General features: G+C 29.7%; 1 protein-coding gene and 1 pseudogene across 2 annotated transcripts; one reads left to right on the forward strand and one right to left on the reverse strand.

The window, feature by feature from the left end:
- The first annotated feature begins 38309 nt into the window (after positions 1–38309).
- On the forward strand, positions 38310–42012 carry LOC137806582 (Phototropic-responsive NPH3 family protein). The gene is made up of 4 exons (XM_068606784.2): positions 38310–38975; positions 39077–39146; positions 39329–40600; positions 41326–42012. The coding sequence occupies exons 1-4, from the start codon at positions 38917–38919 to the stop codon at positions 41821–41823; spliced, it is 1899 nt and encodes a 632-aa protein (XP_068462885.1). The 5' UTR covers positions 38310–38916; the 3' UTR covers positions 41824–42012.
- Positions 42013–43997: 1985 nt separating this feature from the next.
- Positions 43998–44962, reverse strand: LOC137806584 (uncharacterized; annotated as a pseudogene). Its single transcript, XR_016519410.1, has 2 exons — positions 44826–44962; positions 43998–44449 (listed from the first exon to the last, which is right to left on the reverse strand). The product of XR_016519410.1 is annotated as an uncharacterized LOC137806584 (transcript).
- Positions 44963–72089: the final 27127 nt, after the last annotated feature.

The following is a 72089-nucleotide window of genomic DNA, read 5'->3' on the forward strand; positions in this document are numbered from 1 at the left end:
TTATAAAACAAATAGAATGTAATCATTTTGTCTAATGTAACAGGTCAGACGTAGCAAGCTAACTTCACTAAAGTTGCTTATTTACTTAGTGATGGTTTAATATTGTAATTTTAGCATATGATATATTACATCTGATGTAGAGTTGGAAAATTAGCTTTAGAAGGGGTGGAGAGGGGGGTGTTGAATAGACTTAGAAACTCTTTTATGTAGCAAACTAAACTACAATTTATACTTGTTCACTCTAAAACATGGGGTACATCTAGTTCTCCTTTGAATAGATGGTGTTGAATAGAGTCTGGAGACTTTTTTTTGTAGCAAACTAAACTATGATTTATACTTGTTCATCCTAAAACGTGGGCTACATCTAGTTCTCTTTTGAGCAAAGGGTGTTGAATAGAGGATGGAGACTCTTTTTTTAGCAAACTAGACTAGGATTTATACTTATTCACCCCCAAAACGTGGGCTACATCTAGTTCTCCTTTGATCTCCTTTGAGCACACAACTTAAGATGTTCCACTAATAAAATAATCTTGATTGCAATGAGTACATCAATCTCTCCAAGTTACACACGAGTGCACAAATCACTCCTAGTTTAACATGTATTAATTCCCCCTGAGACCAAGACCACTCATGGTAATAAAGAAAAAAAAGCTCACAAGGTTACATCTTCTCACAAAGAAGATTTATAAAGTTTTGCTCATAAATAAAAGACTAGATGTCCTACTTAGTAGAAAGAAAGAATGATTCTATGCAAAAAGTTGTTGAATGTAGCTTGTATATACTCATCAAAGAAAAAGGGACCATTGGTTGGTGTTGTTGTTGATATTGAGAGTATAACCCTTATGATTCGCAACCACCTATTGTTGTATCTGTGTCAATTTAACTTGTAATCCTGATTGAGGTTGGATAGTTTTTGGTGTAATTTGCTCAACTGCAACATGGTTGGCTCTATCCTCCTCAGTGGCACCTAATTTCGATCATTTGGGTTGGTGTAATGGGTCATGATGTAGGACTTATTCATGAGAGGTTTAATCATGTTGGCAGGGTAAGTTGGCACCTACTGATACAAACCAAGTAGCTATGAAGATGACCAAGGAAGCAAAACACAAAGCACATGGAGAGCATTCATCTCAACAAACAATTCAAGACCCCACCAAGGATCTCATGGACTCGACCAGAGAAGATGGGCATAAACCAGAGCACTAAATATTCTTCCTGCTGGTCTTCTTAAAGAATAGAATATGTTGTAAATAATTTGGGCTCACTTTAGGGGTCCAAATAGCAAAGATAGGCTAGAATAAGGTGTCTTTAGCATAATAGGGGGTGTAGTTATCATTTTAGCTTGTTCTTAGCCCTTAGGAAGGAGTTTTGACCTAGTTTTTAGAAGGACAAGCCTAGAGTGCGCTTTTGACATAGTCAAACCCTAAGGCTGCCCCTTTTTTAGTGTTTCACATCCTACCCTAAACCCTAAACCCTTGCTTCTTATTCACCAAGGCACCATCTCCTATAAATAGGGTGCCTTACTCCATGTATTTTTAAGTTGAAATTGAATGAAGTAAAGAAATTCTGCACAAATTGTGTGAGCTCTTAGTGAGACTTATTTCCTTTTAGGTTTAAGGTGTGATAGGGAAGCTCTCAAGTGGCGACCAACACACTCATCTTAGAGTACATCACCCTCCAAGTGGTGTGACATTTCTCACCCACCATCATAAGTTTTCTCATTACATTTTCCTTCAATTTCTCCATTCCATTTTATGTGTTTGTCTCTTAGTTTCTCTTCTTTGTTACTCTTGGGTTTTGCTCATAATCATGAGTATGGTGCATCATTTGGGAGGCCATGACCACCATTGATGTTAACTTTGTGCCCATTTTTAATTCCGCAATTGCATCTCATCCTCACCATATCTTGTTTTTCATCTTTGCCTCTGTGAAGTGAACCTTCACACTAACTTAACCACTTGGTTAAGTTCGTGTCCAGTGGGAATCTTCTTTAGGTCCTCACTATTAATTTTTAAAATCTCAACCTTAAGTAAAAGTGTCACCATAAATGAAAACATCTAAAAATCAGCTCACATCACCTGCACTCCATAAGCTTTATATAATTCAATAATCAAGCTGGGAATCCCTAAAGGCTTCGTAGTACCTCTGGTAGTAATTTGTGAAAGCACAAACTTATGTATTTAATCATAAATCAATTCAGCTACATCCACTATCATTCCCTGGATGTTACAGTATAGTAATTGGGCCTTATCCAATGTCATATATGAAACATGAGTCATTGGAGAAATATTAGCAAACATCAAGCTTGGCCAAATTTGTGTTAATGTGCTCATGCTTGATCTGTATATTTTTTTGAGATGCCAATTCTTCCTCTTACAAAAGTCTGCCTAGGAACACATAAGCTTTTTATTGATACAACCAAAGGAATATCCTTCCTTCTTCTATTAATTAATTCCAAATTGATATGAAGGTGTCTCCTTATAACTGCAACATCATAAAAGATTTGTATTTCTCTTACTTAAGAATACTTAGTTGTTTCACTTAATTTAGCAAAGTCAACATTTGTATAAAATTTCCTACCTATGTCTTTATGGAAGTGGGGATATGGAGTGATCAATTTCTCCTATTGTCTTCTCTGAATTTCCGCCTTAAACAATTTGTACTCTACAGGCTGTAGTTCCACCTTTCTTTCAACCAATATCGTTCTTGACTCCTATTGAAAATACCTTTCTTGTTTACCCTTGGTCAAGAATCTCAATCTATCCCATTACTCCATTTCATTATCTTCTTTGTATAATTCCTTTATTTTCCTTATTAATGAAAAATGTATCCATAAATTTCATAAGGAAGAGATTATCTTCTTTCTCTTTCTTGAAATTGAGATATTGTGAGTCAATCTATCTATACTACTCATTTGCACATTCTTAACAATCTTTTAGAAAATGGAACATTCTTAACAATCTTTTAGAAAATGGAAACAGTGTCATATTCATCTTGCTAATCTAATTTTCATATTCATATGCATGTGTAAAAAATGGTTTTAAATGCACAACTGATTCATCTCAAGGTATCAATACCCTTTTTATCATAAATGTTTTCAAGAACCATGTATTAACCACATTTAGAATCTTCATGCAAACTCAAAAGTTATTGAAATGGGAATAACACAATATTTCATATGTAAAGGATCACTACTAGAAAATCATTAAATAAAACCAAATTTAGAGACAAAAAATAATTAGTTGATATTTGACTAATTAGATATTATTTTAGAGACTGGAAAAATTATTAAAATGCAAATTAGTTTTTATTATTGATAAATAGTTTTTAAATTGGTATTTCTGTTCTCTAAAATTAGCTTCTATTTAATGATTTTTTTGTAGTGGATGATCAAACAACATGCATGTAAAAGACTTCAAGTTTGACAAGTATAGTTGCACTGAGCGCAATCTTAAGCAAATTCAGACTGTGAAGAATGATTCGCGAAAGGGTTTTTGCTTACTGGATTAAAATTTTCTTAGATGAAATCTTGAAGCTCTAAATGTGTAATATGTTGTAGAGGATGCTTGGAATGATGCGGAATGAAAGTAAGAAAATTATAGGAGAAAAAGGGATTCATATGAAACCTGTAATGGGAGTTGAATGAAGTTGTTCATTTTGAATGTCTTATATAGTGCTTAGGCAGTGCGTTGGGCGCATTCTATTATGTTGAACAAGTTCATTTGAATTTTAAAAAATAACGACTCTTTTCTAGAATTTGTTTAGTGTAACCTTATTCGCTTCAGTCAATATTAATTCGAGAGGCCAGTTTTTGAATTCCTCTTTTGACTTAAGTGAATTAGGCTTGGCTTGAGTGAATGAAATACATACCTTTTTAAACACAATGCTTGCTAAGCATATCACCATTGGCTTAGCGTATTCAAACCCAAGAACAATACGTTCTAGTGATATTTCACTTTAACGCTTTGAATTTGGCCAGAGCAAATTTCTCTACACAATAGGTTTTCCTTTCTTGATGAAAAATGGATTTGAGCACTTTGTCCTAAGGTTAGCATATTGTCTTCAAATTGAGCAAAAAATTCCATGATCAATTCGCTTGAGTTTTATTTCGTAAGCTGAGTGAATTATGCAAAAATAAAAATCTTCTAAGTTATTTTTAAAAAAAAAATTGCATTGACTTAGTCCTTTCTCCTTGTGTTGAGCCAATTTTCAAGCACTTTGAATTCTTCTTCAACTGCTTCACTCCTTAGTCTTCTTATGTTTCCTAAACAAAATGAAATCACACAAAGAAAGCAATAAAGAGAATTGGGTTGCCCCCAAATAAATGTTCATTAGCTAAACACATTCCTTCTTATTTGTCCTTGATTTGAATAGAGATGAGACTTGAGCTTCCTTTTTCTCCTAAGATTCTGATTTTTGCTTTTTCAATTTGCTCAGGAGAATATATTTTGACAACACATGTTGTCTCACCCTTAGTTGTTGCTACTTTAAAACAAGTCCCTTGAGGTTTTGGTTGTCGCATATTTTTTCACAGATTCCGTCACAACCTCCTCATCTTGCACTTGTAGCTTTAGCCTTCCTTTGTCAACATAAATCACCATTCTTACAGCTTTTAAGAAATGTCTCCCGAGGATTAAAGGGACTTCTTTTGCATTCTTCCATATCCATGAACATGAAGTCGTCAGAGAATACGAACTTATTAATTCTAACCATCACATTTTCAGTTATTCCATATGGTCATTGTACACTTCCATTAGTCTTAAGGTCATGCTAGTCTAAATGTTTCCTAAAGAATAAAGGGACTTCTTTGCATTCTTCAATATCCATGACTACGAAGTCGTCAGGGAATGTGAACTTATCAGTCCTAACCATAACATTTTTAATTATTCCATATTGTCATTGTACAATTCCATTAGCCATCTTAAGGTCATGCTAGTCGACTTCATGGCCACTCGTCCTATCTTTTTCATCTTGAAGTGAGAAAATTTGCATCTAACAGTGAAACAATAAAATGAATATAAATATAGAACAAGAGCAACACAAAAAAGAATATAACACAATAATTATTAAAAGCATGTACAAAAATTTTACTTTCCAAAAGAAAATTTCAACAAATTTGGTTTGAAGTCTTGGATATTTCTTTACAAGAATATAGATAATTAAGTGAATTTACAGTACTAGTATTTATGTTCACAAAATTGTATTTATATTTTTATAAAATTTCATTAGTTTAAAAAATAAATAAAGATTACAATACTTTTCTTATAATTTTATTTTACATATTTAATGTATTTCTAATCCAAACTTACATTCAAAATAATTTGCTTCATTCATATAATTGATTTTATCCATGTTTTTACTAGTTCCTCAGATACATGTAACTAACACACCTCTATACATAAATTGTTTATGCAAATTTTATTTCTCATATGACACAATCACATTCAACCTTTAATTAGTATAACTTTTATACTAGTATGCATCTACACTCATGTGGTTACAACCATTTGTTTATATAGACAAATCTTTTATATAATTTTTATATTATTACATATCTAACACCTATGTAGAGACATTGACATTCTCGTACACTACAAGAAATTGCTTATTTAGCTGCAAAAAAAAAAACGAAGGTCTTAGGTCGACACTAAATAGTGTCAAATAAGCCTTCGCTATTCACAAAATTCAAATAAAATGTGAGAAAGCGTGGGTGATACCCACACAAACTTTTAAAAAAAAAAAAAAAGTTGCGTGGGTGGAACAACCACTATTAAAAGTATAAAAATAATAAAAATTTAAATGTTTGAAGGTTTAGCCCACGCTAAATATTTTAAATTAAATTTAAACAAAGAATTAAATTCTGAAGGTGAAGCCCACGCAAACAATTAATTTGTATTAATTTTAAAATTCTTAATTGTTAAGGTTTTGAATATTTGGAGAAAATTTTAAACCATTTTTCAGAAAGTGTTGTTATTCTTAATTGTTAAGGTTCATTTGGGAAGCACGTGCCAGAGAATAGCCTTCAGCTATTGTTAAGGTTCATTCGGGAAAGTATTGTTATTCTTAATTGTTAAGGTTCATTTGGGAAGCAGCGTGCCAGAGAATAGCCTTCAACTTCAGCTATTGTTAAGGTTCATTCGGGAAGCAGCTGGAGAAGTCTCGAATAGCTCAACTTGAGCACTGTCGTTCATAAGCAGCGTGCCAACGGCGTCTTCGCGGTTTTGCCCTATGTTTTCATTTCGATTCCTTTCTTTCTGTGTTATGTGTAATTTTATTTTTGATTTCTACTCTTAGTTTTGCCCTAACATTGTGTTTTGATTTTCAGTGATTCTCTTAGTTTTGCCCTAACATTGTGTTTTGATTTTCAGTGATTCTCTGTGATTTTGTATTTTGTATTCTCAATGATACTGGATTCACTGGTTTTTATTAGTTTTGTATGTTTGACACTGTTCGAATTCAATGCATCCAAATGAATATGATAGTGGTAACAGTAGTGTATATAATTTTCTTTTTGTATCTCTAGGAACTTCCCATTTCTTTGAAGCTTTTTTTAGCAAGAATGACAGGAAGACGAAGAAGTGAGGGATGAGATGAAACGTGGTACTATGTTGTGTCCAAAACTTAATCATGGTATTAGGTAACATATTGCACAGAGTCTCTAATTTTTTTAATTCATACAGAGGAGATGAGAAAAAAAAAAGGCAAAGGTAGAGAAGCCGAATTCTGCAAACTAGAATTTCATCTAACCAAAATTGAGGTAGTTCGTTCCAGTTAATTTTTTAAGGCACCTGCATTAGAGTAAAGAAGCCAAATGACTTTTAGAAGCCTTTAATCTAGAGAGAACAATATCCTCACACAGTGTAAAAAAAAAAACTGCTCATTGACCATGCCATCTAGATATGTATCGAACCCATTGATTCCTGCATTGTTCACCTGCACATTAATTTGATTGTTTGGTGATTGTTCATCTAAGGAAAAGATACAGGTTATTGCTATGGTGAAGTCATTCAGTTTTTTCAACATCACCAATATAAGTCGTGGAAAGATTTTAATATTGAGTCTAATAAAACTCAAAATCAGGTTGGTGTCTCAAGCTGTTTTCATTTATCAGACTGTTTTCACTAATACAAACTCATTGATTTTGCATATCAATAAAAAAATATTGTAAGTTTGTAGAATTGTGAAATACCTTTCTTAATATAAATATGTAGTTCATTCTTAATATAAATATATATGTAGTTCAGTCATAGGAAGACTAATTAGGAAAAAGGATGGAGAATTGGAACATTAAGAAAATGCATAAGAACAGTTAAAAAGGAAAAAACTCATAAAAACATTGTTCATCTTTATTGTTCTGTATCATAATCACATAAAAATGGTGTTTATGAGTCATATTATTCAATTGAACCAACCAAATGGGACACAATGCAAGATTCCATGCATTGTCATTAAAAGTTTATCAAACTCCCTTTACACACAAAAAGGAGAATGTAGTAAAAAAGTAAAAGCATAACTCAGAATTGAATAGGTCATCGACTCGAGGTGGGGCATTGCACTCTACTGGTCGTAAATCACACCTCGACATTGCATTGGACCTAGTAAGTATCTATATTTTGTTGCATAAGCCTAAATTTAGTAGATAATATCTAATATTGGTAACTTTTCCATTTATTTTAGGAACGAAAATTTGGCCGGCCGGTTCAACGCAATGAATTATTCATAGCCACACACACTAAGAAGGATACACACTAAGAAGGATGAATTATTACTCTACTTTTGTATACATGATTTATATTATTATTGTCCCACTTATAATTTTCACAATGAACTAGGAAACCTACCATGAGCGATTGAAAGCCCTCCAATCAGACAACTCTGAAGGATCAACTTCCAACAGCCAACTAATCAATCCAACAACAAAACTTCAATGCTGGAAGGATGTTGTTGGAGGCAAGAGTAGAGGTCGATGTTATGGAACTGCAGACTTGGCTTCCAACATTCGCCATGGAGTGTCTTCCCTAACCCAACCTTCAATACTTTCTCCTTCCAGTGATTACTTTTCTCATAATGAACAACTTCATCAACAAGTGATGCAAGCAAATGAAAGAGCCGATCAAACAACTCAAATAGTTGCTCAAGCAAATCAAAAGTGTGCAATGTTGGAGGATAAAATAAAGTTCATGGAGCAAAATTTAACCATGATGATGGAGCGACAACAAGGTGACACCTCAACAAGCACAAGTCAGGTTCACCCTCACTATGCTCGGAACTTTGATGATCAACCCTGCCTTGAGTTCATCATTTTGTAAGTTTTCTTAAAACAATATCTATGTATGGTACTATAACTTGTTTTTCCTTGTATTAACTAAATTATGTTTCATTACCTTCATTGATGTTGCATACTGCTCTTGATGAAGTTTGATAATGTACAAAATAATCAGAAAGTAGAAGTTTCTTTTCCTTTGGTGGGTGATTCGATAGTAGCGGATACAGATTTGTTGTAAGCAGGGTAGGCTTTAATAGCTCAACTTATGATTATGATTATGATTATGCATGGGGAGTTAGATATCTCGAAGTAGCTGCTAGGATTATGATGGTTTTCTGCTGCAGTTTTGGTGCTGGTTTTGCTGGTTTTTCTGTTGTGCAAATGCTGGTTTGCTGCTGCAATTTTGGTTTGCTTTTTGTTGGTTTTATGTTGTATAAATGTTGGTTTCCTGCTGTAGTTTTGGTGCAGTTTTGGTGCTGGTTTTATGATGTACAAATGCCGGTTTTTTGCTGCAGTTTTGGTACTGGTTTTATGCTGTATAAATGTTGGTTTACGCTGCAGTTTTGGTGCTGGTTTGGTGCTATTTTGATGTTGTTTTTGCTGCAGTTTTTATGTTCTTTTTGGAGCCTAGGCACTGTTGTTTTCAGGTTTAGTAGCAGGGTGTTAAACATAGTTTGTTTGAGTGTGTGTCCTTGTTCTTTGGGAATGTTTGTAGTCATTTGTTATGTGGATGATCTCTTTAGTTTAGGCTCTTTCTTGTTATGTTAAAACAAGAACCAAAAAAACCTAGATCTTTATGCTTGTTATTTTGTAAGCTTTATTTGTATAATTCATTTGACATGTTTCCTGTCTTGGTGGCATTCAGAGGAAACTGATACATTCAAAACACCATTTAGTTATTTGTATATTCGTTGCTTACCTTTCTTATTTTCCTCTTCTGTTCTTCCCTTGCTTTTTTTTCTTCCTTTGGCATGCAAATAGAATAAACTAGAATATTTATTTTCTTGATGAAGCAAAATATATAAAGTTGGTAATTTGTTTGTGGAAATTTTGGTTTGTGTGGAGGGTAAAATATTAAGAGTGCAATTAGCTTTGCAAACAGAAGTAACTATTAGGCTTATGTTTTATCATTATGAATTACAGAGTTTCAACATTTACTTTACTTAACGCTCTCAATTTTAGCTTTTTAATTAAAAAATTTAAATTAGTTTTAGTATATAAGATATAGAGTTTTACCATCATTATAAATCCTCATACATTCTTTTCAACCAAACTAACGTAACTAAATATTTCTTTAAAAAAAGTTATAAATAAAAAATTTTAGTAAAAAAAACATTTCTTCATATTAGATTGCTCCCTAAAATAATTTTATCTTGAATAATTATATTGAAAAAAATGAAATAGGTAAAAAAATAGGATAAATGCAATAAGAAAAAGAGAAATAAAGTAATTTAAAATTGATTTCACATTAGTTAATGTAATTTTAAAATTAATTTATTTTAATAAAAAAATAGTTTTCTTTTTTAAATTGATTTATTTCAATAAAATATATTTCAAACTGGAAACTGGAAAATGCAGTTACATGAAATTCTTTGTGTGTCAAACTTGTAGGCTAAGCCTACACTTTTTCAAATAAATAATATAAAAAATATTTTGAAGGCTAAGCCCACGCTAATTTGTTGCCAACATATGAAGGCTTAACCTACGCTTATTGTGTACCCCTCGTAGCTAAACTCACTCTATTTGGACTTTTTGAAGGCTTACCCACGCTAATATAATTTTATGTGGGCTTAGCGTGGGTCAAACTCACAATTTTTTATAACTACTTGGACATTTTGAAGGCTTGGCCCACGCTAATATAATTTTGTGTGAGCTTAGCGTAGGTCAAACTCACAATTTTTATAACTACTTGGACATTTTGAAGGCTTGGCCCACGCTAATATAATTTTGTGTGAGCTTAGCATAGGTCAAACTCACAATTTTTTATAAATTTCTAAACTCCTTGTAGGCTAAGCCCACGCTTAACTTACGCAAAAAAACACCCGCCATGTGTCACCCGCACCCGCCAATATGTTTACGTCGAGTATATTAGCTTCAAAATTCTTATTAACGCTATGCTGACGATAATGACATTTTTGCGTATGTTTTTCATACTTAGTCTCCGTTTTTATCCCACGATAATAAACATTTTTTTTGTAGTGGTAGGTAAATATTTGATGTGTGTTTTTCACACCTCGAACGTACTTATTACAAATAATACAAGTGTTTTTTAATTAAATTTAAATTAATAAATTTAAAATTAAAATAAGAATCTTCATTTGACTGAATATTAGAAACTATTTAAATATATTTTCACAAATTCAATATCAACATACGGATAAAATATTTTAGTTCATATGTTAAACACAAATAACTATATTGAAAACTTTTAATATGAAAATTGTTGGAACTAAATAGGTTAGTCTCAACCATCTCCAAGTTGAAAGTCATAGAAAAAAAAAATAATGTTGATAATCATGACAAATAGACGTTTCCTCTTATAATTAAGACATGTTTAACTTTTGCATGCTTGATAAAATACAAGTGGTTGTTTAGCTAATTATCTTCTATATTGGTCATTCTCTAAACTATGTTTCACTAATAATCTTTCATATCAGTCATTTTCCTAAACTATGTTGGATACCTATGGATTTGGTATAGGCTAATATAACAGGGAATATTCCTTAGAAGATTGAATTCAGGAGTCCAAGCATAAATTTATGATTTTTTTCTAGAGATTTAAAAATAAGAAAAAGAGATAAATTTTTCATTTTTTACATGTATCACGTACATTGGTAAACAAATACGGGCAAAAAAAAAATCTTATTTTTGTGAATTTTTTGGTTGTGTATATGTATACATTCTTCGACACTCATCATGTAGTTAGAATCATATATATTTATGTCTGATGAGGTGGAAGTAGAGTCGATGTGATATGATTCTAAATATAACTAACAATAGGATTAAGAATTTAGGGTTATGGAATGGAATCAATTTAAAATCGTAACAATGAAAACCTAAAAAGAGTGATAATGCTTCACAAACAATGTTTGATAAGTTTAAAGATGATCGTCACAAGAATTGGTGAATTCTTGATAAGATTGCAAGATGCAGGGAAGAACCCTAACAGAGATATATTCTCTCTATCAAATTGCCAAAAATATTCTTTCTCATTCTGAGTTCCAAAAGTGTATAAATACAAATTTAATTATAGATCTTGTCTCGTTTGTAAGTAAATAAAATAAAAATACAATTCCTATATTTCAAAAAAGGATCATTTGTTCCAATGGTTAAGTTGATACTTTCTAATTGGTTTTGGGTTTAAATCCTTACTCCAAACATATTGTGCATGTAATCAATTTAGTCTTTTTAAAGTGTGGCTCATTTAACAATTAGGCCTCCAAAAGATTAGTCACTACTCCTTTTGAATAAACAATTTACAACTTTTCAAAAATTCTTTATATTTTTTTACATGACTATTATTTCACTTAAAAAAATTATTTTTCTTTATACATTTAGTAATTGTAATTCGAAGAAATTCACGGTTGAATGGTAAACATATCATATTCTTAAAAGAATAATCATAAAGAGATCCACTTTGATGTTGTGATAGGTCAATACTAATAAGCAGAAGATAAAATGAATGTGAACATTCATGGCAGGCTTCTTGGGGAACCCAGTTCTTGATATATTCCTCATCATTTAGCAAGCAAATAGTATAATTAGGTAAGTAGTGATTTTCAACCTTTTCTGCTACTTTAATTTTGACCAGTTGTCTGAAAGCACTATTGTGTTTTACCGGGCAACTATGAAAGAAAAGCAACAGTGATTTATAAGAGGTGCAGAGAAAAGAAGCAATGTATATTTGAATGATTGAATGAGTATATTTATGATTGGTAGGCATTTACTGAATTAGGAAAAACAAGTTTTGGACGTGAGAGAGCACTTTGGTGCACACCTTTCCACCCCCTTCGCCCCAATTAGCTTTATGGGGTTGGGGTGCCTAATCAACAACACAATTCAATAAATAAATCTCATGCACTTCACACTCATAATTAATTTTGCCGCCGGGTTACGTTCTCTTCATCTATTAATTTTTATTTTTATTAAAATTTTTAAATTAAATATTATTATACAACTTCACATCTTAGTTATTTCACACCTCAAACAATAACAATCAAATAATATGTCATCACATAAAAAAAAATATAATTAAAAAATTAAAAAATAAATAAAAATATGAAAGGAATAGATCAAAATTTATATACTAATAAAAAATATACATATCACAATTAATTCAAAAATTAATCATTAAAAACTACTTTATTTTTTAATATCTCCTTTAAACTGTCCTTATTGTTTATTTTATTGGGTGTCATTTAGTATTTGGGGTTTATTTATATAAAACTAATTTCACAATTCCTTGCTTTAAATTATAACAATGGGAATACAATCGATTAACTATTAATTCTAATTATTTTCATCTACTTTATGTGGGAAACTCGTTACATGAGAGCAATTACATAATTATGAATGGAAGTAGTGAAAAGAAAAACTATTATGCTTACAACTGACTATCAACTATCGCATATTAATTACATTTAAAATAATATAAAATTTCAACTTGAGAAAATGAAAAAATATTGTATTTTAATATGTTTATATTTTTTTAAATGTATATGTATAAATAACATCAAAGTTTTATCAGCAAGCGAAATTATAAAAGACTATATTGCTGAAAAAAATGACGAAAATTATTCTTAGTGCAGTTTAAAAAAATAATAAACCATTATTACAGATATATTTAATTTCCTTAATATTGTTTGCACCTAATCAATTTATAGTATATTAGTAGGACAATCATAATCTTTAGAGTCTATTCTACAAAGTTTAATAGATATATCGTGTTATAAACATCTAGACCTACAAATAAGATATACATATTTTTTATGTGAGTGAAGATGTATTTCTCAACTAAAAATAAAGTCAAAGAAACTGATTTTGTAATAATGAATTAGACTTAATCTAACTTCTTAATATTATTCCTTCTTAACTCTTTTATTGCTTTTTTTCTATCTCATGTTTATTATAAAAAATCATCATATTATTTATTACAACTATAATTTTTTCCTTTATATTTTCTTTCCTCTTCTTATCTTTCTTTCTTTGACCCCAATCGAACTTAAAATGAAGGTATACATGCATTGAGTATTTTCCTATTTGATAATAACTACTAAAAAAATATACTAATAATTTAAGTTTTTGTAATGTTTTTATCATTTTATTTCTTTTTCTATATAGTGACTGGATTCCAGAGTAGTAACTCTCCTCATAATATAATAAGACTAGGTTTAAGGTTAGAATGTGTTGCAATAAAGCCAAATTAACGTAAATTAAATTTAACCTTTTTCATAAGTTAGTATCCTACATGAAATTCTCTTTTTAAACAGGAATGCTAGATTTGAGAAGACAAGCAGAGACAAATGGGTTCAGTGATGAAAAAGCGTTCAAACATGAACAAAAAAAGATGCAGAAAGAGTAGCATAAATGTCCACCACTAAGAAACAAAAGTGAAAAGTGAGAAAGAAAAGAGAAAGCAATGGTGAGAAGAAGGCAACGGGTAAGTGTTAGGTTAAGGAGGAATGGTACGGTTAGAAGTGTGTATTCTCTTTATCAAGTTGGAGAAGAGGAACAGAGGTACCCCACAGACGGAGAAGAGAGAATTGTTGTGTTGTGAAGCAGAAGTTGGGGAAAAGAGATTGGCATGTATATATGCATGGAGAAAAAGGTGAAAGAGACTCTTAAGGGGTGGTTGCTCCCTGTATGGAGGGTTAGGGCAGCGATAGCATGGTCCTTTAGTGGCTCAGGATTGGAACAGTTCATAGGATGGAATAAAGGGTTTTGGCGGTGGTGAGCAGAAGAAGACGAAGGCAGCACATGCAGCATGAACCATGCACCACCCATGTCACGCCATGGCTCTTTTCCTCTGTGCTACCTTTGTTTGTGTCTTCTAATGCTTACAAAATTAAAAGGAGCAAAAAGGGATTTTAGGAGACAAAGAGTGATAAGTCGAAGGGCTAACCATGTCAACCACATAGAATAGAAGGTATATTTCTCTGGTTTTAGTTTTTGGCAATTTCCTAAGTAAAGCTTCTGTCGGGTGTACCATCATGCCCCGACCACCCACAATCCCTCCACTCATCTCAAAATTCTTTTGCTTCATTTCTTACAGCTGTGCATATCAATACACAACCAACCAAACCTCACCTTATCATCTTTTAATGTCTTTTCTTTTACTGCAAATTATGTTTCTTAAATATCGCATTTACCTCTCACTATAAAAAAAAAAAATCATTAAATAAAAATTAATTTTAAAAATAAAAATTAATTAATTGTCATTATAACTAAATTGGAAATCATTTTATAAACTAAAAAAAATTAATTTTTAAATTAGTTTCTATTAGTGATAAATAGTTTTTAAATAAATATCTAATTAGGTATGAGGTTAGTTTTAACTATTAAGATTCTAAATTTGGTAAAAAAACTTTCATAACTAATTAAATATAAATTTAAAAACTATTTATTAATAATAGAAACTAATTTAAAAACCAATAATTCTTTTAGTCTTTAAAATGGTGTCTAATTTAGTCACTATAACAATTAATTATTTCTTATCACTAAAATTAGTTTCTATTTATTGATTTTCTTATTATAATCTTTTCCATTTAAGTAAAACACTTTTGAAATTACATTGAACAAGATTATAATTACAAAATTATGTTTTTTTAATGTACAGTTATCAAAATAATATTTTACTATCACCAAACCAAAAGATTGTTAATCTATTTTATTCATTTCCCCCCTTTTTTTATTTTTCTATTCATTTCTCATCTTATTACATTAATTTACCAATTTATTTCTCTTCCTTTATTTATTTTTTCTGTTTATCCATGCAATTGTAGAAAAGACTATAATTGAAGTGATGCAAGTTGTCTCTAAAGTTATAAGCATAAAAGTATCCTTAAATATCGAACGTATTTAAATTAATTTAAGGAACTTACAAACTTACTTGCTATTATATAGAGTAATTTTTACATAAATTATTTATATTTCCTTCTTTTCATTATTCACACTTAGAAGTGATTAAACGGATAATTTAATCCAATACAAGTTCAAGACCTACAATGAGTTGAAACAAAAGAGTTTAGCCTGAATATGAGCATATAAAATGAAGTCCAAACTTTAAAGAACAATTATTTTTTAAGATGTCAGGGACTAAACTTGGATGAAGCAATGATAGGATCAAATGAGAAAGATTATTTACATTTATTTTAGACTAAAAATAGAAATTTCAAATCATATATTTTATTGAGTGGGTTTGATTTTACTAAAAGATGTGTTCATTATTGAACATGATGTTAATTTGCTTAAAAGATATTAATTAATAAATATTTAATATAACTTATAAGATATGTTTAACTATTCAACCAATAAACATAAATTAATGTGTATTATTAATGTAACAAAAGTTTTCCTTCCTATTACAATTAAATGTTTTGTACTTGTTATATTCGCCTTTCAAGTTTATCAAACAATTATTTTCACAAGTATTTTAGAAAGACCTCTATGAAAGAATTAATTAAGAGAGGAAATTATAATTAAAATTAAAACGTTTGCATTTTCATTTCATAATTTTAGCAAGTTTGGAGTACTTATCAACATTTGTCCTTAGCTAAAAATAACACTTCATAGCCACAACATTTTAGGAATATCTGTCTTTAATCATTAATAGACCGTCTCTATTAATGGTCTATTAGTTTGAGTAGATATTACTCAAATTTCTTCGACATGTGATTCTGACTTTGATTACGAAACAGGAAAAAAAAATCCTCACTTTCCATTAAGCCAAAGTAAAAGATAAGTAAACTTAAAAATTAAAAAATAAAAATATGATATTTCATGAAAAGACAAGTTTTATACTATCATCTAATCACAAAAAGCAATACAAGTGGTTTGAAAGGAAAAATAATAATAAATTTATTAAAAAAATATTAAGTATGTTGATTAGATTTTATTAACTTTAAGTGTTGTTAGTTATTAATTCAGATTTTATTATTCTTAAATTATTTATCATTAGTATTACATAACTTTCAATACTTTTATTATATATATGATTGAAGTAAATCAAAATAAAAATATCGATTTCTACAATTTTTTATTTTTTGTTATTTTTTTCAATTAATTTCTATAGATTACACGATTTACTCTTTCATACATTGGTTAATACAAAAATTATACATGTGGGTTTTATTTTATTTTTTTTTATAATAAAATGTGTATTAAAGAGGATGTGTTATAGAGAAAGAGGGATGAAGTGAAGTATATATGGAAAGTTGAATGTGGATAAATTTTGGATTTGGAGTAAAGGGGGTGGTTTAGGAGGAATTTTTGTTTGCATTAATTGTGAGGGGAAAATGGTTCCCTGGAGCTTAAATTATAGAAAAGTGATTAGTTTGATTTTGTTGAGTTTTTGTCTTCCCTCTTAAGAATTGAAGATGTAGAGAGTGAAAAAGAGAGTTGGATTGATTTGTGTTGTGTTGTGTGTAGGCAGTTGGAGAAGGTCCCGTTAGAGATTATGAAAGGAGCAATTGAGGGTCCGAACGGTCGGTTGGTTACCCCGTTGGGTGACACCGATAGAGACCCCTTCACAGCGGCTTTTGTGGCTATTCTCTCACTTCTCACCATCACACCTCTTTTCTTTCTTCCTTCTCCCTCTAACTACTCTTCTACCCTTCACCTTTCCCTTCAATCTCCCAAATGCCACTCCCCCACCCATCTTTTAACTTTACATCAACAATATAACTTTACAAAGTTTAATAAACTCTACAAATTCATAAGTTTTTCGTTTACTACAAGCTTAATATATTCTCACATCATTGTTTGTTTAGAGAAGTTAAGGCTAAAGATAAGTTTATATATATCTTTCTTTTTTCGTTAAGATATTTTTTAAGAATAAAACTATATAGAGTTTTGAGTTCTAAAGCCAACAATATTTGCCTGAGAGAGTTGTTGTGATACTTTCAATATAATCTTGCATCACTTAAAAATCAAAATTAGTTTATATACACTTTCCTTTTTTAGCAGCATACAATGATCACCCAAATTTAATAAACTAAAATATGTGAATGAGTTGGTTTTTTTTTCTTTATCAGAGAATAAAAATGAAATTGTTTAAATTAAAAAAATGAAAAAATTGAATTAAAAATTTATAACTGAATTAATAGGGTTTTTGACCATCATGGGGTTATTTTTTTTTTTTTACTAAAATGGGGTCCGTTTTAAAAAAATTACAAATTTAGGCAAGTCGTGACAATTCGGCACGACTTCATATGCACAAATCGTCCCAATTAGGCACGACTTCTGTCATGTCATACTGAAGTCGTGCCAACTTGGTACGACTTCTGCCACGTCATAATTTTTATTTTTTTTTAATTTTATTGTTTATATATTGAGTAGTAAGTTATGTAATGTTAAAATTTAATTTGATACGTAATGTAGCAAATAAGTCAAATCATAAATAATTTAAAAAAAATTATATATATTTTAAATAAGTCAAATAATATAAATAATTTGACTAATGTAGCAAATCACAAATAAAAAATTATAAACAAATCATAAATTATAATTTTTTTGTCTGAACTAATAATTATTTTTATCACAAATCAAATAATACATTTTTTGTAAACCTGTTTATTCTTTTAAATGCCATTTATATTAAAATATAAAAAGGTATAAGTACTATAATTATTTTCAAATGATTAAATAACTATAAGTACTTATTTATATTTATATATATATATATATATATTATAAATAATTTAAATAATATAAATAATTGCATTTCTGTAACAAATCTCAAATAACAAAATTTACAGATTATTCATGCTTTCAAACAAGATTTCTATAATAATTCATTCATGATATTGTAATATCTTTAAACAAATTCAAATAAAATAATTTATTTATATTATTTTGTTATTTATGATTTGACTTATTTGCTACATTATGTATCAAATTAATTTTTAACATTACATAATTTACTACCCAATATATAAATAATAAAATTAAATATATATATATATATATATATGACGTGACAAAAGTCGTGTCAAGTTGGCACGGTTTCAGTATGACATGGCAGAAGTCGTGCCAAGTTGTCACGACTTCAGTATGACAGGACAGAAGTCGTGCCAAGTTGGCACGACTTCAATATGACATGACAGAAGTTGTGCCTAATTGCGACGATTTGTGCATATGAAGTCATGTCAATTCGGCACGACTTGCCTAAATTTGTAATTTTTTTTAAACGAACCCCATTTTTGTAAAAACAAAAAAAAAATAACCCCATCATGGTCAAAAACCGAATTAATAAGTGCAAGAAAAAAAATAAATGTTAATTTAATAAGTTAAAAATGAGCAAAATATTCTTATATTAAAAGGTATGTTACCTAAAAAAAATATGAATAATAAAAAGATAAATAAGGCATAAAAGACTTTTTCTTATTTTTTCATCATCTCAACTAGGAAAGATGTGTATGTCCTTACTCATTGTCTTTCTTTCCTTTCCGATGCAACTTAATAGAAGCAAACTTTCTCATCACCCTTTTGCTTCCTCATTAATAGTGCGTTAACAAATAAAAAACATAAACTTAGAGTTGGTTTTAGTATCTTATTGTTTACTTGTTCTTGTAGAACTTAACAATATCTAATATTATTTTAAAACATTAAGTAATAGGATAATATTTATTTATAAATTAGATATATTTTGAAGACATAGTTTTATTTCATGTAAACATATACACAATGTACTGTTGATTTTGGCTTAATCCCAAGTCCCACATCGGTGGGTTCATTGTTTGGGAAGGAGGTTTGGGGGTTATAAATTAAACTCTTCTCCTTCACTGTTAAATATCCCAATTTGTAATATCTTCTCTCATAATAATAAAAGGGAGTTGTTTTTGCTGTGCTCGGAGATTAGGCTAAACAGGCCGAACTCCGTTAACAATTTTCGGGTGTGTTTTTCCTCTTTATCTCTTTTATTATTCCGCTTTATTTATTCAATATTATTTGTCGGGTAGCTCTGTTAGGGTTTTGTTTTAGTGGGAAAATTACCCGTTTTTCCCAACAAGTGGTATCAGAGCCGAAGGTTCGCCTTGGGTTGTTTGAAATTATTTGTAATATTGAATATTATATTGTGAGTCTGTAATGGCAAATTCGGATCAAGAAGGGAAGGCTCTGCAAGATGCAAATGTTGCAGAAAGCAAAAGTGATGTGTTGATTGTCTCGCTTTCAGCATCATTGCATCCAGATGAGTGGATATTGGATTCAGGTTGTACCTATCATATGTGTCCCATTCGGGAATGGTTCTTTGATTTTCAAGAACTCGATGGCGGGGTTGTTTACATGGGTAATGATAATCCATGTAAGACAGTCGGGATAGGTTCAATCAAGTTGCGGAATCACGATGGATCCACCAGAATTTTGCGGGATGTACGGTACGTGCCAAAGTTGAAGAAGAATCTCATCTCATTGGGGGCTTTAGAATCTAAAGGCCTAGTTGTGACGATGCGAGATGGAATTCTTAAAGCAACTTCAGGAGCACTGGTGATGTTGAAAGGCGTGAGGAAGAACAATTTGTATTACTACCAAGGTAGTACAGTGGTGGGGACAGTAGCGGCAACAACTTCTAGCACTAAGAAGGATGCTGAGGCAACGAAGTTGTGGCATATGAGGTTGGGACATGCTGGAGAGAAATCCTTGCAAATTCTTACCAAGCAAGGATTGTTGAAAGGTACGAAGGCTTGCAAACTTGAATTTTGTGAGCATTGTGTTCTGGGAAAACAACGAAGAGTGAAGTTTGGCACTGCAATTCACAATACCAAGGGTATTCTGGATTATGTGCATTCAGATGTGTGGGGACCTGCCAAGACTCCGTCAATCGGAGGTAGGCATTATTTTGTCACTTTTGTTGATGATTTTTCCAGGAGAGTTTGGGTGTTTACTATGAAGAACAAAAATGATGTGCTTGGAATTTTCCTTAAGTGGAAAGCTCAAGTTGAAAACCAGACAGGAAGGAAGATTAAGGTTCTCCGAACAGATAATGGAGGAGAATACAAGAGTGATCCGTTCCTGAAGGTATGCCAAGATTGTGGCATAGTTCGGCACTTCACTGTTAGAAAAACACCACAGCAGAATGGGGTTTCGGAGCGTATGAACAAGACACTTGTGGAGAAAGTTCGTTGTATGTTGTCTAATGCTGAGTTAGGCAGAGAGTTTTGGGCTGAGGCTGTGACATACGCTCAACATCTCGTCAATCGTTTGCCATCATCTGCTATAGATGGCAAAACCCCGTTAGAGGTATGGTCTGGAAAACCTGCAACTGATTATGATTCTTTGCATGTTTTTGGTTCTATTGCATATTATCATGTGATTGAATCAAAGTTGGATCCACGGGCAAAGAAAGCTCTTTTCATGGGCTTTAGTCCTGGAGTGAAGGGATACCGTTTGTGGTGTCTAGAGGCAAAGAAGACGATTATCAGCAGGGATGTTACCTTTGATGAATCTGCCATGTTAAAGAAGGTAAATCCAGAAGGAGCTGATAGTACTCCGCAACAGGTGGAGTGTGCCCGGAAGCAGGTGGAGTTTGAGCCGACAGTGGTGATCCCAACACGAAATACCACAAGTGACTCTCCTATGGTAGAAGAAGAGTCAGATGAGGAAGAGGTTCCTACCCAAGAATCTCAACAGCAATCAGCGCCAATTGCAGTTAGAAGACAGAGACGAGATATTCAGAAGCCTGCTCGTTTCATGGATATGGTTGCCTATGCACTTCCAGTTGTTGATGACATTCCATCCACTTACCCAGAAGCCATTCTGAGTTCAGAGAGTGGTAATTGGGCAGGTGCGATGGAAGAGGAGATGCAGTCTTTGAAGAAGAACAAGACGTGGAAGTTGGCACAATTACCAAAAGGTAAGAAGGCAATTGGGTGCAAATGGGTATTTGCAAAGAAAGAAGAATTTTCTAATAAAGAAGATGTTTGCTACAAGGCAAGGTGGTTACAAGGGCCAAGTTTGAATATTGTTTAGACTTGGTTAATATCTTGCACATTTGAAGTTGGCGTCCGGAGGCGCAAATTTGAAGCACTGTAAAGTTTGTTTTTGTTATGTTTTGAGAAGATTTGTTTTAGGTGAGACTTGAAATTAAGCCAAGGTGGAGATTTGTTGATTTTGGCTTAATCCCAAGTCCCACATCGGTGGGTTCATTGTTTGGGAAGGAGGTTTGGGGGTTATAAATTAAACTCTTCTCCTTCACTGTTAAATATCCCAATTTGTAATATCTTCTCTCATAATAATAAAAGGGAGTTGTTTTTGCTGTGCTCGGAGATTAGGCTAAACAGGCCGAACTCCGTTAACAATTTTCGGGTGTGTTTTTCCTCTTTATCTCTTTTATTATTCCGCTTTATTTATTCAATATTATTTGTCGGGTAGCTCTGTTAGGGTTTTGTTTTAGTGGGAACATAGTTTTATTTCATGTAAACATATACACAATGTACATGTCAAAAATAAAAATATTGATTTTTCCTCTTTCACTTTCACATAGTGAGTCATTGTAGAATAATAAAGTGGAGTGAAAATCTTACTATTATTTAAACAAACAAGCAACTTAAGCTTCAGTGTCCTGAATATTAGATCGAAAATGTTTTGTTAACACCTTTGTCCATTAACACAGACTTAACGTCGCAGACGTGGCATTGGGTGAGGATGTGACAGTGGTGTTTTTTGTAATTCTAATGGCAGTGATGTGGGAGTTTTGTAAGAGTGTAAGAGTTTAACATTTGAGTGCGGGTGCAGAAGCGGGAGAGTTTCGAACGAAAGGGAAGGTCGAACGAAAGGGAGAAAGAAGCAACGGGAAGCACGGACCAAGCAGTAGAACAAGCGAAACACAAACCATAAACGTCTTTCTTGTGCGATCGCCGTTGCTTCTTTGTTTGTTGTTCAAGTGTTCAACATCATTGGGCCATAAATTACACCGGTTAGATGGCTTAACCGGTGTAATATGGGTCATATATTACACCCATGGTAGAACTGGACACCCACCCTACCATAACTAGTTACTCAGCCATAGGTTCCTCTACATCTACCAGCACATGCAAAAGTGGTTATTTATGTGTCTGTAAGTGGTTACTTCTGTGACATTTATGGCCACTCACTCTTCATGAAAAAAAAAAATCAAATTTTTTTTAATATGGGTCATATATGAGGCGTGGGCTTCAAAATAGGATAAAAAAGAATATATTACACCGGTTTTTAGTAACAACCGGTGTAATATATTACTCATGGCAGAACTGGACACCCACCTACCAGAACTGGTTACCCAGCCACAGGTTCCTCCACATGTACTCGCACATGCAAAACTAGTTACCCGTGTACCTGTAAGTGGTTACTTATGTGATGTTTATGGTCACCCACTCTTCATGAAAATATTCAAAAAGTTTTTAAATATGGGTCATATATTACACCGGTTAGATGGTTTAATTGGTGTAATATGGGTCATTCTGAGTAAAAGAATAATATATTGCTCCGATTGTTACTAAGAACCGGTGTAATATATTATTTTTTATTGACACACGCAAAACTGGTTACCCGTGTGCCTGTAAGTGGTTACTTATGTGACGTTTATGGTCACCCATTCTTCATGAAAATATTCAAAAAAGTTTTTGAATATGAGACATATATTACACCGGTTAGATGGTTTAACCGGTGTAATATGAGTCATTCTGAGTAAAATATATATATATATATATATATATATATATATATATATATATATATATATATACATTACACCGGTTGTTACTAAGAACCGATGTAATATATTCTTTTTTATCCTATTTTGAAGCTCACGCCTCATTACTCACTCGCATTACTACCCTATTTTGAATTTGTCACCTCACCAAACACAATCTCACTCTGTCACGTCATTGTCACGTCTGCAGTATCAAATGTGTGTTACTATCGGAGAGTGTCAATATATCAAGACTCATATTAGACCTATTAGGCTTTACCTACAAGCTTAGAGCACTTGAATATTTAACTTCAACCAATAAACATTCAAGCTTATACCGATTCATAAAATCTAGACCGGATCATTTAATAAAATTGTGTTCACGTAGCAAAACATTTTCTTATACATGAAACTCATATTTTTAATTCAAAAATCATTTAGTAGAAGGTCAAACGATTTTTTTTAGCATTTTTCCATTTGAATAATATTAATAGATCTTATTTATTTTAAAAATAGCCATTGAATTAAATAACTATAGTTAAATACAAATCACCATAAAACATTATCAATATATTGTTAAAAAAATCATTAAATAAAAAATAATTTTAAACATAATAAATAATTATTTATTATATTAACTAAATTAGATACCATTTTAAAAATTAAAAACCATTTTAGATATTAATGATTTTTTTTAATCTCTAAAGCAATATCTTATTTAATCAATATAATAATTAATTATTTTTATTTCTAAAATTATAATTAAAAAAGTAAGAATAAAATAAATTAATTCAAGTTTAGTTCTACGACAACTACATATTGTCATAATCGTAGCACAATGAGAATGTTGAATACTGACTGAATTCAAGAAATGAGATATCTTTGATTTTCTTTTCACCAAATAGCTTCTTAAAAAAAATTCCAATTTTATTTTAAAAACTTCAATTGAAGAATAATATTTGAATCAATTTAGAATTATGAAAGTAAATCATAAACTCTAAACTCTATTATGTTTGCATCCAATGATTTGAGTGGAAATGCAAGCATGATTTATAAGGTTTGAGAGAGAGAAGAAAGAGAAGAGAGAAATATGAAAAGAAAGTTTATCGATATGAAGAGAATGAAATGGGTATTTATAATACCCAGTATTATATACTTATGCAAAAGAAACAGTTGTAATTGTTATAGCTAACAGTCCCCTTAATTAATGGCTGGATTTAGCAAAGACTATTAATTTACGTAAAAAGACACTTAATAATGTAGTAGAAGTTAAAGGCTTTGTGAAGATATCAACAATTTGAAAAGTAGCAGGAACGTGAGGAATGTGTAATTGTTTTTGTTTAATAGCATCTCTAACAAAGTAGAGGTCCAACTCAAAATGCTTGGTTCTAGAGTGCATGATGGGATTGGAGGCAAGAAGAACTACACCAAGATTATCCAAGTGAATTGTGGGAATAGTGGAAGGAAGATGAAGTTCAGATAGCAGATTCTGAATCCATTTGAGTTCAGCTAAAGTAGCAGCAATGTTGCGATATTCATCTTCTATAGAATTGCGGGAGACAACCTTTTGTTTCTTTGAAAGCCATGCAATAGGGTTGGATCTAAAATACACAACAAGACCAGAAGTTGATTTTTGATCATCTGTATTGGAGCCTCAGTTAGCGTCCACAAAGGCATTGAGAGAGAGGTGGGAAGAACGAAAAAGTTGAAGGCCATGTGTAGAAGTCTCAGCTAGATAATGTAAAATTCTTTTGACAACTTTCCAGTGATGGTGTTGAGGATTATGCATGAATTGACAAACGCGATTTACGTTGTATGCAAGTTATGGATGGGTAATAAGGAGATATTGGAGAGACCCAACCACAAAGCGATATAGTGAAGGATCTTCAATAGCAGTGATGACATTCTTTGTTAGTCGAGAGGTGGACAACATTGGTGTTTATTATGGTTTCGAAGAACCCATGTTAGTTCTCTATATAAGATCAATAATGTATTTTGTTTGAGAGAGATGTGATGAGTGATTGAATAATAGTTGGAGACTTCCCTGTGATGAGAATATCATCAACGTAAATTAAAACGAATAAGATGATATCATTTTTTAAATGAATAAATAAAGAAGTATCACTTTTGGCTGAACTAAAACCAAGAGAACATAAAGTTGCACTTAGCTTGTGAAACCAAGATACGGGTGTTTGCTTCAAACCGTAGAGAGCTTTGTTGAGCTTACAAACAGTGTTGGAATCACCAGTGACAAACCCAGGTGGTTGAACCATATAAACGAATTCTTCTGGATTCCCATACAGAAAAACATTATTTATATCGATTCGATTTACATGCCAATTTTGTTGTATAGCTATGGTGAGAATGAGACGTATAGTAACAAGTTTTATAACAGGTCTGAAAATTTCAAAATAATCAAAACCTGGTTCTTGATGGAATCTTTTGGCAACGAGACGAGCTTTGTTCCTCTGGAAAGAACCATCAGCATTGTATTTGACTTTAAAAATCCATTTGCAGCTCAATGGTTTAACACCAGGGGGAAGAGAAGTGAGAACCCATGTGTTATTATTTTGTAAAGCTTCTATTTCGTTGTACATGGCGGATAACCATTGGGGATGAAGTAAAAAATCTTTTGTGGACTTGGGTAGACCAGAAACAGTAGTCGCAATGAAAATGCATGATTTAAAAACTCCTGCCTTGGCACATGTAATCATATGACGATATTTTGAGGTTCATCGGTGTGCGAGGTGAGAGAAGTGGTAGGGGAAGTAGGTATGCTTCTCGATGGTGAAGACATAGCAGATGGAGTGTTTGCATGATTTTAAGGAAGAGCAGGGGAAAGAGATATGCGATCAACATTTGTAGGTTGAAGCGTAGAAGATGGTACATGCTAAAAAACAGTTAAAGTAGGTGCAGAATGGGAAGAACTCATAGTAGTTGATGAAATAGAGGAAAAAGGGTTAGGAGAAAGAGCATATGGATAAACATTTTCATCAAAGATAACATGACGAGTGATGTACATACGACTAATAGGAGATAAGCAAATATAACATTTGTGATTGGAAGCATATACAAGAAAAACACATAAAGAAGAATATAAACTCATTTTATGGTTATTATAAGGCCTAAGCAACGGATAACATGCACAACCAAAGATTTTGTAGAAGGAATAATTTGGTTTCCTGTTAAACATTACTTGATATGGACTAGAATTTTTTAATATGGAAGAAGGTAAAATGTTTATAATAGACACAATAGTAGTAAAAGCATAACCCCAAAAATGCATGGGTAAAGAAGAACGGGAAAGCAAAGTTAAATTGATATCAACTATATGCTTATGCTTGTGTTTGCATTCGACGAAACCATTTTGTTCATGCGTGTGAGGGCAAGTTAACGAATGAGTTATACCATAAGTGGAAAGAAAAGATTGGAAACATAAGAACTCTTTAGCATTAACAATTTGAATGCTTAAGAGAAGAAAACCAGTTTGCTTTTCAGCATATAGTTTGAAAGATTTAAAAACTGTGAGAGCTTGTGATTTACTGTGTATTAGGTAGAACCATACATATCTAGTGTAAGCATCCACAAAAGAAATGTAACAACAAGCACCATTAGCAGCAGGTGTAAAAGAAGGACCACAAATATCAAATGAAAACAAGTTGTAGTGGTTTGAAATATATAGTTTGAAAAGCATTAAAAGGTTGCTCATGAGATTTTCCAACAACACACGATGCACAAAATTCACAAGTAGCAGTGTATGGTACATTACATTGTTTCATAATTTGGTGAATCCCTTTAGGTTGAGCATGGTCAAACCGAGAGTGCCAAATATGGTATGGAGATAAGCATGATGTAATGGCAGAAGTGTAAGCAAAACAAGGAGGAGTATGAACAAGATTGGGAAAGATATAGAGATCATCCTTAAGCTTGCCTTGAAGGAGGATCTCTTTTGTTCCCTGACGTTTAACAAGGCACGTGTTAGCATGAAATTCAAAGAATACATGATTATCACGTGCAAACCGAGAAACACTTAAGAGATTCTTGGAGATAGTGGGAACATGCAGTAAATTGGTTAAAGAAAACATATTATGTGTAGTAAGATCAGTGTAGGTAGCAGTACTAATAGAGGTGATAAGTAACTGTGAACCATTACCTATAACAACTTTGTCAGAACCTATGTAAGGTGTTTTTGTTGAAAGATTATTGTTGTGAACAGTGAGGTGATGAGAATCACCACTATCAGGGTACAAACGTGGATCATGTAGACTAGCAGATGGGTCAAGGATCGATGGTTCGTCATCACTAAGAGACGAAAAATGAGATGTGTTAGCAGAAACCTGAGAAGAAGATGAGGTTTCAAACTTGTGCCAGCAATGAAGAGCAGTATGCCCATATTTCGCACAAATTTGACATTGCACTCGTGACAAAGAGGTAGATGGTGACACCTTGTTATAGTTCTTGGAGTTTTGAAAGCGTGGTTTGGAATAGAAACAATGTTTTCCATTACCATATGTGGGGTTCGATGAAAAAGACTTGGTGAGTAGAGTGTGATTGAGAGAAAGTGGTAGGAATAGACAAAACATGTGCCTGTAGAAGCTGATTGACAGATTGTTTAGCTTTCTCAATACGACCTTTTTGAGCAAGGATAAGCGTCAATGTCTTCCACGGTATAGGGATCAAGACAAAACGTTATGGAAGTGATGAAAGGGTCATATTCATCAGACAACCCATCGAGAATGGCTTCAATGTGGTCCTCTGTAGAGATTGGGCATCCAACAATAGCTAGGTTGTCCACGGTTTTCTTGATTTCAAGAAGAAAGGTAGAAACAGATCGATCTTTCTTGGGTATGTGCAGAAGTTTCTTGATTTGTGCTCGGGTTTGAGATGCATAATGTGTTTGAAGTTTACTCCAAACTTGATGCGAAAAGTCCAAACCAACCATTTGTGTGAGAATGCCATAAGTCATGGAAGCCAATAACCATGCAAGAATAGATTGATCTTAACGATCATACGTAAGATACTTGGGATTTATAGAGGTTGGAGAATCTTCTTCGACATTGATGAGTCGAGGTGGTATACACGTACCATCCAAGAAATGTTAGAGATTTATTGCTCCTAAGGGTGTCAGTAACCTGTTGGCGCCAGACCAAGAAGTTGTCAGAATAAAGCTTCAAGGGGATGCAAGTATGGAAAATATGAGGCACAAGAATCTCTGTTTTGGAGGAAAATTTCAGAATTATTGGCAAGGGATGATGGTGAAGTCATAATGACTTTGTACCATATAAGGTTTGAGAGAAAGAGAGAGAAGAAAGAGATATGAAAAGATAGTGTATTGTTGTATATTCAGTATACAAGGAGAGAATGAAATGGGTATTTATAATACCCAGTATTATATAGTTATGTAGAAGAAACCGTTGTAACTGCTATAGCTAACATGATTTGAGTGGAAATGCAAGTGTGGGAGAGAGAATCTCTTTTTTTCATCCTCCCTTACATGAGAAGAAAGAAGAAAAAAGAAAAACACATGACAATGAAGCAAATTATGAAACTACTCTTATTTTTATTTCTCCCTCCATGGCATCAGAACGTTGTTGATAGGAGTGGCAATGCAGGCTAGCCTTCTCTGCATAAGTTCGCCCCACATTTAGCCCACAAAATACGGGTTGGATTGGTCCGCACCGTCCAAGGAATGCTGGCTCATTTCACTAACCCACCCCGCATAAGAGGAAACTCGCGAACCTGCGAGCCAGCTCGCATAAAGAATTTTTTTTTAAAATCATTAATTATAAAAAACACCTATTTCTTTTGTTGAAAAATTAAAATTTTATCTATGTTTCAATTCATTCAATTAAGATAAAAAAAATGTGAATTCAAGTATGAGGGTTGTTAAAATGTTTAATTAAAAGTAATTAAAGTTTTGTTTTGCATATATTTTTTCTCTATATATATATATAAAGGTATCAAAGTATTTTATCAAAACAAAGTTTGGCTACAAATATTTTAATAAAGATGACTAATTTTTTAAACAGTATCTTATTGAAATCTCTTCTTTATATTATTTTTTAATTAACAATTTTTAAATATAAGACTTTATTTAAAACTAGATTCTTTGTCACCTTAATATTAACTCATTTAGATGAATAAGATAAAACATTATAACTTTTAGTACATTAAATTTATTTTTTAAAAATAAAAAAAATAAAGGTCACACTGCAATAATGAGTAAGTGGGATATGATTTTTTTTTGCAAAAAAAAATAATTATTTTTTTATTTATGCGGGTCAGCGGGCCAACCAGCCTCGTTGTTGGCTCACATGGGCTGTGAGTTATGCAGAACGGGTCTAAGCGAATCAACGGGCTATATTAGTGAGCCGCCCCACGCTTTTTGATAGCGGGTTATGGGCCAGCCTGCATAGCCCACTCTGCATTGTCATCCCTAGTTGTTGATAAATAAATATCAGATCCTTTGTTTTTTTTATTTGTTTTATTAGTTAAAATTTGAAACAAAAGAGATACATTAAAAATAAATAAAAATTTATCTATGTTGTTAATTCATATTTTATAACATTTTTTTAAATAAAATAATTTTACTTCAAAAATATGTTTAAATATTAAATTATTTATAATAATAATTATTATTATTATTAATATTTTATATATATATATATATTATTATCGATATATAGTATAAAAATATTAAATAATATTAAAATATTAAATATTAGATAAATTTATATAAAAAAATATTTAATAATATTATTAATAAAAATAAATAATAGTAATAAAATATAATTATAATATAATAAAAATAAATATAATTATTTATAATACAAGAATTATATAATAATAGTAATAAATATTATTATTATTATTTAAATTTAATATAAAAATTATTTTCTAATTAATTTTTTAAAATTATGAATATTTAAATATTATTTATTTCTAACTAAAAAATTTCTATTTTTCTATATATTGATAATTCTACATCTAATTGTTTTTACAATTATGAATATTAAAATTTTATTTTTAATTGAAATAGAAAAAAATTATGACAATTTTTCATATTCCGACAATTTTACATAATTTTATTTTTTCCAAAGTTAGTTCCTACGAAAATAATGTTTTAATTACAAACAATTAAAATGCATAAATAAATAAATCATATTTTCGTTTTCAATTATTTTTAATATAAAGGTAAATTTGTAATCTTATTTTTTTATTAATTAAAAAAAATTAAAATTTCAATCACTAACAACCTCTCATAAACTTTTCTTTCACTTTCCACCTTGTTTATCCCCATCCAACAAACATCACTTTGTCCTTACTTTCTCCTCAAATCAATCATTTTTCACTCCCTCAAATTCACCCAACAAAACTTAATAGTCTTGATCTTTTAAATTAATGTTAATAATAGATTCGAAAGTTCTCACTAAATATGTTGATATTGAAAGAATATATATATATATATATATATAAACTTTTTGAAGTTCTATTTTTATAATTTCAAACAAAATACAATTGATTATAACTTAAGGTAACCGATTATTTTATTCATGAGTAAATCTAGATTATTTCTAGAGACGTGTATCAATATCATAAAAATTTATTACTAGGACTGAATGTAAATGAGGAATGAATTAATATGATTCGATTTTGAAATTTAATCGTTTTTCTTTGTTGTCTCTATGAGAGTAACACATTAGAAAAAATTCTTTTGTTTATCTTTTTGTCTTTATTTAATTTTTCATTTTTTTGGTTTAAACTCCCAATGTAGTTACTTAGGCTATTCTTAGAAGTTTTTTTTTTTTTTACATTAATTTAGTTTATTCCATTGCTTTTGTTTTTTTTATGCTATTTTTTTTTATGTTACGGTGCTAACAAGAGTTTTATAAAAAAATCTAGATAAATTTTATTAATCAATTATTTAATGATGTAATCGATTAAATATGAAAATTGATTTTTTTAAATAACTTGATGGTAAACTATTTTATGTTGATTATTGATTGTTTTTTAAAAAATTACAATTTCTAATTAATATAGTGAAATATAATTGATATTTTATTGTAATTCGTTTTTAAATAAAAAATAATTATTTTTAAACGCAAATGAAATTTAAACCTAAGTTGATTAGTAACTTGTTAAGCGTATTAGGAACATTGAGAATCAATCTCTCAATATAGACAAACATTTATGCAATAATTTAAAGTAACAAAGACTTACAAATTAGTAATGTTTCTAAATTTGTTTTAGCCATTTACATAATCAAACTTTATTCACTGTTATCCAAGTTATCATCATGTAAATATAGGTACTCATCATAATATGGTATCTGATAAAGGTTGACCTTAACATGGTGAACAATGTGGGTTCATGGTCCAAGAGTATCCAAATTTTTTTACACAACTTTAAACACTTTATAGATAAAAATGATTCTCTATATAATTTTTCACCAATATTTATAATGTTATATTCACTTAAGGGATATCAGATAATAAGGCATGCACTTTTACAAGGAGAAAACTAATGCCAAAACCAAAAGAATAAACAATCAACTTATAAAGACTAAAAAAAATATAGCGACTAAAATAATAAATAAATATATTATATCGACCATTTACATATTTAAATCTTAAAGAAATATAATTTTTATTAACAAATATAATTATCATGACAAGTGAATAAAAAAAATATTGTCATAATCACATAAAATAAAAATCATTAAAATATTTTTTATCTTTCTATATTCTCATCAACAGATTGAAAGTTAAATGTATATAAAATTTTATATTAATCTAAATTTACTTGATATCTCGCTTATATAAATAAAAATTAATATAGTGTTTATTTTCAATTTATATTAAAATAGGAATCAATTAATCACTTTATTAATATTATTATTATTTAATTTTAATATAAATAATTATTATATATGAAATTATAATTTAATGATTGAATCAAAAAAATTATTTGTGTGTATAATATTATTACACTACAAGAAAATCATGAAATAGAAATCAATTTTTGGAGACCAAAATAATTAGTTGCAATAGTAACTAAATTAGAGACCATTTTATAAACTAAAAAAAAATTGGTTTCTAAATTAGTTTCTATTGTTAAATAGTTTATAAATTGGTATCTAATTAACAACCAATGTTTTAACTATCAATTATTTAGTTTATAAATTTGGTAACAAAAAATATTGGTGGTTAATTAGATACCAAATTAGAAACTATTTAACAATAATATAAACTAATTTAGAAACCAATTTTTTTAGTTTTTAAAATGGTCTCTAATTTAGTTACTATTAAAACTAATTATTTTGGTCTTTAAAAATTGGTTTTTATTTCATATTTTTCTTGTAGTATTAACGTATAACATTTTATAAGAGTTATATAATATTTTATTTTTCCTTATTTATGTATTTATTTATATTAGTTACCATTATAAAAATAGGGAAAATAAGGAATCAATTTAAAAAAATACAATACCATCTTCAACTCAAAATCTTACTATAACTAATTTATAAATATTTTTTTCTTATATTTCAATCATCCCAAACATATAAAATATCATCTTCTACCACATCAAATTTAAGTTTCTATCCTTTATAATAATTTATAATCCTTTATTCATGGAGTTAGTTATCAAGGAAAAAGAATAAAACATTTAAATATTTTACTCATATATCATCACATATTACAACACTCTTGGTACTCTTATTTGAGACACTGCCAACTAGTTTTAATGCCGATTAATAAAAATCTAAACTCCAATAACCAATTTTAATAAATCATGGTTGAGGTGGCGACATGAGTTATTGATTGTAACAATTATTATAGTATTTATATATTTATGTGTGTGAATATTTTAAGCATTCAATTATTACATAAATTTATAATACGAATGCTTAAATATTTTAATTTATAAGTCAAATATTTTAAAGGTTTGTTCTTAATTTGTGCAATGATACTCTTCTCAACAAATTTCAATTTCAACTTGGTGTAGATAAGAGGGACTGGAAGGATTTTGTTACAATCCATGTTGTTTTATAATTCGTTGTGTGAAGATTCCACATGTGTATGAAAGAAACAAAAGAAAAAGAAAGAAGAAAAAAACATGAACTTGTTTAAAGGAGTTACACATGGGTGGCAAAAGTAGAGCAGAATGAATCTTCTTTGATACCATAATTCATTGTAGGTAAGTGTCTTTATTGCAGAATAAACACATAATGAAATTAAAAAATAAACATATAGTAGAATTTTTAGTTTTTGTACCAGAATAAGTACATTGTGGGGTCAGCATTATAACATCTAAAAGAACATAACAAAAACATTTTATTATTGCATGAAAAAAAGATAAGTTATTTACAAGAGAAAAGCAAACTCTATATATAGAGTTGCAGAAAACAAAAACTAATGTGAGTATATATATATATATAGACATATATAATGAAAAAACAAAATTTTTACGAACCAAAATTATATATATTAAACTTTATTTAAATAAAACGCAAAGTCAAATTACAAGAATCATAGCTATTTTTTTCTTTGGTCATAAGTATCTTTTTACTACCTCATTAGATTTTAAATCACTTTCATTCACGATTTATGTAGTACGGACACTGATACGACACGGACAAGGACATACAAATATGTAAAATCTTTAAAATGTAGAATATAGGACACGGATCTATATATTATATAATTATGAATTATATAAATTGACAATAAAAATTTATGTGTACAAGTATGTTTCAGATTATTTTTTAGAGCAAAAAGATGTTTTTCATTACTGATTCACAAAGATTTATTTCTTATTTTTATAATCATAATAATAATTTATATAATAAAGTTTGAATTTTTAAAAAATTAATGTATTTTTTCTTTTTAAAATTGTGTTGGAACCGTATTACAATTATCAGAAATCTAACAAATATTTTTTGAATTGGATACTTCACGGATATATCTCATACATGTGTCATACGAGTGTCGTATCGAATACCAACACGCTATTTAAGAGAAATATTCAAACTTCATACTTCAGGACTCAAGGACTAGTGACTGATACTACTTTAACGAATTTTTACACGCATTCAACAAAAAAATTGCTTATTAAATATTATCCCACAAGACATAAAACTTTTTTAATGTATAACAATTATATGAAGGCATGGAAATAATGATAGCTAACCTGAAGTAGAATAATTGTGTGCAGCTAAATTTCACATCGTGGTTCTATTTTGATTGTTATTTTGGGATTATAAATGATGAAGTAATTGTAGGAGTAGCACAAAAGTGAGTGAGTTGAAGCTTTAAAATGGAATATATGAGGTGGGGTTGTTAAAGCTATGAGGATTGATGAAGCATATAATGAAATAGAACCTGACCCCTCTCTCCACTGTTACTTTTTGTAATAATTCTGCCAACAAAAATTGATATCTGTGATTTTAGCATTCAACAAATCATAGTGACACATCACTATATGGAACCAATCATGAATATCATACCCTCATAACCCTGTTTCTCCTTTTCTGTTTCCTACCAATAAAGGCCCCACTTCCATCTATCTCACACTTCTTCAATACTTCATCCATGTCTAAGAGATTTCCACAAAAATAAATAACTCACACGTTATTGCCTCATTCATCACAATCCTAAGCCAAACAAAGTATAACACAACCATCAACTGCGATTAATACATTCTAACCAATTCACCACTTACGCCCAAAATTCCCAACCACACAAAAATACACCAAATTCAATTTTGCCTAATAATAAAAAGGGTTAAATATATGTTTCGTTACCTATAATTTTAGGTGAAAATATTTTTTCTTTTACTTTTTCGATATTTATAATAAAAATATTATTAGGATATTACATGATAAATAAATTTTTAATATAGACTAAAATGTTAAAATAAAATTTTAGACCTCCTCGTACTTGTAGTAAGGAAATTAGTGGAATAGTTTTTTTTTTACTTGATGAATAATTTTTTAATATAGACTAATGTTAAAACATTTCACTCATAAGTAATCTCCAGTCTTGATTGTAGGAACTAATTCAAGGAAATAATAGGAGGCAAAATGTTGTAAAAACTGATTGAACCTAATTACACAAAATTGCAAAACTGCTAAACTGATTTTATTTTGACCACTAATACAATAGTAACGGTAAATAATTTAAGGGTAATAAAATATGAATTAATAATCAAAATTAAAAACTAATAAAATCTGAATTAATAATCAACATTGTTTAGTCAGTGAGTCTTATTAGAATGAAATAAGAAAAATTCATGAAGCCGAGACCTCCAAACTTGCTAATCAATAACTCAGTGATAGTCAATATAGAAAATTAGTTTGTTATGTAAAATTAAAACTATTATAAGAACTTATTTCAATAATTTTCTTATTACAAATACATAAAAAATATATATATATAAAATTTAAACTAAAAAAAATATTTAATCTAATTGAAAATCTACATCGTAAACCAACATTTAACAACAAAGAGTTTTTCAAAGTTTTGGTAATGATATTCGGAGTTTCAATCTCCTGGACCATTTGCAATGAATGAAAATGAAGGCTAGTCTACAAGACAAACAAACACAAAACTTAAGAGTGAAAAAATGAATGGCAATTTGGTTATTTTTTCATTAGATTGGGACAAGTTTTACCAACACTCGTTAATCAAATTAATACTTTAGGAAGATATCCATTGGAATTGAGAAAGCCACATTTATACCCATACCATACCTTTTGCTTTCCTTTTAACACTTCACAATATACCTCAACTATTATAAAACTATATTCTAAACATGCTACCATAAAATTTATATAAAAGGTATATAGTTGTTTGAAAGATTATTTCAATTTTTTTTTTTAAATAACTTCATATAACTTATCTAATCAAATTGAAACGATTTTATAATAATTACAACTTGAGATTAATTTGTTGATGGAAGAAACATTATTAGAAAATCTTTAAATAGAAACCAATTTTAGAAAAAAATAATAATTAGTTATTATACTGACTAAATTAAATATAATCTTAAAGACTAAAAAAATTATTAATATTTAAATTAATTTTTATTATTGATAAATAGTTTCTAAATTAATATTTAATTAGCCACCAAAGTTTTAGTTATCAATTTAGAAGCTATTTATCAATCATAGAAAATAATTTAAATATCAATAATTTTTGTATCTTTAAAATAATATATAATTTAGTCAATATAATAATTAATTATTTTTATTTAAAATTATTTTTATTTAATAATATGTGATATGAACATTAAATATCACTTGTTAATCTAGTAATACTATAACCGTAAATATATGGCATTTTTTTTATTAAACGTTGTTAAAATTAAATTGGATTATACTTGAAACTGAATTAATTTAAATTATTATCAAATTAAATAAATTATTTAAATGGTTTGATTTTAAATTGGCTTGGTTATTTTTTAACAACCCTACTTTGAGCGTATGTAGTAACTTTTTTTTTGTTTATTTCTTTCTCTGTTTTGCTTAGGAAAACTATTTGATAACCCTTTTAATTTGTTAGTATGGGTAAAGTGTTCTTTATTGAGAAAGTAGTAACGTGATAAAAATAAATAAATAAATAATGTTTGACAAAAATAATAGGAGAGGGTTGTTCAAAGTGTAAAAAAAAGGAAAAGAAAATTGGAATTTTGTAGTGGCAATGATGAGAAGGAGGAAGGGCACTAGTGGGCGCAGGATAAGCACATGTAGTAAAAAAGTAAAACACATGTTCCTTTTTATTGTTATCTACACCATGTATTCTTCTTCTAAGAAAAAAAAAAAACTAGAAAAATAAATAATAGAGTTGTAGAATTTCTTAGGAGTGGTGAAATTGTACCAAATTACAATGGGAGAAAAAAATAATTTTATAATAAAATAAAGTAATTTTTGAAATTGTATTGTGTTATATCATAATTGTAACTAATATTTTAAAGTGTAGTTATTAAAGTAATATTTTTTTCGTGATTAAATTTGTCAGTGAATGATTCACTTCATTATTAAGTATCTTAATGCCCTTACCTCACCTTACAAAATTCTCGTGTCTCAATTCCATTCTTTTTTTAGCTTTGGATTTTCAATTACTAATGATTTTTTTAATAACTCTAATGGTTTATTGATAAAGGAGAGGGAGAAGGATCGAAAAAAATACAATTAATAGCATGTTAGGTAGAAAAAACAATAAATAATTTTAAAAGAAAGTAAGATTTAATATATTATTTTTCATATTTTTATTTATATAAAATCACTTTATTGTTAATGAAGTCTAACTCAGTTGGTTGAAAAAACTACACGAGTAATTGTTGACTCTCTAGTAAGAGGTAAAAAAAATCAATCAAAATATACAATTTAAAAAAAAAAATATTCTTTATATATTTCTACTTTATGAAGAATACATATAATTTTATTTCTTACCTATTTTGTCTTGCTTATTTTCTCTATTTCTTTTTCTTCAAAATAGGAGATAAACATTCTACAAAAAAAAACATTTATTTTCTTTTATGTTAAGTATTGAATGGTGTTTTATATTAAAAATCAAATATTTCTTTATTTATAAATGAGTAATAATGTACTTGTTACAACTTTTGTATAAATTTAATCCTATTTTCTAAAAAACCATCAAATCAAAACCAAACGCCTTTGATGAGTGTTTATATGAAGGAATTGGAAGGATGTGATAAGAGGGAAATTTGGATGACATTAAAGGATGAGTGAAAATATTTAAAGTAATTGCACAAAATTTAAGAAGATATTTTTTTTGGAATTTAAATATGAGTAACACTACAAACTTTTTTGCTAATTAAAAAAATTAGTTAATATCATGGAATTGTACTAATCACGTTTAAAAAAAACCTTCATAAGAATTTGATATCAAGAATGAGAAAAAAAAACATTAATAATGGAATTGCACTTAATTGAAGGATAATTTTGAGATGATATCATTAATTGGAATAAAAGTATACATTTGTTTACAATTAAATCCAAAGTTATTATTTTTCTTTATATTTGAGTCTGAAAGAGGTAAACTTTACTATTTTTTTTATCAACATTTTTGTCCAGTTTTATATAAATTCGATATATTTGCATTTCCATTTTATCCTTTCTCTAAAAAGGGTTCAATTGAGGTATAAATTAGTGTGTGTTGGGTTAGATGCTCCTGGTTTATGTTGATTAATTATTGAAGAGCGTTAAAAACACTCTTCAGCATAATCTTGCATATGCACTTTCTGTGAATGACTGAAAATAATTTGATGAATTTCATATTTTTTTTTTGCAAATTTGAATCAATAACGAAAATTTTGCTTCTGAATGAATGTGGTAAAAGTTGTGTTCCTCTTTACCATATTTGTTGTGACATCTACTTATTTAAACTGCTTTATATTATTTCTTCCCAGAGCAAGCTTCTTGGTTTTCCTTTTACATTGGAACTTCTTATTCTCTCTCCTCCAACATCACTTCTTCATCTTCTCTTTTTTCTTTTCCTTTCTGTCTTACGAGTTCTTCAAGTATTCTTTTGAGGCTCCTGACACTTTGAGTTTTGTTGGTTCAATTTCAACTTGGGAAGTGGGAAAATCTATAAAAAGGAAAATATAATGGAAGAGCATTTCATGTAGATGCTCTTCCACTATCTGCTCTATGCACTTCTTGTGTTTTCTGCAGTTGTGAATTGTGCAAGTAACTAGTCCAGAGTAATACATGATTTAGCATAAAATAAATTGACAAACAGTCATGAAGTTTATGAAACTGGGATCTCGTCCAGATACCTTTTACACTGCAGAGTCTATAAGGCAAGGCATATATTGATCAATTTGATTGTTTATATTTGTAGATGATGTATATCAGCTTCAGGTGAGTAACACGAGTTCCTTCCTTTTTTCTTTGTATGCAGGACAATCTCTTCTGAAGTTTCAAGTGACCTCATAATTCAAGTGAAAGGAACTAGATATCTTCTTCACAAGGTTTGCTCCTTGAAAATCTTATGCTTGAGGCTACCAAATTACCAAAGATAGAAACTCTTCAACTTCTATCTCTGTCCATTTTGATTTTTAATGAACTTTGTTTTTTCTATCTTTTGTTGTTCATTCTTTTTTATTGTTCAGTCACATATCGATGGTCTGAAGTTTATTTTGATATTGTTCAGTTTCCACTATTGTCCAAATGTTTGCGCCTGCAAAGGCTATGCTCAGAGAGTTCTGATTCTCCTCAGCAACAAATAGTCCAACTCCCTGAATTTCCTGGTGGGGTGGAAGCATTTGAGCTGTGTGCCAAGTTCTGCTATGGCATAACCATCACTCTCAGTGCATACAACATTGTAACTGCGCGTTGCGCCGCGGAATACTTGCAGATGACTGAGGACGTTGAGAAGGGGAATTTGATTTACAAGCTTGATGTTTTCTTTAATTCTTGCATCCTTAATGGGTGGAAGGATTCCATTGTGACTCTACAATCCACCAAAGCATTGCCTTTGTGGTCGGAGGACTTGGCAATTACCAGCAGATGCATTGAGACCATTGCCTCAAAGGTCTTAAGCCACCCCTCAAAGGTGAGTTTATCACACAGTCATTCCCGGAGGGTAAGGGATGATGTGTCTTCTTGCAATGGAACCGAAAGTCTGAGACACAAATCAGCAAGCAAGGGATGGTGGGCTGAGGATTTAGCAGATTTGAGCATAGACCTGTACTGGAGAACCATGATAGCTATCAAATCTGGTGGCAAGACACCCTCAAATCTCATTGGTGATGCATTGAAGATTTATGCATCTAGATGGCTACCGAATATCAGGAAGAATGTGCTTGTCAAGAGGGAGACTGAATCTGACTCTGATTCAGATTCGGATTCTGCGAGTGAAGTAAGTTCAAAGCATAGACTGCTTTTGGAATCAATTGTGAGCTTGCTTCCGGCAGAAAAAGGTGCTGTTTCTTGCAGCTTCCTTCTTAAACTGTTAAAGGCAGCCAATATTCTCAAAGCTTCGGCTTCTTCAAAGGTGGAATTGGCCACAAGAGTAGGACTTCAACTGGAGGAAGCCTCGGTTAATGATCTTCTGATACGCTCAGTGTCTAAGACAAATAATATGCTGTACGAAGTGGACTTGGTTATGACCATATTGGAACAATTTTTGTTGCAAGGTCAGAGTCCACCAACCAGCCCTCCAAGATCAAGGTTTACCATTGAAAGGAGAAGGTCTCGTTCGGCAGAGAACATTAAATTCGAGTTCCAAGAGAGTAGGAGGTCCTCCTCAGCATCTCATGGCTCAAAACTGAAGGTGGCAAAGCTAGTGGATAGCTACCTTCAGGAAGTTGCCAGGGATGTGAATTTGCCTCTCTCAAAATTCATTGCTCTTGCTGAAACTATACCAGATTTTGCAAGACAAGATCATGATGACCTGTACAGAGCAATTGACATTTATCTCAAGGTAAATTTAGAACAAGAATTTCTATTGTGTTTTCAGAATTACTGTTTTTTGTACATGGTAGAATAAATAATGACCAAGAGGGGGGCTATGGTTGAAGTTGAACGTCTTTCATTGGTGGGACAGAATTGGTGGATAAACAACTCGACCTTGAAATCTTGTCTCACCCATCATTTTTCCGTGGTTTAGGTGTAGGCTGACCCACCAGAAATTTGGCCTGAATGTGGCCACTTTCTGACTAATACTAGCAGTTTCTAATTCCTGTTCTGGCAGTTAGTCATTTCACTTGGTTAGAACAAGAAAGATAAGATTGCCAGTGAAAACTATGAAAGAACTTTTTTGTTTCTTATGGACACAAGAGTTTTGTTTTATTGCCACGAGTTTGTTTTTGTTTTTTTAGCACCAACAAGTTTGAACTTAGCGTGTCGGACAAAATACATAAAACCTCCCTACCAGACTTATTTTAGTCAGTTTTTGTTGCAACTTGTTTGTTCATTAGAAAGTGATTAAAAGAAAATGTGATAAATGTTCTTTAGTCCTCCACATAATTGATTGTGTTCTCATGGTCGATGCGTTCATTCCACTAAGCTAAAATTTTACAAAAAGGGATATGCTTAATGATGTAATATATGTCTGGCAGCGGAAGAAACACATGAAATTTCTTGGATTCATTTGGATACCTTATTAGTATGATTAAAATCTATATTTTGCTTAACTGGAAAATGTAGGCACATCCAGAGCTGAATAAGAACGAAAGGAAGAGACTATGTCGAATTCTAGACTGCAAAAAGTTGTCTGTGGAAGCTTGCATGCATGCAGCACAGAATGAGCTACTTCCCCTAAGGGTGGTTGTTCAAGTTCTCTTCTTTGAGCAAGCACGAGCAGCAGCAGCTGGTGGCAAAGTGACTGACATGCCAAGCAACATCAAGGCACTACTCACCGCACATGGCATTGACCCATCAAAACACACAGCACCATTGAGCACCACAACAAGTATACATGCTGATGACAATTGGAGTGTCTCTGGATTCAAGTCACCAAAGTCAACTAGGAACCCAACTCTCAGAATGAAGCTAGCTGAGGATGACTTGGATGAAAATGTTGTGCCTCGTGATGAAATTGGGAGAACTTCCAGATTTAAAGGTCTACTTGCTCTTCCTACTCAGCCCAAACGCATGTTTAGCAAGTTGTGGGCTGCCAACAGAACTGCCACTGAAAAGAACTGAGTAAATTTTTTCGATTTTTCATGATGGGGATGGGAAATTTAGCGGGTAACATATACTATATTTTTCTCTTTTGCAAAAGGTCTTGTAAGTTATAACATGTAGGGAAAATCAGTGAATCCAAATGTGCATTGTTGGTGTAACCTATAATAATAAGAAATGAGATTTGTGAGGGGAAATCTCTTTGGTAAATCACATATGTGAAAACTGGATGAGGAATCTCTGGTGTCAGTGACGAGTTGTAGGGCCAATGGTGCCGTGTGTGTTCAGGAATCTGTAACACGTGGCTATGTTCATCTTTGACGGTTCACTTCAACGGGTCCTGATTTTGTTGATGCATCTAACATAAAGCAATTAATACTGCAATATCAGAGATTATGTTCCTCACATCTATTTGTATCCACGCGGATAATCTCGTCCTTATTGAATTCATATCATAGAGTATTATGGATAGGAGTTGTGGGTAATAATTAAGGCTAGAATTTGGTGTTTTGTGAGCACAGATTTGTCATTAATGTATCGTGCGCTGGAACAATCTAGTGTGTTAGTATGATTAACAAAATGATGTGCAATGTATAGCCGACCAAAAAGTAGCAGAAATAAACAAGAAAGAATAAGATCCAGCATCGCTGAGATATGTTTGCTTCCAAGTGGTATTATTGAAACAACGACAACTGTTGAACTAAAAACCACTTGGTGTGTTTAATATACCCATGACTCAGCTTTGTTCCATGTATCCACATTTGCTGTTATAAGCAAAAATCAAGAAGAGTAGAAGATGGGTATTCCAAAGTGAGACCTTTTCAGCATAACTCAGAAGTATGTCTAACAATTTTTTAGGCCATGAAATCATAGACTTCTTTAATATCAGCTAATGAGTTGACTTCTTAATTGCTGTAGATCTTTTTCATGGAAGTCACTTTCAACCTCCTTTAGTCTCAGATTTGTAATTATTACCAGTAATTTGGATTTTGTAGGATTGATGGGATGCGTTGTGTCCCTAGAGAACTAACTAGTTACTTCAATTCAATCTCACAAACTGAGATGGACCTCTCACTGTTTTGGAGGTGGTGGTGGTGAAAGAATTATAATTTTTTAGTTTCAAAAAAGTCATAAAGCATATGGGAATCATATAGTGGCGGACTGCTTGTGGTGGTCATCATCATTGTTGCAATCATGATCACTAGTCATCATAGTTTCTTTGACCTTGACTAACTATTTTAAGAGCATGCCTACATGAATATTCCTGACACCAATTGCTGACACTACTAGGTATAATTACCATTAACAAAATATTTTGGTACAACTTACTTCACCCTTTACTTTTTCATGCATTCCTTTTTATTTTGTTTCCTTCTCTGCTTCAAACAAACTAGTCATTTGTCAAGAAGCTGCGTCAATGGGAATGTGCCCTCCTAATTCTGAGTGGATATCTTTAGAGATACAGATCAAGTTTATTCTAGGAATTTAATGATGTGGAAGCTTATTGCTAAACATGTTTGCCAAAATATATATACCCATATAACACACCTCAACACCTATAGTGTCTGTACTAGTAATTGAATTCTTTACTGGTTTCTACATTAATCACCTGCAAGTGACAATTTAAGGGTCTTTGTAGGTGCTGTTACAGTCTTAATAGCACCGGGCCATCTTGGTAAATCTATATTTTCTTCTCATCGTTAGGCCATGTTGGTGTATGTTGTTGTTTCATTGATTCACAATGTTGTATCTTCTATCTTGTTACAACTCAAATTTCAATCAGATTTAGTTATATACCATCACGATGTCAGGGAAAAACTGTGTTGTTAGACTTGGGTAATTGTTGTGGGAAAAAGAAACTTCAATTTTAATTACAAATGGAATGAAACCATTTAAGCAACTACACAAAGTTTTGTCCTTAGCAAAATTTCAGTTTCAGAATCAATAAAGCGATTCTTGTAGATCAAAACCAGTTGAGAAACTATACCAAGCCTTGAAACCATCCCTTGTAGTCATGGATTTGCGAAGCGTGTGGATCTTCACAAGCCTATTAAAGACAAGGGAGATGAGAAAATACAAATTATCTTCAGTTACTGCACGCCCTAAACTTGATGATTAAATTCAGAAAGGTCACTAACAAAGGGTATTTCAACTTAGAATAGCATATTGAAAGGACAGTGAAGCATGAATGAAAATGATCCCAAATTGTTGACATGAGATTCAATGGAGTATAAATTATATACTTCCATGACAAACATCTTTACATTTGGCGATCATAAATAGATAGGGTAGCAAATACATGACTTGGTTGGGTAAACACAAACAAGTTATTATATATGAATATAACAGCTTAATAATATTTAACAATCAATGAAGTGGATCCTTGTTGGGAGCAGCAACAGAATCAACCGTGGAAGCATGAACAGTAGATGCCTCTGAATCCATGCTTTTGGTCCTCTGAAGACTAGGGGTGCGGTGAAGCCTGCAACGAAAGGAACCAGCATGTGTGGTTGGAGAACATAGACAATTGGTCTTGGTCATACTAGGTTGTCTCTGAAGGCCACCTTGTCCCAAATTAGAAGCCCCTTGAAGCTCCACCCCAGCAGCACCAGACACCATCTCACTCCTAGATGATGCCATTTGAAGTCTCATGTCCTTGGTTGTCACCTGGTCAATTTCCATGCTCTTTAATTTCCTGCACTACCTAACATAAAAATAGTGTTACAACTGTTCCAATTAGTAAGATAAGATGTAGCAAATACATGTGTTTGGTTAGCAGACCTTAAGAAGGATGCTGAAGAGATTGCAGGGAAGTTTGAGGAAGAACTTTCCCCAAAGAGATTGAGAAAAAACTAGAAAAGTGGATGTGAATAACAGGTGTTAGAGTGCTTTTTTGTTTGTATATCACGGGTTTGTTAATTACTTGAATTAACGACCCCACCTAGATTTTGATCTCTTTAGTATTTGGTATAGTATATGTGCTTCAACCACTGGCAACATGAAATCATGTAAGATAGAGGCACCGTCATGGAGTTTGCCTCATCTTTCTCTCTTTATTAGGGAGTTGCATTGAATGGTGACGCCAAATTAGGCCTCTAAACAATGAACACCAGTGGCTTTTGGTCCCACACATGATGGCAGACATTCGAGTGGAGGTCAATTAACTTACCGGTGTGGGACTCAACTTGCATTTTAGTATGCATCTCCAACTATGCACAACTTGATGGATAAGATGCATTGTCTCTTCAATATCTCATTATTCAACCTTGCATTCATGGATTCATAACGTAATCAACCACACTTTTCCCACCAAAGGGAAATTATACCAAATCACCTTCTCCATCACCAAAAATTTAGCTCTTTTACTTTTCTTCTTCTGATTTTAATGTAATTTTAAATGAATTACCTATTATACTCCAATCAGTTTTTTTTTTAATTTAGTATATGTTTAGGTGTTATCCTACCTCATTTTTAAATTTTAATTAAATTAAGGGTATAATTGAAAAAAAAAATCCTAAAACATAAACAATAAACTATAAAAGGCTTGTTGAGATATCAAGTTGTATAGTGATGCCTAATATAAAAAAAATTTATAAAAAAAACAACAAATATATAAAAATAAATAACTTTTTATGGAAAAACCAAAAACTACCAGAACTAAGGGGATATTAATAAATAGAGTAAAAATAATTTAGTGAAACTGGTGTCCAACAAATTATCTTCAAAGTAATTTGTTCTTAATTTGTGTGAAAATCTTAAATGAGGGAAAACAGCACTGTATGAAATTGAAATCACAATTCTTTAAAAAAATTATTTTTTGTATTTAATGAATTTTATTTGAAGATGACAAAGGAGTCAACTCCATCCACATTGTCTTATATCTTGTCATCAATTCACTAATTTTATATATATATATATATATATATATATATATATATATATATATATAATTAGTAAATAAGATTGAGAACATAACCAACTCAAATGTTAAGAATACCACTTTATATTTCTTTAGATAAAAGGGTATATTTAGTAATTAAAAGTACTAATAACTCTTATTCTATTGTTATAATATTTTGTTCAACTTTGTTTCACTATTTAAAAAGGCTAAACAAAGTTGTTCTTATCAAATTGATGGTAAAAATATTATCATATTGTGTAAAGAACAAATAACATATCATTATTAAAAGTTGTCACATACATACATTACGTATCACATATATGATAACGTTGTTATTTATCAATTTGATGAAAAGGACTTTCTTAAGTCGTTTTTTAAAATGTATAAACCAAATTAAAAGCATTCAAAATAATAGGATGAAGTTAAACAAAATAATAAGTGACGCAAAAGAATTATTAAGTCAAATAAAATAAAAGAAAAAATTATAAACAAGACCTTTAATTTAGCAATATCTATTAAATATGGGCCTCGTAGACCCAAAAGGGAGTAATGGTGGGCCTTTTGTGCATATTTTGTGGGTGTTTCTTCCTGCACCCCATCAATTTAAGAAAAAGTTTTACCCTTTTTTTTAATGACTTCCACATTATCTTTTTCAAAAAAAAAATTCCAAAACATACTTTATAGAATTCATGAAGTGTATTTTGAAAAAACATTTTTTGGAACACAATTTCTGCAATAAAAATTCCCAAACGTATCTAATAGGTTTTGTAATGTATTTTTTGAAATAATTTTTCTAGAGTATGTTTCGCAAAGAACTTTTCAGAATGAGACAAATTAGATGTAATATTTGATCATTTCACTTATTTGATTTGATGGGTGTAGGAATAACTTTGATAGGGTGCAGGAAGATATACACTTTGTGGTTGTAGTTTTTATGGCCCACTAATAGATTTTCCCCCTTCACATATCTGGCAATTTCTTCCTCCACCCCTGACCTCTATAAATCCTTTAATTCCAAAACTACCCTTTGGCAAAAGGTGTTGGTTTTTTTTTTTTCATTTTCAATTTGTATAATCCCTAGACTTTCTGAACTTTATAATTCGAAATATAATTTTATTTTCTAAATTATTCTGAAATTTGAAAGGTATTTTTTAAGTTTGAAAATGCATTTCAAACTCTAGAATTTGAAATATTCTAGAGTTCAGAACTTTAGAATAAAAAAAAAGGAAAGAGGGGTAAGAAGATGAAGAAAATGTTAAAATTATTATTTTACGTCTTCTATGAAGGTGCAGAAAGAAAATACGGAGATGCAGAAAAAAATCATCCTCTGAGAATAATTTTGAAAATATGGGCACCTCTTTTAGTATGCAAGTCCGTGTATTGAATTGCCCAAAACTCCAAAAAAAAATCTCTATTTAGTACTGACAATGATTTTACGTTTTTTAAATTTATTTAAAAAGTTTAATTTTCATGGAAAGAAATTAGAAATTGACAATGTTTTTATTTCTTTGCTAAAAATAATTAACACCAGCCTTCTTTTCTTTTGTTATCATAGATTTATTGGCCTCAATGCAGAGTTGGTTGGTAGTTGATTTAACTGAAAGATTAAATGTTTTCTCATGAAGGAGTAAACATTATTTTTTTCACTATGCTTTTTTTTTGGAGTGGACCTTCTGCATTGGGTTTGGTTGGGCCATTTCATTTTCTCCCTTTTTTTTTTCAATTACTGCGCTTGAAGAAATTTGCTATTTATTTGATTTTTTTTAGAAAAATCGAAAATAAATCAATTATGTTGACACAAAATTGGGTATTAAAAATGTCCATTAATAGTCTATACTTAAAATGATTGAAACTGGAAAGTCACTTATAGATGAGCATGAGTATCAAAGGGTCCATTTGACCCTTTAAAATTTAAATATTCCTTACAATGTCCCAAACAGACAGTAGGTGGATGATTATATGTAAAAGGATTAATTGCATCTTGCTTTGAAATAAATGTTGGGATTTTAGGATGTGAGAAAGTTGAGTATCATATAATTTTTTTATAAATACTAAATTTTAAGATTTTGAATTAAAAGTCGTGTCATGTTATTTTATATGTTTGGTGGTGGTGAATCTTTCTAATTTCTTCTCTATAAATTTTTTTTAAATAGTAGTATCAAAGTTGATGATTTTAATGAAAGATTTAGATGAAGATAAGCATGTCTTGTAGCGATAAAAACTTGTCATAAAATATAATATTATTGTGGTAAGGACATTTGATAAAATTGAACTCCTGGTTTGATAAAAACTTGTCATAAAATCTTACTTGAGAGAGGAACAAACTATCATGAATTCAAGGTCTCAAAATTTAAAAATTCTAAAGATGTGGTGCATGATGTTATAATTGAATGTTACATATTATGTTACCATGTGTATCACACTCTTGTTGATTATGTGTTATGTTCTATTTTGCCTATATCTTATCTAGAGCATCATGTGTGATCTTGATGTGAGGATAAATGATCCTATGAAACAATCTACAATATTGTGTAATGAAGCTAACAAGAAAATGTTGTTTAAGAAATGGTGTGTGCTCCCTTTTAGTTCTTAAGGATGCAAAACCCAATTTTGCTTCCAAGATAGTAAAATGAGTATTTTCTAAATCTATGCTTAAATAAATTTAACTACATGTGAAGTTATATTGAGGATTGAATTTTTCCTTTCATAATCGCCATTTGATCATCATTATTATTAATTTTAATTGTGATTGTGAATTGTTGATATAAGTTACTTTCAAGGGTGAATATGTTTACAATCATGGTTGTATGTTGAAAATAAATAATAACAATTAAAATATCATTTTGGTATATTCACATTAACGTCATGTTCCAATATTGATACAAAATTATCATCAATGATTATCGCTCCAATATTTATTGTTTATGCAATTTATTTTAACATTTTTTTTATATTTTAAGGCTATATCCTAAACCTACATTAAATCATGGTTACAAATCACAATTTATCAAAAAATAGTTCAACACTATTTGTAATCAATATATGTAATAAACCTAAATATGATCAAAGTCATAACTCAACTTTATAAAAATATAGTAAAGTAATGAAACTAAGTAAATGTTAAACCTATTGTAGTATTATGTACTAATGAAATGATAAAAATAATATTAAATGTCTTATAACTTAATTATTTTATAAAAGTAAACAAAATACATTGCTTAAGTGTTTCCTGTATAGTTGAACACTTCAAAGTCTAATAGTTGTGTATTCATGAAAAACTACAACATATAATAACTTGATATTAATCTCTATACAAAAAATAGTTGTTGTTCTAATGAATTGGTGAAATACAATAAATTATTCGGTTTTGGCCTCTATCAATTTTGACACAAATATGTGTGTAAATATATACATACATACATATATACATACATACATACATACACACACACACATATATATATATAAATATAATGAAAACTCAGCATTCCTAAAAAAAAAAGTGGCAACACACATTTGCAGGATTTGTATCTATGGTCATAACTGTTGGACTTGAAGAGTAATACAGGCCTCAACAACCACTATTTTGATTACGATGCTTGAAGATGAAGATGATGTAGTTGTTTAGATACCTTTAAGCTTTCATTGTATGTTGTCGAGTCTTCACAGAAGGTATTCCCAAGATTTTTAATTAACACACAACAAAATACTAAAACCAATAAAAAGAAAACGTGATTTGAAAAGTGGGAAAATGTTTATAAAAATTTTTATAGCCTTGTTAATTTATTAAGTTTTTTGTATAATTGATAAAACTATTTCCTATGAGATTCGTAACAAACTAACTGATTTCTTTGATAATCGATCAAACCACAAAATAGAGAAAACACATTTGATAGAGATGGATTTAAAATCCTTTTCACGGCAAGTGGACTGAGTCAATTATTGTACAACTGAAGGTTGTCGTATTCACAAGTAATTAAAGTTTACCAAAGTAGATATATCCTTCTGAGTGAAGTGATAAATGGATAAAAGTTGGTTGCATATATTTTTATAAATAACTTTCCTAACATAATATTTAGCAAGGTTGAAACTTTTACAAAATAATAAAGTTGAAGGATAACAATACAACACAAGTGTTGGGATTGAAATAGCTTTATGAATATCTTTTGTTAATGTCACTTATAAATGCTATGTTTGTTCAAGTTCACTTTTCCTATGGTCAAACCAAGTAAATTCCTTGCACCGAGGTTATCTAAAATCATAAACTATTATAATCAATTCCTTGCATCATAATAACTTATTTTGTGTTAAGATGGAACAACTCAAGCCAAATACTCAACTTCATTCCTGGCCATTGACATATATGGTTATAGGGTTCCTTCTAGCCTCATTCATGCTCCATAGGCATGAATGGTCGTTCCTCAACATTAAAGATTAGTATACTATCAAACCATTAGAACTTGAATTCATATAAAAGCACACATTCATAAATAACAATAACTGAAGAAATATCACATTACTTTCCAATCGCATCAGGATAAGTTTAGCAACTCATGGTAAATCTTATAGTGAAGCATAACGATGAGAAGTTAATAATAACAAACATGGATCCCTTAATGTTGTAGGTCAACTTAGGCTCAGATCTTTCACCTTCAGATTTGTCTCTATTTTGGCCTCTAGAATTTGGTCTTCATAACCTGATGTATTTGTGTTTTCTTTTGTTTGAGCTTCAATGCTCTGAGCCTCCACAAATGGTATGTTAGGACCTATCTATTTATGGAGTTTAATGAAGAGCTTAAGCATATTCATCTTCTACTCAATGCAAGCCAATCAGCTTAATGGATTGGCTTTTTTCATCTCGAAGAAACCTTTTGGCCTTAAGCTCCTTTTTCGGCTTCAATAAATTCAAAGAATTTTGGTTCTTCAGGGATTCACTTCAAGTTATGCCCAACGAAACCCTTTCTTATCTATGAAACTTCTTAGATTTAGGATTGACTTCAAGCAAAGCCTAAGCAAATCATAAATCTTTCCCTTTAGGTTTAGGTTAGCTCCAAGCCCTTTCTAAGCAAACATTAGTTTTCTTCTTTGTGAAGGACTCTTTCTTCTCAACCAATTGGAATTCACTCAAACTTTTAAATCTATAATTCTTCATCCATCTGGAATCCGCTTAGTGTATGCCTTTAGTGGTCAACAATTTGGAAGTTTTAAAATGCTTATTGTATAGAGACAAACAACTTAGCCTCTTTCCATGTGCTGGGCGAATTGGTCAATTTTTGTTCATTTGTTTATTTTCTATTTTTCTGTTTTTTCTGCAATATTCTTCATATTCTTCTTTTTCTCTTCTTCTTTTGAGTCAAACTCTACTTTATAGGGATTGCATTACTTCCCTTTGGGTTTTTAATGTGTTTTTACTCATTATGCATGCCTAATTTGCTATGATTTTCACAATAGTTTGTCCCTTATCAACATCCCAGGATATTATTCAATTAACAACTTCCATAATCGATTAGATATGCTTTCTGCAATAATTTCCAAGCGATAATAATGGATTAACACGTATCACAATCGATTAAAGTGCTGCAACTATTTTTCAAATTTAACTTAGAGTAATCGATTAACATCTTAAATTAATCGACTAAATCCATCAATATCTATTTTAAATCTCTATATTTTATACAAAAATTATATAACAAAAATGAATCAAATTGAGATATTTTGTGCAATTTTCGTACATTCTAATTGTGCATGCAAGATTTGATATTCACGGTTCTACGTTATTGTGAAAGGACTTTGTTGTTTGCTTTTGCTATGATAATTTGGTAAACCTTTCCCCTGTTGTTCTTTCTAGATTGTTCTAGTGTTTTTCTCTTGTTCAAGAGTTTATAAGGAATATATCTTCTTATATGTGTGTTTATTTTTTTATTTTCTCTTGTTGAAACACTAAAGACTTAGATCTATTTTAGTGTGTTTTTTTTTATTTGTATGTAAATTTCTATTTCTAATTTCTTTGATCCAAATTCACTTAAAAAAATGTTTCAAAACTATTTAGAACTTATCTTAGTGGCAAGATAATTGTAACTAATAATAAAGATATTTTAATCAATTGAAATTATTTTATGTGAGGTTCGAAATAACTGCAATGAATATTTTAGTAGATGATTACTTTATCAAATCAATTTGTTAAAATCACTTATAAATCATTGAGTTGTTTTGGAGGTCTATTTGAATCCATGAAAATGAGTTCTTAACATTAAAATTGTCATGTGCCTTTAGAAGAATATTACACGTTTATTTTAACAGGTTTAAAGTACAATTTAATCGATTAAATGAGTCTGTATTACTTTCTTGACACTTATCTTTCATTTTTAATCCATTAAGTTTTATTTAATCAATTCAATTATGACATGCATATTTGTTTTGGTCTAAAAAGGGAGTCCACATTCTTTGCCACCGGTTACACTGTCATTGCTCATTAAAAAGTTACAACTTCCACCAAGTTTGTTTTTGGTTGAAGAAAATTTTTATTCACAATATAGTAACCGTCTCATATGAATTAAAATATGTACAATTTTGTTTTAATTTCAAAACTATCAAGAAAATTAAACCTTTGCCATTTTTCATTCTTACCTAATAACATACAAACCATTATTTCAAATTAAAATTGATTGATTTCATAAAAAAAAATATAAGTTTGTTTGTATTACTGGAAGAAGGTCTTCATTAGCTGGTAAACCTTCCACCCAACATCTTCATCTTCTCAAAGACCAAGAGTTGGAAACCTTTAAACATGGTTTTCTAACAATAAGGAGAAAATTATGTATTTCTTTAAGAGATAAGAAAAAACATATTAAGACACCTAAGGTTCTGAAGTTTTCTTGGTTAAAAGAAGAAAAATTTAGAGGTGTGAAGAAATTGGCTCAACACTAGAAATTACAAACTTTTCTCGAAAAGACTAGTTGAATTTATCCTAATATGATAAAAATATGTTCTCATATCTAACTTCTAAACGCTCTACTCTAAAATCTTTAGTCAAAGGTATAGACTTTGAGATTACTTTTAAGATTTGGAAAACTATTTTTGGTCTAAAGTATATTGGTGTTCAAGTTAGTAAAGGAAACATTGTTGCTACTGAAATTTCAACAAGGTTCAATATTTTAGGAGCTACTTGAGGAAGCCTAAAAAGGGATTTTACGCATGTGGAGTCAGACTAAAGGAAAGGCTACTCGTTTTCATTGTAGCATGGTAGATTACACCACTGGGATTAACCAAGTTATGTTGAATAAAGAGGATTAGATTTTGATGTACTACATTCATAATAGAATTGAGGTAAACTGGGACTATGTTATCAAAGATGATATGGTTAAATCTAAACTCTTATCATATTAGAGGTTTCTACATGTTGTTCTAATATCAAAATTTCTCCAACATTTTGTTATGGGTCTTAATGGAGTGTCATTTGATGTTATCAAAGGAATCAATGACATTAACAATGTCACTCTTCATAAAGTGGGATGCATTAAGGTTGATGACCATTGGGTGCGCAAATATGATAATGATGGATATGTTGTAACAAAAGTAATTGCTTAAGATGAAGCTTGTCCAAGTAACACAAATAAGATTAAATTAAGAATTATTGATATTTTACCTTATGTTCCTCTTGTTGATCATTGTATTCCTTTGCCTCCATTTGAGAAGTAGTTGTGGTGCACGATTTCAGTATTTTGATGATCAAATTGAATTGGTTCAAAATCATCTTCATAAACTCAAATTTACAGGGGGAAAATAAGTTGGTTGTGCTACATTTCATCATGTTTTAATTGTCATTATGGTCTTTTAGTTTGTAATCCTGTATGAAATGGTGTCTTATTTGTTTGTACTTTTTTATTATTATTTCTTACAAATCTAGACACATCAATTGGATATTCTCCATGAAATAAGGGAAGTTTTTTTTTTCATTTGTTGTTGTTAGCAAGTGTGCCTAAATCTATTTGATGAATCCAACCATTGAAGCATTTCTAAAGAAGATTGAAGACTTAGATGTGTCTTAGTGTTTTTGTTTAACTTTATTGTCTAAATTTATTTTTATGAGTTTTTTTATTCTTATTCATTGAAAAAAATTTGTATCAAAATTGTTTAGAACTTCTCTTGATGGCAAGAAAATTTTAACTGAATCAAAGATTCTTTTATTCATTCAAATGTTCTTATCTGAAGTTCAAAATTGCTGCAGTGAATATTTTACTAGGATTTTTTTTATTGAATCAATATGTAAAAAAACCCTAAAAATTGTGAGTAGTTTTGGAGGTTTATTCCAATCTATTAAAAGAAATTTTAAACATATTAAAATTGTTCTGACCTTTGCTAAGACTATTATTAGTCTATTTTAACAACTTGAAAGTTCAATTTAATTCATTCTTGTCACTAGTAAGAGAAATCAATTGACTAAAATATAATTTTAATCCATTAAAATTGACAGTGCAGATTCTTTATAACTCTCTCATTTTCATCTCATTTAGTACAAAATTTAAAATTTGAACTTCATATATTTTTAAATTTTGGGGGTTGACGCTGAGCTAAAGACATCTTCATTGAGCTCTCTTTCTCTGTTTTTAAGATCATTCTTCTAGCAAAAGGATAAATCTATGTTCACCTGAAATTATTTTCTCATTGTACTCATGGTGATTCAGGTGACCTTGTTTCAACTGCTTTTTTTAATTTCTTCTGTAAGGTTGTTTTTTGTATAGTGTTTATAGACTCAACTTGGTAACAAGGAGTTACAATTGTAGACTCCTTCTCTTGTAGGGTTCAATAATGGCATTCTTAGTGTTTTCTTTGTATTATTTTACAAGTTCAAATATTTTTTTTTAAGTGGAAGCTTGATTAGTGTAGACCAGCATTTGAATGTCGCTCTTGCATAAGAGTGAAGCAATATAAAACTTTCGTGCATCTTTTCTTTTCTCTCTTGTTATTTTAAGAATTTTTTATATGTTCATGGACTCCTGGATTGCTTTTTAACACATTAAAAGAAAGACAACCAAATTTTGAAATTGATCAACCTGTTAAAGATTCATTCTAATATTTGTGAAATTTCTTGATAGTTCAATTCACCCCCTCTTGAAGTCGGTCTTCAATTCTAACATTAATCGAATTCCATTATGTTTACTCAAGCCACTCATTTCCTTTCTAACAATAACAATCTCCAACACCACCACTATAGGATCATTGATGGATAAATGTTTCTTCTTTTGGTAGGAAACTTTGTTCAACATTTCTACTACACAAAAATAATAATTTTATATTAATTAGGGATGTTATAAAATAAATATATTACAATCTTAATAATATAAGTACAAATAAATTGAGTTCTCTAATATTGGTCAAAGTCCTACATCAACTTTTTGGGTGACCAACTAAGAGACTTATTATCTCATTTGTTGTATGACTTCTTAGTTGTAGCTCAAGAGGTTTGGAAATTATGTGAGAGACCAAAGTATGATCTTATCCCATACCATACCATCAATATGCACACAACCAATGTGCTTAAGTCGTCAAAGAGTAACATTAAATATATTTTACTAACGATAAGTAGAAAAAGTGTTTAATATGTTTTTCTCAACCAAAAAATCTTACAAAATAACCAAAATAAATTATTATTCAAGTCATCTATAAAGACTAAGAAATCAATTAAATTAAAATTACTTACATTCCGGTCGTGCAATCAACATGATTCCTCATAAGTATGTACTCGAGCTCTTGAGAGGGTCTACCTCCATTTATCATTATGGGAAGGTGGTGATAGAGGTTGTCTTTAATATAAATATCTATATTAGGCCCAAATCAAACTTTTTGCTTATCCTTTATGGCGGTTTACTTAAATTTATAGTATGTCTATCATTTTTCAAAAAAAAATCACAAATAGTCATAAATAATAATTGTTGGATTAAGACATGAACATCAATTTTGATAATATTGATGAATAATTTGAAATTTAGTGATGATACAAAATACATATATTTCAAATTTAATAATATAAGTAAAACAATACTTTGAGTTGTATAATGTTCTCCTAACGAGATGCACAAGCCAAATGACCAAAAGTCTGAAATTTCTACACCACAATATCAACCTTAGATGTTGGCATAAGAATAACAACATTACCACCATACACCTTCTCCACCATGGGCTTTACAATGTTATAGGGTAGATGCCTACTATGTAAGAGTGACCTTTTCAAAGACATTCTCAAAGGTCGTTGATAGTTGTTGTTTAATTCTCAAACTAAAATAATTTCAGTGGAGACCCTCTAACGCAATGCTAGATCGTCTAATAAGAGATGATAGTATAAATAAGGTTAGATGACCTCAATTCGTCTTCCAACAAATCCAATAATAAATGTAGTTAATTAGTATTCAAAACTTATCTGCAAACCATAAAAGTTAACAATAACAATAAAGTAAAATGGGGTTTGAGTATGTTTAGCAATACATGGAGGTAGTCGTAAGTCACATGGGTGTAGAAAGAAAAAGCATGTGAATTGGAAATTCACATGAACTTGAAAATGACATAAGGAAGTTAAAGACTCTTTGTATGTCCTCTAACCATCTAAATTTCTTGCAAGTACATGGGAGGAACATGTGAAGTACTTACAACCATCATATCCACTTGAAAGTGACATGTGAAGCTAGTTACAAAACATACGTGTGCTTAACATAGACATATAAAGGTAGTTACTCTTGCACATGTGTCTCTCATGTCTCTAACCATACATTCTTGTAACTTTAGAATTCTTTGATACTCTTATAATATTCTTTAGTATCTAAATTTACAAGTTATCTTGTTTCTTCTTCAACTTCTTTTAGTTTTTCTCTCGTAAATCTTTCTTTAAATTCTTTTTATTCTTTTCTTTATCATGCTTCTTGTATTTATTATTATTTCTTCTTTTCTTTCCTTTTGTCCATCTATAATAGTTTCCTTTCAAATCTTATTTACATCAACAACTTCAGTTAAACATCTCATGTAAGCGCAAACCATTCTTTTTGTTTTTCCTTCATAACAGGTTGCTTAAGTTTATATTATGTCTAACATTTTTTGAAAGATTCCATGAATAGTCATATGAAATCATTGTTGCATCAAGATGTGAATATCATGATATTTTAAGTCAATTCATTTCTGATCTTGCATAGATACAATGCTCTTAACATTTGAAGAGTATCCTATTGATTCATTCACACCTTTAAATATCGATAACAACTTGTTTCCTCCTTTTTGGACAAAGTGTAAGGGGGTAAGTATAGACTTACCTATTTCTCTTAATGTTAACTCCTTGCATATCTTCATTTCAATCAAATCTAAGTGAGCATTCTGATGCGATTCTTCTTGAGTGTTGGATGGAATTGATGAAAGGCAGCGAAAGACTTGTAGATTTGTGGAGAAAACACTGAATGCCTATGGAAGTTTAGGGGTTTTGGGCGTGAGTTTACAATGTGAAAGGGCTAAGGAAGAGGTTAGGCCAACTTCCTTGAGTTTCTAAAAATATAAGAAACATCATAGAGAGAGACTTAGATAGAATGTCCTGAGAATTCAGAAACACAATTTCATATATCAATCAAGTCTAATTTTACAAGAGAGGAGTTTCTTATTTATAGCCTAATGACTATTAGAGTTCTAAAATACTCTTCATACATGGCATGTCATGTGGCAATCCTTTGTATAAGAAACTCTCCATTCATAGGTTGCCATGTGTCATTGAATGATTGGAGAGTCATGTAGAAGGCGCCTAGCTTGCTTCTTTAAAGAGCCTGAAGATTTATTTCCCATGCAAAGGAAAAGCTGCCCCAAGATATGTTTTGTTTGGAGAGAAATATATTTGTATTCTAAAATTAGCTTAGAAATACAAAGCCAAAAAATATTGTTTCACTATTTACAAAATTTATACCAGACTAAGGCAGATATTATCTTTTGTATTATTCCAAGTTGATCCTCAGCTCTTAGTTGAAAAGAATGGTGGCTTTAGTATGGATGCTCCTCTATCACATTCACATTAACTTTCATCTTCCCTTTAAAATTGAGAAGTGTTTCAACTAAGCTATCACATACATTTTTCTTAACATTTACATTTACGCCATGTTCGACATGTAACTTATATTGATTGGGGAGATAAAAAAAAGATGAATTTATTATTCATATTGTTGTCACAATTTTTTTTTTTCAAATATAACACTAATGCACGTCATTTCCCCCCTAAATCTCATGACCAGAGTGACCAAGTGTCATTAACTTTTCATAATATATATGTCTCACCTCCATTTAGATATTTTATAAACATGTATTTCATAAAATTTTCTTATAGTTTTCCTTTCTTATAGTTTTCTTTATCATATATGATCATAGGCAACACAATCAAAGATTCTTGAATTATCAAATTAAGTACTATAGAAGGAATTTGTTTATCAAGTAGACAATAGTAACTTTAACCCATAACACCTTGGGAACTCCAACATTAAGAAACAAACATCCCACTCTTTCTACAATGGTCATGTTGAATCTTTCTCCTAGTTTCATTTTGTTAAGGAGTGACAACTACCCTATAATATCTCACCATGTCATTATGCTTAAAGAAGTTGTTAAACAACTCTAAGCAAAGTTCAAGACCATTATCCATTTTTGAACTTCTTCACCACCTTACCAATTTGATTCTCCACCAGATGCTTCCAGCTTTTGCTGTTTTCAAAAATCTTCATCTTTGATCTTTTGAGGATAGACTCATAGCTTCTTCGAATAGTCACATATTATTGACATGAAGTACTTGACACCAAAGTGTGATGAAGTTGCAGAGAGTCCCCTTAAATCAACATGGACATAATCAAGAATGACATTCTTTCTTTATTGTCCAACATTAAATTTCACCTTACAAGCCTTTATGTATACGCTCACAAAATTTCAACTTATCAACTTTGTAGTTGTTAAGCGAATCTTGCTTAATTAAGTTTTTCTCACTTTTATCTATTCCTTTACGTCATAGCTTAGTCTTGGACAAGATTTTTTTTTTTATCGACAAAAAAAGAATGAATATAAATAGAGATATTTCAGGGATACCTCAACCCTTATACATAAAATCAGTGACGTCCTTCCGCCTGCCACTCGCATTGAGAGTTTAAAAGCATACAACGCAAGACAAACAAGCTCGACGTCTACCGATACCCAAATACAAAAAATACCATCTTTAACTTGAATCAAACCTAGTCAACCCACCTCCCCCCTCTAACCTTTCCTTTTTGATAGACCTCATGCATATCAATGGTTTTAAACACCAATCTGAGTAAGAAAAACATGCTAAACGTACCTTCGAAGTAACTCATGACCAAACATGCAATTGCGCCATTGGACGAGATTGTATGCTCACTAGTAGACACTAAGACAAATATTGTTGCATCTTGCAAGACATATAGGTCATTCTTCCTAACATCCTTAATCACAATCATAAACTCCCTCATCACTTTCACTTTTTAAATACATATTCTTTTCTTTTTTTACCTCACAAATGAATCTTATTATTCTTTTGAAGTTAATATAAACTATTAAATATCGTTTGACTTTTATCATGTTGACAAAACTTAATTATTTATATCCTAATTATCTTGCAAAATTTGTTATCACGAAAAAAAAAGCAATTCCTTCAAATTAGATACCACTATTCTTTAAGATTTTGTATATTTGAAGAAATATAGTGATGCAATCCTAGCTTGCATTGCTATGAGTCTTTTGTTTTGTATTTTGGGGTGCGGAATTTGGAGGGATTAGGTGGATAAAATTAGTGAAAAAACTGTGAAATATTGGTGTATGGAGAATGATGATGAAGCTTAAGAGAGGTTAGGTCAACTCCTAAGAAGATTCAAGTAAAACACTATTAGAAGTGGAAACTTGAAAGTGAGAATTGGAAGACAAATGAGCTAGCAACTTGGCATCCTTTCTTTATCAATTGCAATCTGATTTACAAGGGGGCTAACACTTGTATTTATAGTGCTATGGGCACCCAAGGTACAACCTTTAACCCTAAAAGCTCTTCATATGGTCTAGAGTTGCATTGGGTCCAATGAGGTCCAATTGTAACTCTAACTAGACTATTTTTTTTTCTATTTACACCATACTCTAATTAGCCCAATACATGACCTATGAAGATAGCCCAAATACAAGTCCAAAATAAAGCTTATACTACTTTGTATAATGCTTATGAAACTAGATTAAAAATTGGAAGAGCGGACAATAATTAATTCTTTTTTATATGAGAGTCTTTTAAGATCATTTTTCTACTTCCAATCTTCTTAGCCAAATGTTTCGAGGCTAGATGGATTTTCATGATATCGTAAATTACTTAAATATTTGTAATAATCTAGAATTCATCATCTAAATTTTTAAACAAATAGTAGAACTTAAACTTTTTGTGGTTATTTTGAATTTTATGATGAAAAGATGAGTTTAAGGAGAAACAGGTCTCAGCAAAAAATAAATAAAGGAATTTTAAGAAACAATAAAAATTAATTAAAATGACTTCAAGTAATAATATTGATAAAGTAATGAATATAAATTTAAGATGAAGAACAAATGTAAAAGAATTAGATAAACATAATTGAAATCAATAAAATGATTTGAAAATAAATGAGTAGAAAAATAAACTATATCTAACTTAAATAAATTCAAAACAATTAATTGAAGAGTAAAGTAAAGAATATAAATGATTTAACTGTTAAAAATAGATTAAAAGTAAACAAAAAGAAATAAAGAAATGCATGAAAAATAAAGATGGTGAAACTACCAGAATTATGTTTTCATTAGTTTTAACGATAAATATTATATAAATTTACCATTTAAAATATTTATGTAATATTTTTTTTTTCATATTTTAGATACAAGTTCTATTTTTCATATTCTTATTTATAAACTTTATTAAGAATTACTATTTCTAATAAATATATTATATATTTGATTTATATTCTAAATTAACATTACAATTTTCTACAAATAATAATTTATAAGATATATACACTATAAAAAAAATAAAAAAAATTAATCATTATATTGATTATATTAATACTATTTAGAGAAGAAAAAAAGTTAATTATTACATTAATTATATTTAATATTATTTTAAAGATTAAAATAATTATTAATATTTAAAATAATTTATTATTAATAAAAGAAATTCAAATTAATATCTAATTAATTAATTAGGTTGTAACTACTAGATTTAAAATATAAAATAATTGATAATTAATTTGATATTAATTTAAAAACTATTTTATAAATTTGATTAATAACAAAAATTACTTTAAATACTAATACTTTTTAAAAAAATTTAAAATAATATTTAATTTAATTTAATTAATATAATTATTAGTTTTTTTTATTTATAAAAATATTTTTTATTTAGTTAATTTTTAAAATCATATATTATTATTTTATCTTAAACACCCATATATTTTATATCATTTTTATTTGTTTTATCTTTATATCGTTTTTCTGTTAACTTTATTAATGGTGAGACTTTTAATAAAAAATTTGAGCATCATATACAGCACCTGCCAGAAATAATATTTTTCATCAATCTGTCATTTACAAAATTGATCAACCTTTTTTATTTCTCTTCTCTATGGTTTTCATATTTTATCTAGACAACTACTGTTGTAATCTAAAAAACACCACAAGGGACTTTGTCAAATAAAAAACTCAAATAAGGAAAATTAAATAAAAATGGATCCGTACTCTTAGAATAGGTATAATGTGTCGCATCACATTAAGTAACTACAAAACATGCTAGTTTACCTTTTCATCACTTTAACTCTGGCATTTGAAAATGGGTGAAGCACGAAGTTAACTCAAACCACAAACCAATGAACTCAACTATGTTACTTCGACAACCTACTTCTTTCTTTCTTTCAGACTCTGTGTTTGTTCTTCCGTTATGCTTATGCTTAGGTTAATTTTCATCTTTATATTTCTTTTTTAGAGTTGAAGAATATTGTCTGTGATTCTTTTCTAGTTTTCTTTATTTTTATGGATGAATGGTACATGAGTGAGACATTTTTAATATATTTCTAAATACATTTTTCTTTTATATTATTCATTTATGCTAAATTTTAAACTCGTTTATTTATTTAAGTTTGAATACTATTAAGTTAGAGTGTACTGAAAAATACATGAGAATGAATTATTTATTTTCTTATATTCTTAATTGTTAATTTTAAAAATATAAGTATTGTTACTTAATATTACATAAAATTAATATTTAGCCATACAAAATATATAATAAATATTAAGGAATCTAATCTTTTACTAAATATAGTTATATCCGTCAAATTGAATTAGCTGCTACTGAGAAATTTTAGTTTCCATCCAAATTTATGAATATATATATATATATATATATATATATATATATATATATATAACAGTCATACTTGAAGTTCATTTAATACCTTAGACATGTAATCCACCATTAATCTTAGTTATTGATTTCACTTATATAGTTCCAAACTACTTTTATTCACCTTTTATATATTGATTTGAATGATATTATTTTTGTTAATAAAAAAAATTGAATAATATTATTTTATGAATGAGACATACAAATCTAAATGATACAATAATATTTGAAGGATAATATTAAAACATAGATAGATGAATATCACTTTTACAAGTTATCATGTCATTATAAGCTAATTTTTAATCTCAATTATTTATGCACATATACAACACAGTTAAAATTTATATTTCTCAATTCTAACAATATCTGAGATCACCCATCTATGTAAATTTCTGGTATTAAGTTTAAACTAGGTTATGTGTTTATTCACAATAGAGAAAAAAGATAAACACATTCTTACAATAAAAATATTTCCCTAGCTACTCACATGTATTCTATTAGTTCATGTGACAGATTTGTTTGGTTCTAGAGGCATTTCACCAGTGTACGTGTATGGTACAATATTTTTGGTAGTGATGAGTATGAAGTGGAAAAGTAGCAGAAGGTGCACGTACATAATAAAAGCAGTCCATGATTCACACTTGATGAGACTGGTTTTATTGTAGTACATGAGATCCTATATACTATACTAGTAATACCAGTCTCTTCTTAAAGATTTTTGTTTTCTATCCAATCCTACAAGACTTGGTTTTATGGACTCAAGAACATCAAAACCAAACATTGAAATATAAAGTTTAGGATTCTTTGGATACTTATCACTATTTTCAATCAGTCACAGGTGGTCATAACTTTGGTAGTACCAAATTAGAATTTCAATCATGTCTATGTAGCTGTAGCTAGTCTACTTACGTGGAGACAAGCAACCAACGAACCAGCCATGCATCTTAATCAATGTAATTTATTTGGGAAAAGTAACTTTTGAAGAAAAGAAAATCAAATACTCTAAGACACTAGTACAAAGGAAGTAGAGTCAAATGGGTAGAAGAGTGAAAGGTAGATGTCACTTCATGGGATCACAGATAAACATAAACAAAAACACATAAACATAAACATAATGATAATGAATGGGTATGTGTGAGGATTAGAGACAAAATGAGAGGTGTTGAGGCAGAGTCCACAGTGATAGTACGACCACGCGTTGCACCAAGCAGTGACGACCGAAACAGGGAAGGGACTTGTTGGTGATGGGCTGGCGGCAGAATGCTGAGCCTGAAAATCAGAGTTAGGGTTTAGACTCGTAGGGTTTGCCTGGGTATTTTTGGATCTCGAAGAGGTAAAGAAACCCTACAAAAGCTGATTAACACTGGCCCCCACCTCTTCTCCTTTCAACCGTTAACCTTTTACAAACCCCATTTTTTATCTGTTTCTGTGCACACTCCATATACCTCTTCCTTATAATTCATTGCAAGAGTAAAAATAGAACAAGGGCATGAAAATAATTTATATTCAAATAAACAATGAGAAGAAAATGCTTTAATTGGAGTTTTACATGATTTGGTTTTTTTATTATATCTTTTAAAGTTTAAAGCTAAAAAGATATAATTATCATAATAACATCTATCATGGATCTGTAACGTTAATAATATCTAGAAAACATGATTCATTATCTAAAGATAACCCTTTATATATTGATTCTTGACGTTTTTCACAATTTTTATTTTATTTATATAATCATTAGGTCTTCTTCTCACTCTTTTTCTTTTCACTTTATGTGCATTTTAATATAAACAAATCAAATCACATAAGTCTATAAACAAATCACATCATCGTTATCTTTCTTGAAGAAGTGCGATTGGAGATCTAAGATTTACATTATTAACTTAAATTAAATACTTTTACGTAAATTAATAATAGTAGTTAAATTTATTTTATTATTTTATTTTTTATGAAATAAATAAGTTATTTTTATAAATTAGATAATATTAATTAAACAAAAGTAGTATTAATGTTATGTTTGGTGGAGAGAGAGAAAGAAAAACATTCCGAATTAATGTGATTCATTAGATTAGAAAAAAACTAATTATAAAAATAATGAGACATTATATTATTCTTTTTATTTCTCTTTTTATTTCCTATCAAAGAAATTTAATTATATAATATTTGTATTTTTTTCAATTTCGTGCATATTTCTACCATGCTTAAATAAAAAATTATTTTATTTTCTATTTATTTTGATTTTTGAGTTCATTTAAGAATGGATTATTTGTGAATGACTCGATAATAATAGAATATTAATGAGATATACTTACATAGATATAACTTTCCTTTAATATGAATTGAAAATAAATACAATTTGTTACATTATACAAGTTTAACAAAATAATTCAAATATAAGATAAATTTTAGTAATATATTTAACTTTTTTATTAGTATATTAAATAGTTATTATTCTAAATTTATTTTTACATTTATAGGATTCTTAAACTTAAATCTAAAAATGAAAATATCAAATCTAACAGTTTGTAATAACCGAGAATTTTAAACATTGGTAATTTTTTAATAAAATATGAACTAAATTTCTTAAAATATATATATATATATATATATATATTATAATTTTAATACTTTAGAATCTTTTTTTTTTAAATTCTTTTCTTGGATTTTTTACTTCATTTTTCACATTTTCTTCTAGCAGAAACTACAAGAACCTGCATATTAGAAATTAGGGTAATATCAAATTATGATTTTAGATAATTTTTTTTTATTTAAAAATATTTAGTCTTTCTATTTTCTTTTTTTGTATGCTAGGGTGTTCTTTTTTCATATGAGATTAGAGTTTGTGAGATTTATTCTATTAGTCCAGATCAATAGTGATATGTTTTGTTTGTGAATCACTATTTTTAAGAGTAACTTAGAATATTTCTAATTTTGTTTGAGCTGATTATTTTCTTCTGCTTAGGAAGCAAGGATTAGAGGAAAGAGAAAGTTAATAAGTTTGATGAATTTTTGTTTTATAGTAGTCTTGGATTTGAATATTACATTTGTAATGAGATCAAGAGATAATGCTTTGATTTTGATACTGATAACATTGATTTAAGTTTTTTTTAACAAAAAGTTACAAATAGACTTAGTTATTTTTTTGTTGAATTTTACTATTATGAATTGAAGTGATTGTTTGAATATAATTTGTTGAGAAAATAGGGAATGCTTGTTTATAATATATATCAAACAAGTATAGATGAAAACTCCATGATGTTGAATAGGTTAATATTACCATTTGAATCATTTTGAAATCTTGGAATGTGTTTTTACTCATTGTACAATTACATTTCCATATTATTTTTCTTATCTTTCCTAATATTTGAAGATTTTATTATTAAAATAAAAAGAATATATAAATAGAAAATCAAGGTTTCATATTTTCTTTTAAAAGAACCACTATCTCTTTATTATTATTTTTCTCTTTCTTTTCTATAAGATTTCGATCTCCTTACTGCTCATCAGACTGACGATAAGAGTCTGTCATTGGACTATTGACAGCAAAGACTACAAGACTGTCCGATCAAAATCTCTGATAGAGTAAGTTCATTTTTGCTTTTCGCTTTGAGTCAAATTTTGAAATTGTTAGGTTGGTCTCTGTTATCCTTGCATGTGATGCTTTTAGCTGTATGATTAGTCCTTATTAACTCAAAGTCCTAATGATATAGTTAGACTTTTTATCAAGACTCTGTGGAGCAGGTTAAGTTGTCCTGTAGGAGTTGGAGCTCTTAGTGAGCACATGCTCAATGCTCAAACTCAGATAACAAAAGCTATAAATTTTCAATAGAATCCTAGGTTAGAAGATTTGGATGTGGGGGGTGACGTGGTCACCAGTTCCAAGATTTTCCTTGCAGGATTGTTTGATTTCGAGTAAAGTAGCGTTTTGATTGAACTTAAACTATGAAATAGTTGATTTTGTATATTTTGCATAATATATGTTTTTTTTTATGAGAACGAGTATTGAATGTGTTTTGTTTATTATTAAAATTGTTAAATGTTAGTATGAGTAAATTGAATTGTATTATGATATAAGTGATGTGAAAGAAATATTAATTTTTAGTTATAGTTATTTGTTTGAGAATGATTTTGATTTAAAGATGTTAAATATATATGAGGTACACTACAAGAAAACTATTAAATAGAAACTAATTTTAGAGATCAAAATAATTAGACACTGTTTGATTAAATTAGATATCATTTTATAAACTAAAAAAAAAACTATTCGTATCTAAAGTAGTTTTTTTTTTTTTTATAAAAAACTTTCATGTCCTTGACAGCTAGGCTCACACCTCAAGTAACAACATTCATTTGTCATCACATGAAAAAAGTATTATTAAAAAAAATATGGGGAGACTAGATCAAAATCCATATGTTAACAAAAACGATACATAAGTAGACTATACCTATTAATAAAGAATTCTAAGAACAAACTAGATGAAAACCTATTAGACCAATAAAAAGATTCTTTATGAATAAATCTTAAATTAGCCAATTTATCAGCACACACATTCCCTTCACGAAAAAATATGAATAACCCTAAACCTAATTTCTAAAGTAGTTTCTATTATCAATAAAATTTATAAAATGGTTTCTAAATTAGTATCTAACCATTAGCTACCAAGGTTTTAGCTACTTACTACTTTATATTTTAAATTAGTCTCTATTAGTCTTTTAAAGACTAATTTAGAATCTAAAATATTAGTTGTTAAAACTTAGGTAGCTAATTTAGATACAAATTTAGAAACCATTTTATAAATTTTTATTAATAATAGAAACTACTTTAAATATGAATAACTTTTTAGTCTCTAATTTAGTATCCAATCTAATTAATATAGTGACTAATTATTTTTTGTTTGTAAATTTAGTTACTATTTAATGATTTTATTGTAGTGGTATTATGGATTTAATGAGTAACTACCCAATTCTAGTAAGGGATTACTTCTTTGGTTTGATATGCTGGAATATATACTCGTTTGAATGAAATTTTTTTGGGTGAAAATATGTAATATATCAAATTTTGGAAACTCGTTTCTACATATTTCTCTCGGACGAGATAATTTTTGTTCAAGCAAGGATAAAGTAAAAAATGGAATGTTCTTGGATTTGTTCTCTCTCCAATGAGACCGAAGAACAATTTTTTTTTTATCTATGATAATTGTATTATTTTACACAAAGTAAAAAAAATATTTCAAATGATAACACTCTTCAATGAACAAATACAGTCTCTAATGTTTTATTAATAAAACTCTTCAATAAACAAATATAGTCTCTGATGTTTTATTGATAAAACTCTTCAATGAACAAATACAGTATCTGATGTTTTATTGTGATTATTTTGTTTTATATGTGTATATATTAAAATAATATATATATATTTTTTAATACTGTATAGATTATTTCTATATTTCTATGTGTTTTATATGTGATATTAATAATATTTGTAACAACCAAAATCTCAATTTAGTTTAATTAACTCTCATTTACTTCTTTAAAAATATAATTCTTTTCATAAATATTAGCTTTTTTTTTTTTTAAATGTAGATAATATATCCAGAAAACACACTTGGTTATCTAAAGATAACTCGTTATATATTGATTCTTAATGTTTTTCACGTTTTTTATTTTTTATTTATATAATTATTATGTCTTTTTTTTTTCTTTTTTTCAATATATGTGCATTTTAATATAAACAAATCACATTACCGTTGCTTTTTTTTAAATAGGAGCAATTGAAGATTTAAGATTAACATTTTTATTAAGTTAAATTAAATACTTTTACATTAATTAATAACAGTAATTAATTTTTTTATAATTTATTTTTATGACAAAAATAATATTTTTTTCTAAATTAGATAAAATTATTTAAACAAAAATAATATTATTGATTGGACAGAGAAAGAAGAATATTCAGAATTCATGTGATATATTTGATTTAGAGAAGAATGGAGAAAAAATTAATAATTATAAAAATGGTGAGACATTGTATTATTATTTTTATTCTTTTTTATCCTCTTTTTATTTCCTATCATAGATATCTAATTATATAATCTTTATATTTTTTTTTTCAATTTCGTGCATATATCTTCATGTTTAAATAACAAAATATATATTTTTTTTTTATCTTTTGGGTTCATTTAATAATGGAATAGTAATCATAACTGTTATTTTTGTTTCCTCCTAATTACAAGTATAATACAGTATTAATAGTATTATTTTTGGATGACTTAATAATTATAGAATTTTAATGACATATACTTAGATAACTAAGTAGATGAACTTTTCTTTAATATGAATTGGAAACAAATAAAATTGTTACATTATGCAAGTTTAACAAGATATTCAAATATAAGATAGATTTTAGTAGTATATTTTTTTTATTAGTATATTAAATATTTATTATTTTAATTTTTGTTACATTCATCGTATACTTAAATCTACATTTTAAAAAACATGAAATTTTCAAATTTTTTTCTTAAATTTTGACTTCATTTATCATATTTTCGCTTAAATGGTAACATTTCTATTTTTACCCGTATTTATTAAAATAATATGTATGCAATATATAATTAACGTATAAACAGATATAATTATCTCATATTATATCCAAAATAAATAAATAAAAAATTCAAATATGATCCTGTGTAAATACACCATCATTACAGGTAAAGAAAACATAACGCCACAAACAATAGGGTAAGCTAGCTATAAAAAAAATTCTATATAATTTTAATTTCAACTTAACAAACATAAGTCATCAAGTCTCATACAATTTCTCAAACCATCAAGTGTCTATCATAATTCATCATTCACATTACTCATATTAAATTTCTACTGACCAACATACTCAGATATTTGACTTTACTTTCGAAAAACTCGTCCATTGAATTAGACTAAAAAATCTATGTTTGTCATACTATTTCACTATGAATCCACACAGTTATGCGCATAAATAATCTCAATATCATATTACTTAGTATCACAATGGTAATTCATATGACCTGAAAGACCACACTGCAGACAAAATCATGTGAACCTTCGACCCTCAACACCTGATAATCTTCATCTAAATGACTTCAATATATCATAAGAGTCAAGGTATTTCATTCTAGACTAGTCCCTAATCAAGGCATATCCTAAACAATCTTAACACAATATTTTCTTTCTTGAAAATACTATGTCTTGATGAAGATTCATATTCCACATCTCACAATATCCAAAATCACACAATTAAATCATACCAAAGCTTAGAATTCCAAACAACACAAAAACACATCCAATAGTCACATAAATATCTAATTAAAGGATTTTTTATTTAAGTATACATAAAATAAAATTTTACATAAGTTATAAGCAAAAACTATAAAATAGACATAAACCAACCTTTTAAAAGTAAGAATACAAATTTCAGTTTTAAGATTTTTTTTTAAACTAGATTGAGCGAAAATCATCTCGCTTGAGCAAGAATGGGTCTCGCCAAAATGACAATTTTCTTGCTTGATCGAGTTGAACCCAAGAACACCCAGAATTTTATCTCAGACCTCGCTTGGACGAAAATGAATCCGGGAGCATCCCATTTTTCATTTTATTCTCGCTTGAGCGAGAACTATCTTGCCTGAGCGAGATATCCAGAAAAATATGCATAATTTTACCAATTTCATCATACATATACAATCCAATTTAACAATTTAAACCACACATATCTTATTCAACATGGTAGGAGTACTCTCATCAATTCACTCTATCAATCTATATAAATTCATTATATCTAACCCAATTTAGATCATTTGGAGTCAAACAATAGCAAATTCAATAGCTCATTCACTTCAATAAGAACTTACACTAGATCAACTATACAATTCAACCAATTTTTCAAACTCAAACAAAAACATCTACCATAAATCTGTTGAAGATAGATGAAGATTCTACTCAACTTGGATAAAGAAAGTGTTTGATGAAGAAAAACTTCTTAAAGGCTGATGTACATTATGTTCATGGTCCTTGTTAGGTTAGAGGTGGTTTAAATAGCCTTTTTTCACTATGATCTACCTTATATCTCATAACCATAGTGATGAGCTCAAGCACAAAGGTTTCTTACAATATTTTCAAAATTTGTTTCAAGTTTTTCCAAAAACTAGTAAACTAGTTTACTGCACAAAAAATAATCTGTTGTTTGGTAAAACAATTGATTCTTTTTGTACTGGTGCAAAACTGTTAAGCTTTTTCAAAAATTCAGGTTTGATTCCAAATTCAATTTTGCTCACAGTTATCGTTATCAATTGATCTAAAAGTGGTTATGTTACCACCATGTGCATTTTTAAAAAAACAATTTGTTCTTTTGAACTTCAATCTGTTATTTTTATAACAGTTCTTAACTACTTTTTGAAAATCTGTTTTGATCTTAAACCTATAATAGGAGAGTTGATCTCAAGTCAAAACACACCTTGCAATCAAGATTTGCAAATAGTTTCCAAGTGCTTTCATTGAGATTTTAAAGTGAGTTTTAGTTTTGAAAGTTTTTGTGAAAAACTGAGTGCTCTTGTTCTAGTGCCTTTGGCTTAAGATTCAAGGTTCAGTCTTGTGCGACAGCTGTGAGGCTCCTATTTCATACTTTCTATATCTGCAATCCAGGTGTTTTCCTTCCTATATTTTTCTTTGGTAATAGTGGTTGTATTTTTGCCTCTTGATAGTGTTTCTAGAGGTGTGTATGTTTCTGAAATAGAGTGTTTTAGCTTTTAATCTTGTTCTTGGAGGGTTCAAGAACCAAGAAGTGTTTGTAAAGATTGTTTTGCATTAGTGAAATCCATCTTGGTATAAGGTGGGATTAGATGTAGCTCTTGTTGAGTGAACCAGTATAAACCTGTGTGTGCCTTCCTCTCTTCTTGATCACTGCTTTAAATATAAAATATGGTAATTTGTGATAAAATGAATTTGTTGTTTTAAAATTGAATCTACTGTTTTAACTGTTGCTGGGTTAAATCATATTCTGGTTTTTAAGATTCTGATAAGGCTTTGATCTTGCTTAACATTCATAGTATATGTAATCTTTGAATGAGTAATACAATTGTTGAAGATCAACCAAGCAATCTTGTTCAAGATCCTTATCTTTTTGAAACTTCTTTCAAAAGGTTTTGAAAATTGTTTTTCAGAATTAAGGTATGCACTTAATACCTCTGTTACTGGTTGTTTTTAATCTGCATGTGCTTAGAATTGTTAAATCAGAAAATAAATCTATTCTTCCCTATATCAATCTGTTTCTTCTGTCAGGATTTCTTAAAACAATTTTTCTTTGCGAAAATGTTATAAGTTCAATTCACCCCCCACACCCCCTCTTCTTGAACTTAGACACTAATAAACCCAACAAAATCATTCATATCAAAATCAACATATTCACATTTGATTTCAAACAATACCCTACATTACTCAGAAACAATCAATCATGCAAACCAAATTTGGAATTGGTGACCACATCACCCCCCACATCCAGATCTTCTAACCTATGGTTCTATTTGAGTAGATGCTCACTAGAGCTCCAAACCTACCAAAAGCTCAATGATTTAACATGCACCACAAATTCCTGATTAAACATCTAATTATATCACTAGGACTCTGAGTTAACAGAGACTAATCCTGAAGCTAAAAAAGTCACATGCAAAAGCCTAGATTGAGACAAACAAAGAAAGTTTAAATTTTGACTCAAGGGGAAGAGAGAATATGAACTTAGCATCTAGATACCTGCACATGTCATACTACTCGTTGTGAAATTCACACATCCATGTGCATAATTATCTCAATATCTCATAATCTCATATGACAGGGTAAATCCATTTGATCTGCTTTGATCAATTCTTTCAAACCTCAGACTCAGCCAAATGGACCTCTTTAGACTCTCATTAACTAAATAACTTCATCTATGTGATTCCATTATATCAG

The sequence above is a fragment of the Phaseolus vulgaris genome, chromosome 3, assembly GCF_051622355.1.
Source record: "Phaseolus vulgaris cultivar YP4 chromosome 3, ASM5162235v1, whole genome shotgun sequence".
NCBI lineage: Eukaryota > Viridiplantae > Streptophyta > Magnoliopsida > Fabales > Fabaceae > Phaseolus > Phaseolus vulgaris.

Bases quoted from the DNA above. Each gene is read 5' to 3' on its own strand.
- LOC137806582 (XM_068606784.2), top strand. From the start codon at position 38,917: ATGAAGTTTATGAAACTGGGATCTCGTCCAGATACCTTTTACACTGCA. The intron at 38,976-39,076 runs GCAAGGCATATA...CTTTGTATGCAG, and splicing joins TACACTGCAGAGTCTATAAG to GACAATCTCTTCTGAAGTTT. The intron at 39,147-39,328 runs GTTTGCTCCTTG...GATATTGTTCAG, and splicing joins CTAGATATCTTCTTCACAAG to TTTCCACTATTGTCCAAATG.